Source organism: Zootoca vivipara, chromosome 3, assembly GCF_963506605.1.
Source record: "Zootoca vivipara chromosome 3, rZooViv1.1, whole genome shotgun sequence".
NCBI lineage: Eukaryota > Metazoa > Chordata > Lepidosauria > Squamata > Lacertidae > Zootoca > Zootoca vivipara.
Genome location: NC_083278.1, coordinates 71,992,529 through 72,064,617, shown reverse-complemented (window position 1 = coordinate 72,064,617; position 72,089 = coordinate 71,992,529).

Here is a 72,089-nt window from a genome sequence, read left to right as displayed (position 1 = left end):
ATCTTAGATATCAACAAGTTAGGATTTGTGTAACGCTGCCCAGGTTGTCTTTGAATTGATTCCAGGATGTGTTATCTTCTAGAATGGCAGTTCTGAGCATCCAGAGCCGGGCATATTTATCTAGCTTATCAATCTGCCTGTTGATAAAGTTCTTTTGACATTTCCTCTTGAGAAATACAATACTCTGCTTTGTTGAACTGTTGCTGTCAAAGGAGTGTTGTCCACTTGCATTTGTCGTGCAGCATAATTTTGTAACAACATGTTTTCATAGAGTTAAGATGAATGGAACTGTTTCCACAAGCTTGGGGCACGGAGAAACAACTGATGGATTCTATTTTTTACTAAAATATATTCTTACTGTAGCTATATCTAACACAGTAGAGTTGACCAATTAATGTGCACTATCCAAACGGATCCGATTGGTTGTTTTACATTTACTAATAGCTACATTTACTAACAGTTACAATTAAACAAATATTGAAATGAAAACAATCAAGAGTGCCAAACTACTAAAATAACACTTTTAGGGATTTAATGATAAGACAGTTCTCTTTTGCAGCATATCATCTTTAAAAGTGACCCCCTACCCCCCACCCACCATTAAAATATCAAGAGCTGCAGTTTGATGTGATAACGGTAGACTTTTGCTTCATTTCCCGACATTAGTCAAAACACCTGAACAATCTGAGTTCTCTTAGGATCTAAGTGTGAAGTTACACACTTAGCAGTCAATATGAAATACAGATTGGCTTCATCAATGTCCATGTGCAGCCCTGACCTACTCGCTGACCTTCCCCAGTGACACTGGTGTCAGGAACTCTGCAACGTTGTCCCTCTGCGTGGGCCAGTCCTGACATGGGCTGAAGCATCACTCTGTTTCTTGAAGGAGCCACTCAGGAAGCAGATCTTCTAGCACCATTCATGCACCGAGCGTTCAGGCTGATTAAGGGGAAGTGGGGCTGTACCACAAGTCTCCACTCCCATCATCACATGGCTTCCCTAGCCATAGCTGCCAAGTCTCCCATTTTTCGCGGGAAACCCCCGTATTTTAAACTGTTTCCCGCTGGCAGCCCAGATTGGAAAAAATCCCGTAAATCCCCCAGAAATTCCTACCTGCCAGGGAGGCTCCATTTTGGGTGCCGACGCTGCCTGATTTCCAGTGCCCAGACATTGGTAGCGTGGCACCGGAAGTCACTTCTACACATGTCGCGTAGAAGTGACTTCCGGTGCCGCTCCGCCCATGCCTGGGCACCGAAAATCGGGCAGAGCGGCAGAAGCGACTTCTGGTGCCGCGCTGCTGCTGATCCCGCATTTTTCAGCGGGAGACTTGGCAGCTATGTCCCTAGCCCAGACAAGCACTCTTTGGGTGAGCACAGATATAATTCAGTGGCTATCATGAAGACAGATGTAATCTGAAAAAAATAGCAACCCTCAGCTGTAGGGTGAGCTTGGCTTCCTTCTGACTTTAAAATACAGGTGGAATAAAGACCAGTCTGTGCAAACTTGTTGTTGTTGTTGTTTAGTCGTTTAGTCGTGTCCGACTCTTCGTGACCCCATGGATCATAGCACGCCAGGCACTCCTGTCTTGCACTGCCTCCCGCAGTTTGGTCAAACTCATGTTCGTAGCTTCGAGAACACTGTCCAACCATCTTGTCCTCTGTCGTCCCCTTCTCCTAGTGCCCTCAATCTTTCCCAACATCAGGGTCTTTTCCAAGGATTCTTCTCTTCTCATGAGGTGGCCAAAGTATTGGAGCCTCAGCTTCACGATCTGTCCTTCCAGGGAGCACTCAGGGCTGATTTCCTTAAGAATGGATAGGTTTGATCTTCTTGCAGTCCATGGGACTCTCAAGAGTCTCCTCCAGCACCATAATTCAAAAGCATCAATTCTTCGGCGATCAGCCTTCTTTATGGTCCAGCTCTCACTTCCATACATCACTACTGGGAAAACCATAGCTTTAACTATACGGACCTTTGTCGGCAAAGTGATGTCTCTGCTTTTTAAGATGCTGTCTAGGTTTGTCATTGCTTTTCTCCCAAGAAGCAGGCGTCTTTTAATTTCGTGACTGCTGTCACCATCTGCAGTGATCAAGGAGCCCAAGAAAGTAAAATCTCTCACTGCCTCCATTTCTTCCCCTTCTATTTGCCAGGAGGTGATGGGACCAGTGGCCATGATCTTGGTTTTTTTGATGTTGAGCTTCAGACCATATTTTGCGCTCTCCTCTTTCACCCTCATTAAAAGGTTCTTTAATTCCTCCTCGCTTTCTGCCATCAAGGTTGTGTCATCTGCATATCTGAGGTTGTTGATATTTCTTCCGGCAATCTTAATTCCGGCTTGGGATTCATCTAGTCCAGCCTTTCGCATGATGAATTCTGCATATAAGTTAAATAAGCAGGGAGACAATATACAACCTTGTCGTACTCCTTTCCCAATTTTGAACCAATCAGTTGTTCCATATCCAGTTCTAACTGTAGCTTCTTGTCCCACATAGAGATTTCTCAGGAGACAGATGAGGTGATCAGGCACACCCATTTCTTTAAGAACTTGCCATAGTTTGCTGTGGTCGACACAGTCAAAGGCTTTTGCATAGTCAATGAAGCAGAAGTAGACGTTTTTCTGGAACTCTCTAGCTTTCTCCATAATCCAGCGCATGTTTGCTATTTGGTCTCTGGTTCCTCTGCCCTTTCGAAATCCAGCTTGCACTTCTGGGAGTTCTCGGTCCACATACTGCCTAAGCCTGCCTTGTAGAATTTTAAGCATAACCTTGCTAGCGTGTGAAATGAGCGCAATTGTGCGGTAGTTGGAGCATTCTTTGGCACTGCCCTTCTTTGGAATTGGGATGTAGACTGATCTTCTCCAATCCTCTGGCCATTGCTGAGTTTTCCAAACTTGCTGGCATATTGGGTGTAGCACCTTAACAGCATCATCTTTTAAAATTTTAAATAGTTCAGCTGGAATATCATCACTTCCACTGGCCTTGTTATTAGCAATGCTTTCTAAGGCCCATTTGACTTCACTCTCCAAGATGTCTGGCTCAAGGTCAGCAACCACACTACCTGGGGTGTATGAGACCTCCATATCTTTCTGGTATAATTCCTCTGTGTATTCTTGCCACCTCTTCTTGATGTCTTCTGCTTCTGTTAGGTCCTTACCACTTTTGTCCTTGATTATGGTAATCTTTGTACAAAATGTTCCTTTCATATCTCCAATTTTCTTGAACAGATCTCTGGTTTTCCCCATTCTATTGTTTTCCTCTATTTCTTTGCATTGCTCATTTAAGAAGACCCTCTTGTCTCTCCTTGCTGTTTTTTGGAAATCTGCATTCAGTTTCCTGTATCTTTCCCTATCTCCCTTGCATTTTGCTTGCCTCCTCTCCTCCGCTATTTGTAAGGCCTCGTTGGATAGCCATTTTGCTTTCTTGCATTTCCTTTTCCTTGGGATGGTTTTCGTTGCTGCCTCCTGTATAATGTTACGAGCCTCCATCCATAGTTCTTCAGGCACTCTGTCCACCAAATCTAAATCCTTAAACCTGTTCCTCACTTCCACTGTGTATTCATAAGGGATTTGATTCAGATTGTATCTTACTGGCCCTGTGGTTTTTCCTACTTTCTTCAGTTTAAGCTGGAATTTTGCTATAAGAAGCTGATGATCTGAGTTACAGTCAGCTCCAGGTCTTGTTTTTGCTGACTGTATAGAGCTTCTCCATCTTTGGCTGCAGAGAATATAATCAATCTGATTTCGATGCTGCCCATTTGGTGATATCCATGTGTAGAGTCGTCTCTTGTGTTGTTGGAAGAGAGTGTTTGTGATGACCAGCTTGTTCTCTTGACAGAACTCTATTAGCCTTTGCCCTGCTTCATTTTGAACTCCAAGGCCAAACTTGCCAGTTGTTCCTTTTATCTCTTGATTCCCTACTTTAGCATTCCAATCCCCTGTAATGAGAAGAACATCCTTCTTTGGTGTCATTTCTAGAAGTTGTTGTAGGTCTTCATAGAATTGGTCAATTTCACTTTCTTCAGCACCGGTAGTTGGTGCATAAACTTGGATTACTGTGATGTTAAAAGGTCTGCCTTGGATTCGTATCGAGATCATTCTGTCATTTTTGAGATTGCATCCCATTACAGCTTTTGCCACTCTTTTGTTGACTATGAGGGCCACTCCATTTCTGCTACAGGATTCTTGCCCACAGTAGTAGATATGATAGTCACCCGAACTGAATTCGCCCATTCCCTTCCATTTTAGTTCACTGATGCCCAGGATGTCAATATTTATTCTTGTCATCTCATTTTTGACCACATCCAGCTTACCTCCACTCATGGTTCTTACATTCCAGGTTCCTATGCAATATTTTTCTTTACAGCATCGGACTTTCCTTTCGCTTCCAGGCATATCCGCAACTGAGTGTCCTTTCGGCTTTGGCCCAGCCGCTTCATCAGCTCTGAATCTACTTGTACTTGTCCTCCGCTCTTCCTCAGTAGCATGTTGGACGCCTTCCGACCTGAGGGGCTCATCTTCCAGCGTCATAACTTTTATATGCCTGTTGTCTTTGTCCATGGAGTTTTCTTGGCAGGGATACTGGAGTGGCTTGCCAGTTCCTTCTCCAGGTGGATCACGTTTAGTCAAAACTCTCCACTATGACCTGTCCAACTTGGGTGGCCCTGCATGGCATAGCTCATAGCTTCTCTGAGTTATTCAAGCCCCTTCGCCACGACAAGGCATTGATCCATGAAGGGGTCTGTGCAAACTACTGAATCAAATACACCATCAGCTGCCAATCTTGCCTTCCTCCCGAGCATCCATTACTTTAATTAAAAACGCTCCTGTGTGAGTTTGTCCGCGTAAAGAAACAATGAAGTTTTGCAACACCTTAAATTTTAATAGATTTATTGTTGCCTTAGCTTTCATGGGCGAGAGTCCATTTATGCCACAATATATCTATTAGCCTTTATGGTGCAGAAATATTCTGTGTTGTAATTTGGAAAATAACACATTTTCAAAAAGTGCCAATTGCCCAGGCAGGAGTGGAGGGAGGATTCTTCGTGAGATCACAAGAACCCAGCAAATCATGCTAATGCTTGACCTCCTACCTGCTAATAGAGCAGAATGAATGTGAATGGCATCAGACTCTTCTCCCACAACAACAGAACTACAGCACTTCGTCCCTGGTAGCCAAGCCTTTATTCTGGCTGTGGCGCTGTGGGTTAAACCACAGAGCCTAGGGCTTGCTGATCAGAAGGTCGGTGGTTCAAATCCCCGCGACGGGGTGAGCTCCCATTGCTCGGACCCAGCTCCTGCCAACCTAGCAGTTTGAAAGCAGGTCAAAGTGCAAGTAGATAAATAGGTACCACTACAGCGGGAAGGTAAACGGCATTTCTGTGTGCTGCTCTGGTTCGCCAGAAGTGGCTTTGTCATGCTGACCACATGACCTGGAAGCTGTACGCCGGCTCCCTCGTCCAATAACATGAGATGAGTGCCGCAACCTTTAGGGGTCCCTTTACCTTTATGCCTGTCTTGCAGCCAGGGCATTGCACCTTTCCATAATCGTTCACTGATTTCTGATTTTAACTTTTTTTAAAAAAGGTTTTCATTGTATGGCTTTATGTACAGTTGTTGTGAATTTTACATTTTTATTTTTATTTTTTAAAATGAATAGCAGTACATGACTTGAACCATAGAATCACAGAACCAAAGAGTTGGAAGGGTCATCTAGTACAATTCTCTGCTATGCACTTCCATATACAGTAGTAAAAAGTCAAAAACATTTCCATGTATAAAAGCAATGCAAATGTTTAAAAACAATTCCATCTACAAAAACAGTTAAAAAGAGTTCCACTGCAGATGCAGGCCAAAATAAATATCTCCATTTAAAAGGCTTGTTGAAAGACCTTAAAAGAGCTGTAGCTCAGAATAATAGAATTGCAGAGTTGGAAGGGACCCTGAGGATCATCTAGGAACATGTAGCTGTCTGTTATTGGGATCAAACCTGCAACCTTAGGCTGCATTATCAGCACCATGTTCTAACCAACATTGGTTACTCCTGCCACACTTGGAGGCTCTGCTTGATGGCTGTTTTCGTGTACTCTGGTTAATCCAGTGTTTCCCAACTGGTGGTCCGCGGACCCCCAGGGGTCCGCGAGCTATGCGAGAGGGGTCCGCAAGACTGGGACTCTGGCGAGGCAAGATGGCGGCGCGGAGCTTCTAAACTCGACGAACGTGCTAGCGCCGCCAAATCAGCCCCCAAACAAGCAGAAAGCCACCCAAACCGCAGCCGCTGCTGCGTGGGATCCGAACCCTTCCCCCGCGAGTCCACCCGCCCACCGCCCGCCCGGCTGCCGGCCGCCGGCGCCCGCTGCCTGAGGCTCCCGCGTCTGCAGGGGGGCATAGTCAGCCCCCTGCACCAGCCCCTCCCCGTCGCCGCATCATACCCCTCTGCCAGCCAATAGGGCTCAGGGGGCGGAGTCCAGCTGCGGCGGGAGAATCTTTCCAGCTTCCTGTTGGACTTCCGACGAGGCATTATTGGCGCGCGCCGCGGCGCCACCGAGCTCCTGAGGGCAGCCAGCGTGTTCGCACTGCCCAAAGGGCTCCTGAGCCGCTGAGACCGCCGCCGCCACGTGCATTCTTGGCCAAGTGAGTTGCGACAGATTTATACCTCATTGATTTCAATGGGCCTTAAGCATGAGTTGGATTGGGATAGCTGATTGTGAGGGTCCTTTATTCTACGGCTACTGCTTTAGTTTAGTATCTGAACAGTACAAGTTAAAACTTGGTAATTTAATGAAATTAGGGGGCCTTTCACACCTCTTTCCTATATTGCCTTACTCCCTATAACAGGGACAAGTAAATAAGTATATTTCTCATTAATATCAGTTCTGTATATGTTCAAGTCATGAGTCCATCCATATTAGCCTGCAGATTTTTCTCTAAAAGTCTGCAGGAAAATTCACATTTAAACATGAATTTTTTAAAAGGGCCTTTCTCTCAAAATGCACATTTTAAATGTTATTTGCTGTCCAAATACAGTATGCATTTCAAGTACATGTTGTTGATGTATTTATTTTTTTGGTGGTGTTTGAGCCAAGAGCAGTATTGAAAGATTTGGGAACTAAACAAGCCAGTGGTTAAATTGGAACTGTACATTATTTCAATACTTCCATTTCAAAACAAGACCAGTGCAGGCTAAATCCTGTGTTTTGACAGAATTACAAGCCTGGTAGATGAAGGGAATGCTGTGGATATAGCCTATCTTGATTTCAGCAAGGCCTTTGACAAGGTGCCCCATGATATTCTTGTAAAGAAGCTGGTAAAATGTGGTCTAGAACTGAAAATTAAAACTAACTGTATACTGATGGAGTACTCTGTTGTAACTAAAAAGACTCTTAATTTGGCTCTCACTTTTTAATTTTAGGATTAGGAATTAATGGGGGTCCTTGTCACAATAGCGGCTCGATGAGGGGTCCTCGAGAAAATTTTGTTGGGAACCCCTGGGTTAATCACAGAGTAGCCTCCTTCCTATCCACAGTATGAGTTGTCTGTGCATTGCTGTCAACTGGTGTCAACTTTTGAGCAGCCTTCCCTCAACCAGATGCCCTTCAGAAGTTGCTGGGTATGACTCCCACCCTCCCTGATCGTTGGCCACGCTGGCTGGGGCTGATGGGACCTGGAGTCCAACAACATCTGGAGGGCAAAGCAGATGGTGGAGCATGGGAACTGTAGCCTGAGAAATAGTCTTCCATGTCCTACACTGAGACACAAAAGCACACATATCATCTTGTGGGAAAAGCTTACTTCGAGCAACGTTCGGAATCCTTGTCATCGCTGAAATATACCAGTCATCTACCATGAAATGCCATTCCAAAGAAGCCTTTGCAAAAGAGATAGAAGAAGAAGAAGGAGACCCCTTTAGGTCTTTCCAGAAATGCTGCAGGAAATGTAATGATGGGAATAAATAACAGGTGCCATGAGCAGCTGCTAGTGCATCACAAGTCATCTTTTTCAATCGGTTTTCTGTTCAGGGATCAAGATTTCTCCCCCCGGAGGGTTTCCACCATCACATATTCAAGGAATGTTTCTCTCTTTGTTTCTAAAACTCAACCCCCCCCAAAAAATAAATGTCATGCTCAGTGCTTCCCCCCCAGAGGGTACTCAAGGATACGCAGTACCAGCACCTCTTTTGTGTTGTTGTTAAAAAGTATGACACTTACTGTAACAACTTCATGGTGAGTAATGGCACCTCTTTTTCTAGAAAAAAAGCACTGCTTGTGCTAATCACAAATCTTTGGCCTGGTTAACATTTGGCCTTCAAAGCATTGACTTTCCAGCAAAATTCATAACTCTAGCTGACTGCATATGGACCATATTTATATATATTGCTTTTAAAGCCAAATGTTATTTCTGACTTGCATTGCATGTGGTGAAATCATTGGGGTGTCCTCATGAGCCCAATCTTGCCCTTTTAAAATATAAACCAGTTACATTTCTCAGTGACTATCTGAAATTTGGCATCTCCTGTCCACACTGAATAAGGGTGGCTGCGGCAAAAGAGGGAAATCAATATAAATTTCCTGTCCTCTTAGTACTGCGTCAAGGTATTGTTTTATTCAGGGCTTATTCTTGAGACTGTATCATTGGGAGACAAGTGGGGCCGTCAACAAAATGTTGCAGTACATCCTCACCTCTTGAGAAGGCTGTGTACACTTTGCCATTTATTCTGGTTCTAGCTTGCTCCCACTGCTGGTGTTTGAAGCAGATCACACGCGACTTTACCCACAATTCATCTGAATTCTGTAGTTTCTTTAAAAATTCTGCTGTTTGGTGTGTTTCCCCTCAAACCATCTTCCAAAATATAAGCTGCGGTCAAGCTGAGGTGTGTTCATTTCACACAGCTGTCGTCCATGCACAAATGGCAATGCATGTGTAGATGGCAGCTTCGTTGAATAGCAGGGTGGGGGGTTGGTTGCAGGCACAGGAAAACAAATCAGATAATCAGATGTAAAATTGCAACTTGAAATGCAGCAGGGGAAAGGACCTCACTGAATTTTAAGCCACGAATGTGTACATGCCCTAAGAGTACTCCTGTTCAGAGTTTCAAACAGCCAGTCATGTCCTACTACAGGACACTCAGTTCCTAGCTTTTTCTAGTGCTTCTTCTTCTGGGGGTACTCAAAGGTACGCAGTACCAGCACCTCCCGCCCAATGTCAAAATTACTTTAACAACTTCATGGTGAGTACGAGAACTTTTTCTCCCCCTAAAAAATGAAAACACTGGCTCTCTCCTATGCACTCCTATTTTCCAAGTGACAACACTCAGTGGCTACAAAGCATGCTTTGTTTTCACCTAGCAGGGTGTTTTGGGAGCTTCTCCTTCTCCTTCTCCTTCTCCTTCTCCTTCAAAATTCAGGCTTCCCTCCAAGCATGCTGATATTTCCCTATTGTTTCCAATGTCACCCTTTTGCCTCCACGTATTTTAGCCCTCACTATCTATCTGACTTCACTGTTACAGGGAGTTATTAACTCAAGCCAACAAGGCTCCAAAAGACTGATGACGCAGAAGTAGGAGATCTGTAAATGTAAGTAGGCCTCACTTCTTACCCTTGCCCAGCTGCTGTTGTCGTATTTGTGTTCTCTTCTAAGCAGGAGTAGAACAATCGGTTGCAGCCGCCTGAAGCAAGCATAACCAAAGAATCACCCTGCTGAAGCAGGCCAAAGGCCCATCTAGTCAAGCATCTTATTCTCATGGCGGCCGGCCAGATCCCTGTGGGAAGCTCGCATAGCTGACTTGAGTACAATGCCACACTCCAATTTTAAATCCCAGGACCTGGTATTCAGTGGAGCAAGAACATGGCCATCATTGCCAGTAGCTTTTGATAGCCTTATCCTCCATGAATTTGTTGAGCCCTTCTCTAAAGTCATCCAAGTCAGTGGAGGGGGTGAGTTCACAGAGGAAAACTGGGTCTCTAATGTAGTAATGTAGCCAGAGGCAAGGGGAATAGTGGTTGGCTGAGGATAGTGAGAACCTTCTGGTACATTCTCTCTGTCCAAAATAATTGATAACAGGATAGGTCTGAAATTGGCCCCAGAGCCAGTCCTAGATCAAATGGGACCCACACGAGGTGATCAATTTGTAATACAGTGGAACCTTGGTTTTCGAGCATCTCGGAAGCCGAACGTTTCGGCTTTCAAACTCCGAAAACCCAGAATTAATTGCTTCAGTTTTCGAACGCGCATTTCTCAATTTTCTCCATTGAAATTGCCAACCGCCCATTGCGCCTTGGTTGTCGAACGGTTCAGAAGTCGAGGTTCCACTGTACTTTGTTTAAGAATCTGTACATCTGGACCAGTTTGAACTGAACTTAGGAAAGTTAATTTCTATAGTGTCAAGATTCTAACTGCATTTTAACTTGGCCAATTCACCAAGATGCCTTTCTCACAAACAGCCCCTTTGTACATGGTCATCATCTGTGCTAGAATTGCTAACTCACAGCTGCAAAGAAGCCAGGTGTAATTTCAGTGCCAGGAATTTATGCAACAGTTTTTAAGGCGGGGAAGTTGAGAATAGCAATTAATGTAATTAAAGTTACAGGGAGCATTAGCTGGGCAAAATATACTGACTCAGAAGTGTGAACCGTGTCATGCCATTTTTAATAGCCAGAAGCAAGCAATTACATTGGCATTCTATGCCAGAAAAAGCTATGCCAACATTGACTCAGTAGGCACGTGCCGCTTTTCCAAGCACTACCAGTGTCACTTCCTGCAGCCATTACACCTGGGCTGGGCTTATCTTGGACTTTTTCCAGGTAGTTCATGAGGTGTAGTATAGGCTGGCATAAACACAGGAAAAAGACGACATAGCAACCAAGGCTAGTATACTATTTCCAAGGAATCCTAGTGCCTGAAATTTATTCCATAGTCTTCTTTTTTACTTGTCATGTTTATTTATTTTTTAAAAAATTATGTGGCGTAGGATTTGTATATATGTATTCTAGGATCCCTCTGCATAAATGTAGCTTTGGATTACTCCAACTTTGAGTGCCTGGAGCCTGGAGTTGCCAATGAGACCTTTTTGGGGTCAGGACAGTCAGGGGTGGCCAACTCCCAAGAGACTGCGATCTACTCACAGAGATAAGAACTGGCAGTGATCTAACTCCCTTTTGGGAGTTCAGGTCAAAGTTGTTGAGTTTTTTCAGGGAGGAGGTAAAATGTTGAGCTTTTTTTAGGGGAGCCACAGTTGTTCAGGTGTCTGTTGTGGGGGAGGAAGGGAAAGGAGATTGTTAGCCGCTTTGAGACTCCTTCAGGTAGTGATAAGCGGGATATCAAATCCAAACTCTTCTTCTTCTTCTTCTTTGAGGGGAGCCAATGATCTACCAGTGATCTACCGCAGACATCCAGTGATCTATCGGTAGATCACGATCTACCTGTTGGACATGTCTGGTCTATACAAAACCAATTATGAAGAAATATAAACATGCATAATTTAAATACACAATAATACAATTTCATTACGACATTAAAATAAATGTCCTCTCCTTCTGGCCCGAGGGGAGGGATGCCCAGAACTCAGAGACCTCTGTAAAAGCTTTATTTGATAGAGCATAAACATTTGTTTTTAAAACAGAGCCTGTTCGATGCTGTAAGGACAGGGCATTTGTAGTAGTAGTAGTAGTAGTAGTAGTAGTAATATTAATAATAACAACAATATATTATTTATACGCCGTCCACCTTGCTGGGTTTTCCCAGCCACTCTGGGTGGCTTCCAACACAATATTAAAATACAACAGTCTGTCAAACATTAAAAGCTTCCCAGAACAGGGCTGCCTTCAGATGTCTTCTAAAAGTCTGGAAGTTGTTTTTCTCTTTGACATCTGGTGGGAGGGCATTCCACAGGGCGGGTGCCACCACCAAGAAGGCCCTCTGCCTGGTTCCCTGTAACTTGGCTTCTCGCAGCGAGGAAACCGCCAGAAGGCCCTCAGCACTGGACCTCAGTGTCTGGGCAGAATGATGGTCTCAAGAGCTGCTGAGAGGTCCAACAGAACCCACTGGGACACATTGCCCCTGTCTTCACAGTGCTGCAGGACTCTTTCTTGTTTATACAGCAAGAGACTAACACGGCTACCCCTCTGCAAATAGTTTCACCCAGAAGTTCTTTGAGTTGGGTTGCCACTACATGCTAAAGCACCTTACCAAAAAAATAAACAGAAAAGCACACATAATTTAGAATTTAGAATTAAGGTTAATCTATCCCTCCTTTAGACAGCAATAACAAACTAAGAAACACCTACCCCTGTTTTAGAAGAGATTTGTTTCGACCTGTGGCTACAGCCAGTGCTATTTTTCCAGAAAAAGAGGTGCTGGAACTCATCATGAATGCCGTCCTCTTTCTCTTAGAATGGCAATAGCACCCAGGGCCGGCCCTATGGCAAGGCTGGGTGGCGCAGGGCGCCAGGGCACCGGGCCGCCAGGGGGGCACCGCATGGCTGAGCCTGCGGCAGCCGCACTCCACCCGCCAGACAGCCGCGCTGGGAAATGGGGTGGGGGTGGGGGGCGCCGGAGGGATCTTCACACCACGGCACCAGGGCGCCAGATATGCTTAAGACGGCCCTGATAGCACCCACCTGATAGGTGCTGGAACTGAGTTCTGGGAAGTTTCCCTTGGAAAAAAAGCTCTGGCTACAGCTATGTTTCCAAAGAATAATTTACAACAAGTGCTTTGTCAATAGCTGACATTGCCACTAATAATCAGAACGAAGTGGAACGTCAAACCCCATCCCTTCTCTTTGCTTGTTGACAAAATAGCTTTTGATTGGGATGTTTTAGAGTAACAATTCTGACGATGCTAATTCTCAATATTTTAATTCAGTATATATGGGGGAGAGTAGCCCTTGGGCAGCAGGGTAAATAATGTTGCTTTCATTTGCTTCGCAGAGCCTACAGGGAACCTAGCCATAATGTCTACCATCTTGCTCCACACTGTTTATTGAAAACATGAATTCCTCATGTTGAACTATCTTAGGGACACATTTGTTACACGCAAAAGGCTGGCACAAAAAGTTATTGGCTAAAAGATTTCCAGGGATAACAGATGTCAAATCCAGAGGGCAGAGAGGTCATCTGGATGCTCTGATGTTCACTATGGCAATTATTGGTCACTGGCTAATGATCTTAAAGAAGTATTCCTTTTGTCTGCAAGAAATCCATCCCATCATTTTTGACATTCCCCTTCTGACAAGCAAGATTTCCAATCCCTTTATCTGTAGACAAACAGAAACAGTCTACTTGCGGTGAATAATTTGAGCTGATATTCCTGCCAGCTGTTAGGGGGGACACATGCAAAAAAAAAGAGGGGGGAAGGAGGGAGAGGAAGGTCAATGACATCTGGTTAATGGTGATCTTTCCAAACAGAAGTATCTGCTTAGGGATGGGCTAGGTTGAAGGAGGTTAAGAAGTGATGCTACCTCCTAGCTCCTCCCTCCCCTATTGAAGCGAAAGTGATAGCATGGCATCAAAGCGACTGTAATAAAAATACATAATGGAGAAATGGTGACATTACATTAGCTCACATTAAACAATGGTTGAACAGTTGCTTTCACACCCCACATCACTTTCAAGTTTAACTCTCTCTCCCCCTTTCAAGCTACACAATGGATTTTTTGCTGAGTTTGAAAATATCAGAAGACAGGCAGAAAAGTCCTTCTTTTGTTCCTCCATCCTGCAAGGCGCTTGTTTCTTTTCTTTGCTGCCCAGCACCTAATCATAAAGATTCTCCCCCTTCTCACCCCGTTTTGCCTGCCTTGTTTCCTTTCTACCTCCCTCTCTTTTTGGTAAATCATGCTGAGTAAATTTCACTAATGAACACCATGAACTTTCCGCCTCCACCCCCCCCCCAATTCAAATTGTACAATCCTTTCCCCTTAATTTCACCAGGGCCCTTAATGGCTGCATCCTGGTTTGGCTATTCTCGTTCTAGAGTCCTAGCACTCTTTTAAGAGCGGGTGGTGGAAATCCTTCGCTTTAATCTCTGCCTTTTTCTGTGTTGACTTTTGCTCAAGATTAAATTGCATTCGCCTTCTCTCTCTCTCTCTCTCTCCTCTTGGTCTTCCACGGAAGTCCATGCAGCTCGATTCAGTAGATAATAGGAATCCCAAAATGGAAACAAGTTTCTTTTCTTAAAAAAAAGGGGGGGGGACTTGTTTCCTGGGGTCAGCAAAGGACAGGAAAAGAGTTGACAATTACTTGAATAAACAGTGCTCAGAGAAACAAAAATCAATGTGCAATTGAAGCTACAAAGTCACTGAACTGTGTGATCACAGGCGGGGAAGTAGGGACACATTATTGGGCCTTCTGCTGGTATGTTGTATCTGTCACCAAAATGCCCTTACACAAGAGATATCCTCCATTTAAAGCACCGCTACGCTTTTCACTGCCTATGTCTATTGTTTTTTTTTTTTTAAAAAAAATACAACAAAGCAACAACACTACTATTCCCACAACTGCTTTATGACGCTTTTCAGGCTAATAGCAGTACCACCTAGCAAAGGACACTTCCTGGGGATTAATGACTGACTTGGGGCTAATGACCTCCTGATGCATCTCAGACCATTTAATCCTCAGAGGAAAGGACCTGCAGCTCCGTCATGATTGCTTATTAATAAGAGTGTACTGACAGCAGATTTGCTAGATTTGCATTGCCCTGAGCTATCTTAAAATAGTGAGACCAAATTAAAAATGAAGCATTTGACTGGACTTCTCTTATCTATGGAAAGAAGAATGCGGAAGCAAAATAAAAATAAAATAAATTTCTTTTTTTATTCTTTTTTTTAAAAATTGTTTGCTAATTTTGTAGTAGTTCAACAGCCACATCCACCCCATAAGGCTCCAACTGTATTTCTACTGGCCGAGGTTTCTATACTCCAAGGGTTGAGGGATTGGTTAGGAGGCAAATATATCAACCCACCCCTAGGATTTGTGTGGTACAGATACAGCTTGCCAAGCGCTGGAGCTCTGAAAGGTGGACTCGGAGGCCTTTGGCAATCATGGCTATACTCACCAATCCATCAAACGTTTATTACGAACAACTGATCGTGAAACACAGCGCAAAATATGAAGTAATGCAAAACGACAGCCTCAGTGGAACCAATGATTAATTATTAGAGGTGATAAGTTTGGAACTAACCATCATGGTAGGTCTGAGATGTTACAGCAGTTAGACATACGGCCGCTGGTTTGATAACAAATTTATTAGACCCCCCCCCTCAAGACTCAATAGGGTATCTAAGGATCAGCTAGAAAACTATACTTCTCAGGTCTTGCTCACCCCTTTATCACTGCTAGAACATTTAATAACCTTCCCTCAAGATGTCAGGAAGTTATTGCCATTGAAAAACCAACAAGCCCATAGTCACCAAATGCCAATCAGTGCGGCCTGTGAGTATTTTGCAGCACAGATTCAAGCTCATGCCCAAACTTTTGGTTCACATGCACACCGTACATGTTAAGCACATTAATAATACTTTAATGGTCATGGTTTCCATCAAAGAGTTCTGAGCAGGGCCGGCCCAAGACATTTTGGCACCTGAGGCAAACCACAAAATGGTGCCCCACTTCCTGCCAGGGAAGAAGGAGTGAGTAGAGATCTACATCAGGAACCCTCTATTTCTCCATCCCAGCATGCAGCAGTGGCTCAGCTGGGGTCTTGTTTGCTATGCATCATAACTACCACATAGGAAGCATGGGAGGAGAAGCAGAAAAAGCAGGGAGAAAAAGACAACTGCCCAAAGAAAACTTGATCTAAAGGCAACCTGAGTCATGGTGGACGTGCCTTTCCATCCCATGGCCTTGGGAACAGGCCCAGAATGGATACTTTAATTCCATGATGGCTCCCGTGATCATGCCCTCCCATCTCGAACTCCACTACCTCTGTTACGCGCCTCTCATTTTTACAGCAGAAGGATTGGCATTACACAGCTCTATTGAGAGCAGAAACCTAATATGTAAGCCATGCTCCACTTAAAGGATTTTTGTACACAAAATACAGTACGAACAGCTACTGTCAGTGCAGTGTGGACACCAGGCAGGAGCAATACTTAATCAGGCGAGAGTAAATTTCCTGCTGTCTTTTCAGAAAGCCATTTGATTAATGAACTACTTTGCATGGGGTGGGGCTCAGCTATTTAAATTAAAATTTCTTTCAGTGTTATCCACACCGGTTTTACACTTCCAAACAGTGTGATAGGCCACGGGGCCTAGTCATTTGATCATTGAAAACCTGTGGTAGCCATCTGCCGACTCCCAGCTTTGCCACCACAGTCTGAGCTGGTCTTGTACTTTCTGACTGACCACCGTGTGGGTGTTTGGCCCCCAAATGCATTTTATTGTAAATGGAGTTGTAACAATCGAAAGGGAAGGGGGGGGGGTAAAGTCAATTACCACATTTTTCTGTGTATAACACGACTCCATATATAAGACAACCCCTATTTTTGGGAGCCCCAAAATAAAAAATCAATAGTTTAAGTGAGTTTTTTTTGGGGAAATTGCCCAAAAGATTGTTGAGCTTTTTTAATAAGGTCAACCAAAATGTTGTTGAGCTTTTCTCTGGTGATCCACCGTCCTGGTTGACAGAAGTGGGAAGTGGAGCCGTACTTCACTGTGTAATAACTGCCTCCTCGCCACCACGCCTCCTTGCCTTTCATCTCCAACAAAAATGAAACACAACCCTCCTTTAAAATTCAAACTAGACAGATCCACGCATCCCTAAAATGGATGGTGATAATATTATAAATCTAGAACACCTTCTGTGATGGACAGGCCTTGGGTCTGCCTCCTGGTGACCCAGCAACCAGTGAGAGCCAATCAGGAGCGAGAGAAGGGGGAAATTTAAGTCAGATGCTGACAGTTTAATGGTCAGATAGGGACTTACTGCCTGGGTGGGCAAATGAGGTCTCTGACTATCTGAGTGGGCTCTGGTAGAGAGTACCATCAGTGGGGATAGATAGTGAATTGATTCTCAGAGATAAGAGATTTGACTGTCAGTGGGAGAGGGGCTAACTGTCAATGTGGGCAATTGGGGATTGAATTATCTGAGTGGGGTAAGCCAGGCAGGGCAACCTGGTTTTGATTCCCTGAGAGAAAGTTAAACCCTAGAAGGTGCTGAGCGGGTGTTGGTGGGTAGAACACTGAGAGCCATTCTAGGTGGGAAAAGTCTACCTGAGGCTTGGTTAGCGCTGTTTAAAAGTTTAAAGACGTTGTTTTTTAACATAAGCTTTGTGCCCCGTTTGTGAAACCATCAAGGATGCAGCTGGTGTAAAGTGGTAAAAAGCATGTTTGCCTTTTACATTTACCCACAAAACTTGCTAGTCTGAGAGAAGAAGACCATGGGAAAATAATCTTCCCTGCATCTCTTATTATGGTGGAATTGTGTATACAGAGAAGAAAGATGTCACTGACAAACCCTGTTATGTTCCTGAGACTGTCTTCCTAAACACCTTAATTGACTTTAGAATATGGAAGGATTGCATCCTGCATTTTAAAAACAGGTAAAATGACTCGTATTCCAGCAGGTAACATGCTGCCTGGAACCTAGAGCTCTAATGGAAAAGGTACCACAAGTTTATCCTGGGGGCAGAGGGGAGGAAACTGGAGCAGGCTGATACATTAGTGGAGAAGTCTGTTTGCAAGTGTGCATCGCCTGGGCAGCAGAGTGTGTATGTTGTGCCTGGAACAATACACACTTACAATTAGTTGAATTTCACTGTGGTGGAGATGTAAGCTGACAGGCCGCCACACAAAACCATCCTGCAGTCAAGCTCATGCTGAGCTCCAGAGTGGGAAAAAAAGGCTTTTAAGTGGAATACCTTTGAAGTTTAAAATATGGAAACATTCGATTCAGGCACTGCTCACATTTGAAGGTTTAGGCTGAGGATTCTGAGGCTCAGACAAATTCTGTGCAGGTTAATGCTTCTTCTTCTTGTTTGTTTGTTTGTTTGTTTGTTTCCTGTCATAGAAGGCTCTCAGGGCACATCAGTCAGGAAAATCAATGAAAACTTTATTGTTTCTCTCAAACAAGAGCAGAACACCATACAACTACACCCACTGCCTCCTAGTGCTTGAACTCGATAATGACAGTATCCACCAGCAGTGGCACTTGCCATTGACATAGAGTTGGAAGGAACCTTGAGCGTCATCTAGTCCAACCCCCTGCAATGCAGGGATCTCAACACGTGGTTCCCCATCCAATTTGAAACCATACTGGACCCTGCTTAGCTTTGCAAGTGTGCTAGCAGTTTAATTGCATCGTTACTGCTCACGTGGTGGCAAGGTCAGGGCTTTGCAATTGAATCACCAGGGGTGCTGGATTGGCAGCAGAACTCCCAAGAGTGCACCTGCTCAGCACCAAACTTGCTGTGACCCTCCTCCCCATCACAGCACTGTCCAGTTAAGCAGCAGCACCAGTGGCTTACCACTGGTTCACAGGGAGGGTTCACAGCTCTGCCCTGCCACATGCACTGCTACTGCTATCCACATACCTCCCTTCCTCCCAAAAAGCTCATGATAGCATTTAGGTTCACAAAAGGAAGACAAGCTCTGATGAGAGACAGAAAAAGCTTAATGCCACTCAGCACACTTTATAGCGGAGCAAGAAGTTGAACCTGGGTTTTCCACATTTGAGCTCTCTAACCAATTCACACGGTTTTGCAAAAATCAAAATTTAGAAAATGCAAAACACGGCATTTTCGAATTATTGCAATCAGTTGTACTCCCTACTAGATACAGAATAGTGTCTTGGTTAGGAGTAGCCAAGATGGTGCCTTCCATACGCTGTTGGACTTGAGCTCCCATCAGCCCCAGCTAGTATGTCCTGTGTTCAGGGATTATAGGAGTTGTAGTCCAACAACATATTAAGGGCACCATATTGGCTACCCCTGGTCTAGATCAACCCATCAGTAAAACTGGTCTAAAAATGTACTTAATACAGCTTTCATGCATCAGTTTGTAGGTTACACGTAACCTAGTTGAAAGTAAGCCAAGTGTTATGTAGCTGGTGATGATTACTAACTATACCACACATATCTATATAGCACTAAGTGAGAATGTGGTGTTTAGAAGGTTCTCAAAATGACAGGCAGGTCTGCCTTGATGCCACAGGGGCAGAAATGACAGAAACTTCTCAGAGTCTAGCACCCCCCCCCACTACCCAGATTAAATAGGGACATCCCGTTTTGTGGTGCATTTTGGGGCACCGAAGCCCAAAAAAACATCCAGGACATGATCTCATGTGAGATCATGGCACCCAAAAGCTCATGTTTTGGGTTGCTGCAATCTCTCACAAGTCACGTGACTCATGCAGTAGTGCATCCCGGAACACCTGTGACCTGGTTTTCTATGGCAACATGTTGGAGAGTGTGGTCTAGAGTCCAAGGAGGGAAGGCCAGAATGGAAGGGCCTATGATAGCAGGAGATGGGGGGCTGAGAATGCAGCACAGTGGGCCAAGGGGAGCAAGGAAGACTCTAGGAAACATGGTTCAGAGGTAGAAGGAAAACGAGGGCAAGGAATTGGAACTGAGAATGGCTATGTTCCGTCTCCACTGTCAGAGGCATACCAATGTCTCTGAATACCAATTGATGTGAACCACCAATGGGGAGAGCATTGTTGTTTTGCTTGCAGGCTTCCCCTGGGAAGTGCTGGACTAGTTGGGCCATTGGCCTGATCCAGAAGAGCTCTGATGTTCTTATGAGAAGAGGGCCAGATGCCCAGGAATTGTAGAGGTGAGGAAACACCTTTTAATACTGGTGTGTATCTTTGGTTGCAAAAAACGACTAGTAGTATCACATCTGAAAAGGGTTTGGGTCAAATGGATTGGCTTTTCCTGTTCTTTGTAAGCAGAAAGCAAAGTTGGCTGTATATTTGTTTGTTTTCCATTAAAACATTTCCCAGAGAAAACGTTGTTGTCATTTTTAATATTTTAAAAGAAGCACAACTTCAAAACCAAACCAAACAAAAACAAATTCCAGGAATGTTGTCAAACTTACCTTTTTAGCTTGGCAATTAGTCTGTGCAATTCCTCAAGCTGATCTATGACCACTGCATTCAAAATATTTCATTGTGGGTTCAAAAATGACGCAAATCAAACAGAAAGGAATTTTTAATAGGAGGAAAAAGTTCTTTTTAAAATTTATGTGACTTCAGAATTGCCATTTTGAAAGGGCAGACCTAATTGGATATGTAAAAACTGTTTCCGTTCATTGTTGTTTGCCCTACATAACTCATTAGGTAGATTTTTGAGCAAAGAGACAGACTGTGAACAGAAATTCATACCTTAAAAAAGGTCTCTGTGCCATTACACGTGGCATACAGTCTGCATCCTTGTTGTCTTTCACACACTTTGCATATGTTGTTGTTGTTGTTGTTTAGTCGTGTCTGACTCTTCGTGATCCCATGGACCAGAGCATGCCAGGCACTCCTGTCTTCCACTGCCTCCCGCAGTTTGGTCAAACTCATGTTGGTAGCTTCAAGAACACTGTCCAACCATCTTATCCTCTGTCATCCCCTTCTCCTAGTGCCCTCAATCTTTCCCAACATCTGTGGGGTGCTAATGCTGTGAACCTTTCCATCATAGACTCACTCTTGCAGGTAGCGCTGACCCAGGGCACCAGCATAAGTCAGCCAAGGCTGAACATCTGGATAGGCAAAAAGCCGGGAACAGACTATGTCTACCACCCAGATCGGCCACAACCCCCTCTCAGGGGTTGATCAAACCATTTGAGTCCCTAGATTCCTTTAATGGAATACCCTTCACATAGGGATGGCGAGAGCATTCTCCCATCCCTATCACCTGAACCAGAGTCTATCCGCAACCTTACAAGTTGTGACGATTTGCTACACGGCAGGCAAAACCCAAATGGCACCAGCCAATTAGCCAAGTGATGAAAATTCCTGCTGTGCCCCTGTCCCAATGACAGACGACACATGACGGTATAGCAAGGTCAAGCACAAAAACCCTAAAAGTAGGGAGAGGTGGGAGGGTGTTCTGAATGCCCGCGCCGAAAGAGGAAGCGTGCATGGGTATATATAGGTCCCTCGATCTGTTTGGACTGCGCCCCATTGGCCAGATTGAACCCAACATCGAGGGACCTACCAATCGGGTGTTGTGGCTGACCAATCTTATCCACCCACAACACAGGAGGTCAGTCTCCAGGTCTCACCGCAACACGTGCCCTCTTTTAGGGAGGACACCATTTGTAGGCCAATTCTTTGTACTTCTATTTTCTGTCCTCAAATCCTTCGATCTGTTGTAGACTCAGGAGTTTGTTGGGTTGTCAAAAACAGGCAGATTTATTCCAATGTTTGGTCCAAACTGAAAATATTCCAGCAGCAGGTTCACATAGTTGTTGGCACCTGTCTGTCTTGGGAGACAATGGAAGAGTGTGCCTTTGGGGGTAGAGTCAAACCATTGGAGAGTTACAGTGCCTGCTGTGGCTGTAGAGACATGTTTTATTGCAAGTGGGGCAGATGAAGGCACGCGGTTTGTTGCTGCAAGTGCACCATGGCATTACTTCTCTCTGTGCTCCTCCCAGTGGTCATTTCTCCACTGGTCACTGCTGTGGATACATGACCTGACTGTCTTTCTCCAGGCACTGCTAGGGATTCCCATAAAGCGGGATTGATGTTGCCAGCCTTCATGTCATCTTAGTTATGCAGAGTTGGTCTGCCAACAGGCCTAGTGCCTGAAGCTGGCTCCTCATAGAGCACTTCCTTGGTTGGTTCAGATGGTTCAGATAGCTAGAGAATAAGGCCTTTCATATACATATATGCTTCATTTTCTAGCTCTTTGAACCAACTGCTAGGATATTGTAATTTTGTACCAAACATTAGAGTATATCTGCTGACTTCTGATCACCCAACTAACCCCAGAGCCTTGGAAGTCTTCACACTACATTTATAGATAAGAATATATTTGTTTAAGGCTGCCATACATCCAGAATTTCCCGACATAGCCAGGATCTGTCTGCTGAAAATGGTGTCCGGGCGAAATTTTCAAAAAGTGGCTAAAATGTCTGGGAAAACCTGGGCGTATTGGAAATGTTGATTATTGTTATTATTTTTTTACAATTTTCCTGAAAAATAGGTAGAAACTTCAATTTCGAAGTTCAACAGCTTTGACCAAAAAAGGAAAGAAAAAAAGCTCAACAACCATATTCCATTTTTGAAATATGGCAACCCTACATGTGTTCAGATAATATTACAAATATACTTCATTCCACCGTACCTTAAGGTAGGACAGTAAGTGAGCAATATCTTAAATCTGGGTCATCTAGCAGCTCAGATTCAGCAGAGATCATTCACAAAGTATCAAAAGTATTTATAAAGAGTTGTGCTTTGGTCAGAGCCCTCAGGTATTGAAAGCCTTCTTAAAGTCCGCAAGCTAAGATTGTAGATCAGATAAGGAAAGTGTTTTGCACCTGTCCTTTCCATTCTTGGAATATGACGTGCATATTGTACACACCTACCCACAAGAGATCCCTGGACTGGTCATGGGTCTTTAACGATGCCATGAGACCTTATTGTTTCTAGATGTACCCTGTGTAGCCACTGTCAAATGGCTTATGTGGCTCACTGCCTTGATCTCCCACAGAAACATTGATGCGCCTATGTGTCAATTGGAGCCTGTCTCTGAAGAATAATTTAGGGATCCTAATGGGGGAGGTATCAGCTGCTCTTGGAAACACTGATAAAATTCATAATTAAAACTGCACTCTCCAGGGCATCCATCTTTTATAACCTCCTCTGAGTGTTGATTTTATTAGCTCTTCTTTTGTTTGAACCTATAGGGAGTTTTCTTTTGCATCTGCATCAGGTAATGTACATTTTCCTTTCCTCTCCTGCCCACGAGACGTTTCATTTAAACTAAATTTGTATGGGGACATCAAATTCAAATCAGATTCTTCTCAGTCTGACAGAAGTGCTGGTATCTTTTTTTTAATCCAATGGAGATTTTTTTCTTTAGCAGATTTTTGCCCATTCCAAAGTTTCAGAGTTTGATCCTGAGTTGTCTGGTTATGAATAGGTTTTTACTCATGCCAATGTTCAATTTCAGAGCTTGATCCTGCAAGTTGGCTGCTGCCAACATGGAGATCCCTCAACCTTGCCACCATCTTGTCCCATCCCATCCCATCTACACAGTGTCCCAACTGGGAGGGTGCTGCCATGACTGTTTCACCTCCTTGCACTGCCACAGCTGGAGGTCCTGTGATGTAGTGTTTCGGAAGCCAGTGGCCTTAACTGTAAGGCCCATAAACTCAAGGGTAGCAAGCAGAAATCGGTGCCCTGATAACTACACAAAGGCAGAAAGGCAGGCTTCCAGTATTTACACCAGGACTAACCAACCCAGAAGCTTCATACTGAGTGTCAATCACTGGGTCTGACCATGTTGAGGAAAGTTTAATAGAACTGGATTAGTTTAGTCTAGGAAAGAGTTGATTAAGAAGCACTACGATCCACCATCTTCCAATATCTGAAGATCTGCCACCTATTTTGGTTTGCTCTGGACATGAAACAACAGGTTCAAACTACAAGGTAGGTCAGGGATTTTAACTAAACATTAGGAAGAACTTTCTGGAGTCACAAGCTGTTCAACTGTAAACTCAGAAGTCCATCGATGTTTCTTCATTAGAGGTTTTTTTAAGCAGGAGCAGGATGGTTCTCTATCAAGAATGCTGCAGTAGCAGTGCATAGGCAGGGAGTTGGACTAGATGGCATTAAAGGGACCTTCCATGACTCTATTTTGTATGATACTATTCCCTCCAGCTGCTCTTCAAGTGGTTGCCGAAGCATGAGGATGCACAGACTACAGTAGGCTACCTCTAAAAGCACCACAAGGCTATAATCAAGTAGATCAGGTACGCAGGCAGAAACCAATCTCCATTGCATGCAGTGAGCTGCATCTCCTAATGGGGACAGAGCTCAGAAGAACATTGTATTGCAGTGTTATTCTTCAACATTAACAGTAGGTTTTCATAGTGAACAACCCATAGCCACATTCTGCATTGGCTATAGCATTAGAGTAGCCAATATATAAGGTTACCGGCACATGGATGATACTGGCCCAGAGCCTACCCTTGTTGGAGGGGCAATGTTAGTCCACTAGTCTAATAAAAAGCATTTCTGGCCATACACTCATCGGAGAATCCAGGAGCTATGCAGATTCCAGGAGTACACCAATATAGCACACCTGCTCCCTCTTGGATGTGTGACCTGCTTAAGAACAGGTAAACTCACCTTCTCTGACTCACAAGCTGTAGAAGTTTGCTTCATCAGAGGGATTCAACATGAGTTTGTTCATCCTCATCCAGTCTTTATCAACATCCAGGCATCTATGCAATGAATAAACCACTGCTCTTGGAGTTGATAAAATAGAAAAATTGACCTGAGTATTGATGACACCATTGGTGATGAATTATCTCTTTCAACAGCTGTCTTCCTAAGAACTTCCATCTTTTTTTTTTTTGAGAATTTTCTTTTAGGTAAGAACATGTTAGCTATGACTTGGTATAGTGACTCCTGCCTCGGTTGAGGGGATTGAGCTAAATGACCCCGGTGCTTTCCTCCATGGCTATGATTCTATAATGATCAGTGGGCTTGCTTATGGGGACAGTTGTCAACTGAGAAGGTGGCTGGCTTGACCATTTCATTTCACATAGGTCAGCAAGCAGCCATCAGAGGAAAATGATTTTTGTTCGCAATCGACCTGGGTTAGATTGAAAGCAGTGACCCAGAGATGAAAGGCTCAAAGGGAAAGGGTCCTACTTTGTGTATGGCCAAACACCACTTCTGTCTCCGCCTCACTCATTATCTCGTCCAAAGCACACTCCTCTCCTCCTCCCCGCATCTCTCTCAAAAAATTATTAATCCACCCTATGCCCTCTTTTTTAATTGCAAGGCACCATATGGAGATCTGTTGAGGTTTTGTTGTGGCCTCAGTACTCTCTCCTTTTGTGTTATGATAGATTTATCCTTCAAGAGGGATATATTGACTTCTGCACTTCTGCAGACTGATAGATTTTGGAGAGGACTTTGTGAAGCAAAACAGGGCTTAGTCAGAAAATCAATACTAACGGCCTGCCATCATCTGAAGGAGCCAGAATGATCAAAGAGCTTTTCCAGAAGACGGGGGGAAATGCATTTTGTGAGCATTATATGAGGGATAGCCTCTGTTCGGTGCAAGTGCCACAACAGCCTGTCACCCCACAGTGGGTTCGGGTGGGGGAGTTGCCTTGTTGGGAGAAGATCAGCTGTTCATTGGAGATTTTAATTGTGATAGACCTCACAATCTAGAACATAAACAAATACAAGAAAATAAGGCAAAATCCGATTTTCACGAAATGATGGATTGCTGTATGGAATAGCACTGGAGGTAGCTGATGTTGACAAAGGGACTTTCTTTCTTTTTTCCATGTTAAAAGGGTGACATAACACAATAAGGCTCCTGCACTATAGTGGTACAATGGAAAAAGCTCAGCCTCTGGACAGAAGGCAAGAAAAAAATGTATTTCACCTTCCACTCTGAAATATTGCATTTTTATTTCTTGAAAATTGTATTTTTACATAAATTTGCAGGTACAATTGGAAAAAGAGACTCCTCCACCCTCCCTCCATAATGGAGCAGGCATTTTTGGCATCCCTCTGTCTTGGGAGACAATGGAGTAAGCCTCCAGAGGTAAAGTCAAACCACTGTGTTAGCAGCACTGAAGTGACCTCCATGGGGCGCAAGCGTGGGTAATGTGCATGGAGGTCCTGGGCTGCCCAGATGACAAGACGCCCCTCTTGGTCTCGCTGATGTGGTCCAAAGGAAAGCATGGCAATATGTTTGTCATCAGCTTGGCTGCAGGAGTTGCTAGAAGATGTACAAGGCACCATCCAGCCGTCTTAGGGGCCCCACTCAAGATTTGTGTAAGTTTTACTCCTTAGCCTTTTATTCTCCCAAAGATATACTGCAAGGCAATGGAGGCTTAGGATCAGAGTTTTTCTTCTTCTAGATGGGCTACCCTCTCAGGTTGATGAGCCCCATCTGCCCCTCACTTCCCTCTACAGCACATGCAGAAACCTCCTTCTTAACCTTTGGATCCACTACGGCCTTCATCCTGCTCAATCCACCAGAGCAGGCAACAATTTTAGCCAAATGTACTACACCAATAGCGAATATGTGCATCTGGCAAGTGCCAGATATTTTTGTCGCCATTAGGAAAGTTATGAATGGTTATCATACTTCTATAAAGTCACCTGAGTCTTGAGTGCCATTTCATGAACATGATCAGTTAGTTTCTACATCAGTGCTACTTCCACACCTTCTGTCTCCACAAAGTGAATGGAAGATGATGAAGAATTTTCTCATTCTATGCAATGAGCCACCACAAACAAAAATCTAATTGTTGTGTGGTAGGTCTTTCTGCTCCTTGTGAAAGATGGTCAATAAAGCCATTTGTCTCATGTACCATCTTTGAAAATGTCCCTCCAGAATGGTTGAGGTTTGCTATATGTCCACCACATATAACTTCCTGCATTAGTGCACTCCCTCCAACACAGAGGAAAGGAGAATGGATCCATGCAGCTACACTTTTGTGGAGTTGAACACCACTGATGCAGAATTTTGAATGTATTGTCTCTGAATTGAATGGAGACTGATCTTAGTGGCCCACATATTACACCAGTCTGCTCTCTCAAAAACTTTATTCCCAAATCTGACTTCCAGACTTGTTTTGCAGAATCAACCTGACCTAACTCTATATCTCTGAGAATTTTGTAGAAGATAGACAACATCTTTTTTGATGTTGGATTCATGTTGAGAACCAGATTTTCAAAGGGTGTTAATGTTGCTTTAAAAAGAAATCAGGTGGGACGAAAGTGTTGCTCGTCATGTGAGCCAATAGTTGCAATGGAAAGAAATGGACAAACAAGCAAGCAAAACATGAGCTTCTCAGTCACCCATGAAGATTGGGAGGGGTGGTGTATTTATGCCAATAGTCAACTCTAGGTGGGTAGCATTGCAGAAGGAGACAGCAAATAAGAGATAGCTACTCTGCTAACTGCGGTTGCTGGGTCTAGGAGTGAAGACAATTCTGGAAGTTCATTCTACATACTGAACTGTTCATTATTGTCAAATCTATACTCCCCCCCCTTAAACAATTGATTATTATCATTATTGCTCCAGTTAGAACAGTCATCCACTTGGCTTCATCTGCATCAGCATTTTCATGTCTATCATTCATTACCATATGAATTCACAGTAATAAGTGATTTCTTTGTGGTGATTGTTTCTTTGTAAAGTCTGCCAGAGCTTCACAGCCCAGGCTGAAGAGGAGGAACCAAAACTGTAAACTAATCTCTGTATAACATATTGATTGTGTTCTCTATGCCTTTTTATGACCTTGCAAAGAAAGCAGGCAGAGGGCTTTTCGAAATCTGTTTGTGCCATTGGTGCACAATCTGGTCATGGGAACACTTGGTTAATTGTGCAAGCCTTTTTTGTGCCTTACATGATCACAGTTTTCCCCTTGCGCCTGGAATCCGGAAGCAACCAGAGAAATCTCTTCTCGTCCAGGGCTGCTTTACACATCACATTTCTACATACTCATCTGAATTTCTAAAAGTGTTCACCTGAATATATAAAGCACACATCTTGTTGTTGGCATCTGTCTGTCCCTTTGGGGTGAAGTCAAACAGTCGGAAGGTTGCAGAGCCTGCTGTGACTGTAGGGAGAGAGATACAGGAGAGACAGGTTTTGTTGCAGCTGGGGCAGATGAAGGCATCTGGTTGTGCTGCTGCAGATACACCATGGTGTTTCTTCTCTCTGCATGCCTCCCAGCTGTCATTCCACCTCTGGTCACTGCTATGGATGCTGGCCTGTCTTTCTGTCTCCAGGCACTGCGGTCATCTGCAAGGGATTCTTAAATGGTGGGGTTAATGTTGCCAGCCTTCATGTCAAATTTGCAGACATCTTTGTAACACAGAGTTGGTCTGCCAATGGGCCTGGTGCCTGAAGCCAGCTTCCCATAGAGCACATCCTTGGGGACCCTGCCATAGCTGCCAAGTTATCCCTTTTTTACAGGGATTTTCCCTTATGCTGAATAGGCTTCCTCGCGAGAAAAGTGAAAACTTGGCAGCTATGGACCCTGCCATCTTCCATTCTGTGGATGTGACCAAGTCAGTGTAGATGCTTCTGAGACAGGAGTGCGAACATGCTGGGAATGTGGGTTTGGGAGAGCACATCTTTGTTTGAAAATCTGTCCTGCCGTGTGATACCCAAACTCTTCCTGATGTAGCTCAGAAGTGCTAATGTGTCAATGGCATATATCAAAGAGGTACATTTGTCAGAGAGTCAGTGGTGTAGTGATAATAATTTTGGGTTTAGGAGTGCAGTAGGGAGGAGCTCACTGGATCCCCCCCCCCAGTTATACTTAGAGTATGCCCACTGAAAGTAAGGGAACTGAGTTAGTGGTGTCCAATATTTTCAATGGGTTAACCCTCAGTAGGGCTAACACTGGATAGAACCCAATGGGTTACATTGAATCAGCCATCATCTCGCAGACAAACTTTCCTCACAGGATTGTAAATAAAATGGGCGAGGGGACAGAACCACATAGGCTTCTTGAATCCTTTGGAGGAATAGTGCGGTAAAAATGTAGTAAATGACTAGCTTGAGCTTCTTGTCGAATACACCGGGTGGCAAACCCAAGTTTGCTCCTGCGTAACGTGTGAAAAAGCCCTTGGGCATAGGTGGCCTACCAGGTGGGGAACAAGCCTCCCTCAGAATCTGAACAGAAGCCTCACAAGACTAACTAGCTCACTGATATTGAGACCACACATCATTGGGTAGAATTGCCTCATTTTGACAAGGGATTTTTAAGCCCCATGTAAATGCTCCTGCTGTTGTCTGCATAGGACCACATTTCTAAGGATATGTCTGTACCAACTCATTTTTGCCTGATCTGTTGCTGAAAGTAGCACGAGGAGGGGCTGGATCAAATTAAGCACTGCCTACCTTTTGATATCTATTGCGCACTTGCTCAAAGCATAGTTCAGTAGCAGAAAGTGTCCAGAATTCCCTGGGAAGAGGAATTGATTGTTAAACCACTCTGGCAAGTGTAGCTCCGTGAGGTGAATAGGGGTCTCCTCACAACTCTCAGCACCCTTAACAAACTACAGCTCCCAGAATTCAATGGGGGAAGCCATGACTGTTGAAAGGGGCATTGTACCGCTTTAAATGCATTGTGTGAATATGACCTTAGATGCTTTCCTTTGATGGAATTACCAAAGTGAGTCCCTGCAAGCATGTGTGCTGGGAGGCATCTGTCACTTAATGCCACCGGGATATCTGCTTAAAAAACAACAACATACCCTTGGAGCATCCTGAAAGATGTGGCTTGAGACTAGGAAGCACGTCCCATTGAACTCAGTGGGGCTTATTCCGACTCAGATGTGTTTACAATTGGGCTGAGTGATTTTACACTGATGTTTATTTTCAAATGTTTTTGGTCTGTGTTGAAGACTAGAGGCTTTTATTCTTCTTTACTGTTGTTGTTGGTTCTAAAAATAATTGCGCCTGAAGGAAGAAAATAGTTAAAAGAGGCGAGAGGGTGAAATACAGAGGGAGGGAGGGAGGGAGGGAGAGAAATAGAGCAGGCACAAAATCAATCGGCCTGCTCAGCAAGGAAGGGAGAGTTTTTACCCTAATCTGTTCCGTTAGCATAACAAGAGACAAGCTAGAGGAATTGTTAATAACAGCACAAGAGGTTGTTTAAGTCAAGCATGTGTTTCAGCTCCACGGGTTGATTAATCTTGTCACCATTTTTGTTGTTCGGGAAAACTTTTCACTGGAGTGGCAGAGAGGGGAAAAGGGGGTGGGGTGGGGTAAAGGATCAGAATAGCAGCGCCTCCGCCTTCAAACCTGTGTCTACCCTTACTTCTGCCTGGATTAGTCGGCATAAAGCTGTTTTCTACAGCCGCGGCCCTCAATGGCAAGTTAAATTTAGACAGATTGTGAGGAGTGGAGAACATGGGCCTGAGAAAGGAGATCTGGCTCCAGCCCTGACCCACTCTTTGTTCTGGCATAGTGGTCACCTGCCAGAAAGCACAATGCGCCAGCCTCCATCCCTCCTTCCCGGATTCAACCTGACCTTTGGAACCCTCTCTGATTGGCTAAGATCATGTTTGAGTTGTTGCTGGGGAGGCCCTCAGAAAAACAACAACCCAGAAGCCGCCGCCCTCCCAAGTCCTTTCTCCTCTTTCTTTTGAAAGGATGTGTGTGTGTGTAAAGGGATAGAGAATCAGCCCCATTAAAAATGCAAAGGCGTGACAAAGGGAAGGTCACTCCTTTGGCGAGGATCTGAGGCCAGGTCTAATGAGGACGGCATGTCGCATCCCTTGCAGGAAATTGGAAGGTGAAGGAAAGGAGGGGAAGTTCTTGCAGTATTTTTAAAAAGTTGTCAAAAGTCAGCCTTAAAAGTAATAAGAAGAAGGCACTAAACCCCAGAGTGTCTGACTTTTACATTCGGTTCCCTCCCGCCTCCCGCCAACAACAAAAACAAAAACAGCCCAGTACCTGCTTTGCTAAGAATGCTTAACACCCAGCTTTCTTCAGCAGAAGTTTTCTAGCTGGGAAGAATTGTAATGGCACACAACTTTGTTCAGATGCAGCTCTAAACAGTCCTGCAGAAACAAAAATGACATCACGGGTGTTATTCGGTGGGTCATTGTGCTCTATGCAAATTGTTTCCCCCTCTTCCCGGCTTGGGGATAAAGACATAGTGCTTTCCCTTCAGCCCCCACAAATGACCAACTTTCTCTCTCTTTCTATACAAGGCAGAACTGACCCTCTGAGGTAAATAAATGCCATTCATGTCTCGGTTTAATTTTATGTTAATTTTCACTTTTGTAACTTTGGCTCCTTGTCAGCATCGCTTAAATGGGCTTTGTGTATCTTTTTTTGTTTTCACTTCAGCCCTTGATCCAGAGCAGTTTCCTCCATCAGGCTTGTAACCCAACACTAGTTGTATGCTTTAAGTGAGATTTTTATTTGTCTGGACTCTGGGGCTGCTGCTGGAAGCAACGCGGTTGAGAAGAGGAAGCAGCAGCTCTTTGCTCAATTTTAAGCAGAAACAAAGGCATATCCCGTCTTATGTGAGCAAAACATTGTCTTTCTATATTTCAACTGCAAATGCAGAAACTTTGTATTCTTTTTTCATTGTTTACCTTTGAGACTGATACTTAGTCACACCCACACTATACATTTAAAGCACTTGTATACCACTTTACCACTCATGGCTTCCCCCAAAGAATCCTGGGAATTGTGATTTGTTAACAAACTGTATTCCAACAACACTAAGCACCCTTTACAAACTTCAGTTCCCAGGATGTGGTTGTGTTTTGTTGTTGTTGTTGCAGAAATCCACGAGTCCTTTACACATATTGCTGTATGCCACCCCAATCTCCATGTGGTGCGAGATTCCATGGGTTCCAGGCACCCACCCAGGATTTGTGTTTCCTTCAGAATGAGGCACAAAGGAGACTGTGGTGTCTTTATGATATATGACTTATTTTCACATATGTACAACCTGAGCCTATGATGGAGGGGTTCATAGGATTAACACCATAAGAAGGCCTTGCTTCCCCCATAGCCACAACCTTATATTTAGTGGTTCCCACCCATTCCAAATATGACCACTAAGCCCTGTCAAAAGCTTTCTCTGCATCTAAAAATAATAAAGCATGTGGATTATCTTTGCCTCATTCCAATAATTAGGTAGTTTCTTTAATCACATAGCTTCAATAATAGTAAATAATTATTATTGTGCTCTACCACAAAATTGAGATTACTTTATTTGAAGATAATTAATTTAGACAAAATTAATCAATTGTTTGTTGTGAAGGGTTATCTGATCTAGACAAGTTCATAAAACTTTAAAAACTGGCTTGAGGTATCTTTATTTCATTAAGCTATTTTATCTTTATTAGACATCAAAGATATGTTTTCCTTCCATTCTTTACTTAACAATATTGCCCACATTTTAGATAGCTCTTACTAAATTCAAAATATCCATGTTCACAGGGCAACCATATAAGCACTTGAAGCTTTCTCATTAGAATGTTGTCATATAGTGAATGTCAAGAGCTGGAGTTGAGCATAGGCCAGCAATAAAAAACATAGTGTCAGAGAAGATAATTCTTTCTCTAAAAAACACACCAAACAAACCCCAAAACAGTGTAGGGCTATGACCTCCCTCTTTGGGTCGGTCATGTTGTAAATATTAATTACTATGTAATTTTATACATAAAGGCTGTAATCACAGCACAATCCTATACTGTATAAGCTTACCTGAAACAAAGCTCAATTGACTTCAGTGGGGTTTATTTCTTGATAAATGGGTATAAGACTACAGCCCTAACTGGCTTAAGTGGCAGATTTATCAACTACAGCTTTGGCTGATTAATTTGTAGGAGCTAGTTTTAACCAGCAAGACACACCTGATTATTTTTAGGTGACCATTTTGATTTTCATATGTTTTTGAAATAGGTAATGAAAAATAAAGAAGGCTGATCGCCGAAGAATTGATGCTTTTGAATTGTGGTGCTGGAGGAGACTCTTGAGAGTCCCATGGACTGCAAGAAGATCAAACCTATCCATTCTTAGGGAAATCAGCCCTGAGTGCTCCCTGGAAGGACAGATCGTGAAGCTGAGGCTCCAATACTTTGGCCACCTCATGAGAAGAGAAGAATCCTTGGAAAAGACCCTGATGTTGGGAAAGATTGAGGGCACTAGGAGAAGGGGACGTCAGAGGACAAGATGGTTGGACAGTGTTCTCAAAGCTACGAACATGAGTTTGACCAAACTGTGGGAGGCAGTGGAAGACAGGAGTGCCTGGCGTGCTATGGTCCATGGGGTCACGAAGAGTCGGACACGACTAAACGACTAAACAACAACAATGAAAAAGAAAATGCAAAAGATGGGTAACCCTCTAACAACTGAGGGGTAGCTTCTTTTTATTACATTTTATACTCACACTTCCATCAATATATTAATACAGTCACACTTCGGGTTACGAACACCTCAGGTTGCGAACTCCGCAATTTTCACTCCGTATTTTCACAGTGCGCGCTATTTTCACATGCGCAAAGCGCGAAAATCACACTTTGCACATGTGCAAAATGGTGCTTCGGTTTATGACCGTTTCGGGTTACGAACTGCGGCCCGGAACGGATCGTGTTCATAACCCGAGGTAGAACTGTATTCAATATCCTTCCTTCAATATCACATCTTACAATTTTGGTGCATTATCCTGAGCAACGTTTATTAGAAAAGTGGGTACGGTAGAAATAAATAAAGTGTCCTCAGGCAAAATGAAAAGGTAGATGATTTTCAAGTATATAAAAAGGTAAAGGGACCCCTCACCATTAGGTCCAGTCGTGACCGATTCTGGGGTTGCGGCGCTCATCATGCGTTACTGGCCGAGGGAGCCGGTGTACAGCTTCCTGGTCATGTGGCCAGCATGACAAAGCTGCTTCTGGCGAACCAGAGCAGTGCACGGAAACGCCGTTTACCTTCCCACTGTAGCGGTACCTATTGATCTACTTGCACTTTGATGTGCTTTCAAACTGCTAGGTTGGCAAGAGCTAGGACCGAGCAATGGGAGCTCACCTTGATGTGGGGATTCGAACTGCTGATCGTCTGATCGGCAAGCCCTAGGCTCTCTGGTTTAACCCACAGCGCCACCCGCGGCCCATTCAAGTATATATTGAATGATAAAACCCTACGTTCGTCTCTCTGACCAGTGGTATCTTGCTGTTATGCCTGATGAACAATTCTGTGCATCTTATACTTTAAAAATCATAGAGGAAAAACCCTGCAGTAATTGTTATGCATCAGAATACGAACCTCTTGCTTTTATTGAATATTTCTGTTAATAACACCATAAAAGTGAAAGTCATCTTCCATTTTTTCTTTTCAAGTTTCCAGTGCTTTTTTTCGGGGGGCGGGGGGGGGGGATGCAGCGGTACGCATACCCCTAAACATCTTGTGAATCCAAGTTTGGCCTCATTGAGGGGCAATATTTCAATATGAGAAGGAAAATGAGAGTATCCCTAAACATTTTTTTAAACAAAGAAAGCACTGCAAGTTTCTGTATAGAAAACGGCAAATAGCACAAAGCTGTCAAGCAGTTTTTCTGCATGCCATATCAGATAATAGCAAACATAAGCTGGTAATTCTTGTTATAATTGCAATATTGCACAATTTTTGATTTCCCCCCCTTCTATAAAGATCAGCCACTACATTTCCCATGTGGGCAATGGCCAACCTACAGAAGGCAATGTACAACCTAGAATACAATTGGGCTCAGGATGGGAATGAAGTTTTAAGGTTCGTTATTGTTGTTTTTACATGTATGCTTCTTTTTGTACTTTGAAAGTGAGCTTTGAAAATTTGTTTCTATGTCACCACGGACATTTTACCATAAGATATCCAATAAATATTGTTTCTAAACAGTGGTTTTTTTCTGGGGGGGTGCATGGGGACGCATACCCCTAAACATTTTGTGAATCTAAGTTTGACCTCATTGAGGGTCAGTATTTAAATATGAGTAGGAAAATGAGACTACCCCTGAACATTTTTTAATATAAAAAAACACTGCTTCTAAGTAAATGCAACAAATTCACAAATGATGATTTGAAATTGCTATTTTATATGCGCTTTAAATATTTCTTATAATTTCAGCTCATCAAATCTTAAATATGTAAAACTGTTTACACTTAAAAACAACAACTAATGCCAAATTTCTGTATGTGTACTAGGCCAGTATGTCAATAATCAATAAAGCTCTGACAGTATACACTTTCCATATGGAGAATCTATTATATCCATCAACATCCATGTTCTAATCATGTTTTAAGCATAAAGAAAACGGAGGCGAGGGCTGGAATAAATGTGCTTCCAATGATTGACCTGGTTGTCTTATAAGTCAATTATAGGCAGTAGGTGCACAAGGGTGACAACTTTGCAGAATTGTAAAACTTGGTTTTACTAGTAACATCTGTTGTGCTTTCTCTCCCCCTGCCCCATAGTGGGCTATTCTGAGCGGACACCAAGGATATTGTCAGGAGTTAAAAGTAGCTCTCTGGAGAAGGGGCCTTTTGGCACTTACAGTGTCTTACTCTAAAAGTTCCCAGGAGAAGCGCTTGAGACATTTCCCCTTTGACAGAAGGACAAGGCCAGATGACAGCCTGGGATGCCTGCGTCCTTCAGAAGCTCCAGTCTATATTCCACTAGCCAAGGGTATTTCAAGATCAGACACATAAATAATAGCATTCACACACATTTGGTTACAATAGCCGTAGCAGGAATCAGGAGTTAAAAACGATTCCTTTATTGTTATTTTGGTTTGAGGCATTAAAGTGAACTGGTTGTATTTAAATTGCCTATTTTTTTAAATTATTGCTGTTATTGCAAAAATGCACATTCTGCTAATGCCAGTCCATGTTAAATTTAAAATAAAAATGTCAGCATTTCCCACTAGCTGAAAGCTGGACAGATTTCCCCACCAAAGTGGTCCAGAAAACTCTTTAAAATAAAAGTAAAAAATGGACGTTTGACAAATAGGAAGAAGGCTGACTGTGTAACTACCATCACACAATATTTTAGATCATAGATTGCAAAGCTAGAAAGGTCTCACAGTGTGGCAAATAACGACTGCTGCATCGTGGGAACAGGCTGAGGCAGACAATGATGGAATTGACAATGGCACACACAAAGGCCACCTTTGGGAGAAACCATATCTCACGGTGCGCTGGGAAAAGTCAGAAATAGTAGCAGATGCTGTCAGGACTATAAGCAACAGATGCCTCCTGGCCACTGTTCAGCTACTACAACCAGATCACACTATTCATAAGCAGGCAAGCATTCCACCCCCCCTCCTCTCCCTCTTCTTTGTAGGAGGGAGGTTGCAAATACAAATATTGCAAAGGAATTAAAACCAGCAGATGGTGGCAGGAGGATTTGATGAGATCAGGGTCAGATATGGGTATACATGTGATACTGGCATTAATCATTCTTTTCCTTCTGGGAATTGAAACTTCAGGCCACTAATACAGCATTAAAATGACCATCTTCATGTTATGCTTTATTTAGCCCCCCCCCCCCAATTAAAAAAAATCCAAATCACCTTACATGTGAATTTCTATCATATTCATGAGAGTTTAACAGAACATATGTTGAATACTTTGGTTAATTCAATTTGTGCTTATTAATCCAGTCTATCCTAAACAGGGAACTTGAATAGCCTTGTGCTAATATGATCATGTTATCTAGCACACTATTTTGACACTTGCTAGTTAAATGTTTCCTCTGTTTATATTATTACCTAGAACTCTTCCCCACCCATGCTTGTTGTTTCCCTGTAGATACTATTGTAGATCCAGTCTATCCCAAGCAGGAAATTTCAACAGCCTCATTTATTCCCCTATGGATGCTATTATAAATCTTTAGCTTACAGTTTTAGGTTTTAGGTCATTGTGATGCACACAAGGAAGCAAGAATTTAGTATACTTTTTTTGAAGTAAGAGCTACAGGTTTCCATAAAGTATGCTGTGTAAACAAGTTTGGAATCTCTCATGAACTGAGCTGAAAAATGGCCCTACACTGACCCACTGCTGCTTTTATTTAGGGAATATTCACCACGAATTTAGCAAACATATGTCAAGATATTACAGTGGCAGTGTCCTACAAGCCACATTTTAAGTCTTGGTGTTTATTGTTTTAATAAATGTGTCTTTTGTTGTTTTGTCATATTGTGTTCTCCTGATGGTTGTTATTTTAATGGAAAAGGCAGGATGTAGATATTAAATAAACCAAAGTAAATTAAACTTCCAAACCAACTTCCACCACAATGTTGCCTTGCACATAGTCAAAACAGCAATGGTAGGCCTTTTCTGGATTGTTATGAACAAGGATGCTACCAATACTGCAAAGGCACTTGATATGTCATATTTTGCTTATAATTCATGATGATATTATAATATTGATCAAGGGATCAAATACGATTTGAAGAGAAACCAGAGTAATGGGAGCCATGTTTAGTGGAATTAAATTCTTTATCCAGCTGTTTTTGGAAAACTCTTGTTTTCAGGTTACTGTTTTGGACACAGTCATATAGTGCTCCCGTTTGGTCGGATGAAGTTGATGCTGGAGAATCACAGCAACCATTCCATTCCTATGGATCCCTGGGGACAGCTCATTCATTGCAGATGAAGCCAACTTGTGCAGAAAAAGGATGCACTTGTTCTATATGAACATTGGAAAGAGAAGACAAACCCACAGGAATGACTTGCAAGCACTATGATAGTTTGCCAGAGATGGCTCTTGACAAGGATCCATTGAATTTCTTGTGGGATGTATTATTACTAGAGCAGTCAAGTACAACATTTTCCTGTTGCCTAGAATGGACACACAGGGGAATGTGGCTCCAGACAGGGAGGACTTCCTGTCATCCCTGCTCTGGAGCTTATTCCCCGTGTGTGACCAGGTAGATGGGCATGACCCTGGCAGACCCTATCAAAGGGCCTGTCACACAGCCATTTTCCTCTTGATACTCTCTTGATGCCCTTCTCTCCATTTTGCCTTTTGTTCTCTGCTGGCTCTCAGCCAGCAGCACATGGCTCATCCTGACAGAGAAGGAAGCCAGACTTTGTATCTCTATAAATGTAACTGTACCTATAAGCTAAAGCCTGCCTTCAGGAAACTGTGAACTGAATGTAAGTCATCTTTACTCTTACTTTTAAAGAAGACTGTCGTGTTGTTGTTATTTCAAGAGAGAAATAAAGGGGAATTTTACCAGGAACAATCCAGACTGGACAAGCCAGACTGGATTGCTTAATTTAAAGAATTCTAATGAACTGTCAACTTGCTTCCAGCAATGTGCAAGGGAATGTGCTCTGCTACTAGCTCACTAGCATGAGTGAGGAAGGATGATATTTAATCAATATATCCTCTACTACTATCCACAACATTCCCACAAAACTGAATTACTGCATGTCTAAAAAGTTAGCGAGGGATCATGCCTACAACTCCCATGATCCCTCGCTAACAGGACCAGTGGTCAGGGATGATGGGAATTGTAGTACAAAACATCTGGAGGGCCGAAGTTTGGGGATGCCTGCTTAAGATGGACATAAAGGGGAAACTTACCAGGAACAATCTAGACTGGACAAGCCAGAGTGGGTTGCTTAATTAAAGGATTTTAACGAATCATCAACTTCCAATAAGTTGCAAAGGGAATGTGCTCTGCTGTTTACTCATTAGTGTGAGTGAGGAGGGATAACATTTTTTAAAAAATAAAAAAAATCTTCTCCTACCTTCCTTAACATCCCACATTTTTTTACCATTATAATTTTTTGGGTATTTTGGTCTTAATTCTGAAATAAATGAATGGAGGGAATTCCATGGAAATAAAACTCTCACTTCTCCTGCAACAAGTGCCCTTGGAAAGTGCGCCAGAGGGCTGGGAGCCCTCCTCGACAATGCAGAATTAGATGTGGGGCACTACTGAATCACTCCAAATTGGGCAGATCTCATCCTGGTTCTGAATGATTCTCTCTCTCTCTCTCCACCAGCAGCCCCCCATGCCCCATTTCACATTGTTCAAGAAGGCCCCTGACACCTCAGACAAGCTTTTATTGGTGGGGTACGGGCAGCTGAAGACTTTCCTTCTGTGAACTCCCTTTCGTTCACTTATTTTAGGAGAAAGCCTTTGCATAAGCTGATACAATCAGATCCATCTCTGACCATCTTATGCTAAAAATTGGGGGAGTATCATTCTTACTGAGTTCTATCAATTAGGGGGAAAAAGTATTCCATGGATCACTTCAGCATTTTCCACCAAGGATGTGATCTGAAGCTTTTGAAACCACTGTCTATAAACAGATTATAGGTGAGCCCACTGACCCAGCAAATTATTAGGGGCACAGGGGGCCCTCATGCACACATAGTGTTTCCTTATCTGTGAATGCCTCCTCATTCCTTTGAGCTGAAGGAGCAGGTGCATTTATGCATTCATGTGTACATATCAGGCACCCATGGATCTCTGAATCAGCGCACATGTGCAGCCTCAGTTTTTAAGCTAAGCACCTAGAATATGATATATCATACTGAATTCCTATGCCTGACATGGAAGCCAGCTATTCACCCAAGCATTCGGCAATTTTTCAAATCAGTTTAAATCCTTGAATATGAATCTGCCTAACCCTAACATTAGAAATCCAAAATCCGCAAAAGAAACTGTTTTAAATCTTGATATTGAATGAAAGATTGTGATTTGTTTGAGAGCATATTTTTAGAGCCTTAAGTAGAGTAATTTGATTTGAGCGTCTAGCACAAAAGTGATCCATATATTACTTTTCTGCTTGATCAGGGATAAATCTTTCCACCCAATAGGAAACCCCTTTGTTTTAATGTTCTGTGTCAATGAGCCAATTAATTCAAAACTCCCCTCACCTCGCCCCCCCCAACCCTCCCCCCCAACCCTCAGCACCCACAGGTCCAGTTGTCATTAGTCCTTTCTTCTGAAAAGACTCATTTCCATCACTCCATGTCACCCATGAATGAGAAATTAATCAGCACCATTAGAGAAAAAACTCCCACTTGAACTGCAGGATCTTTTTCTCCCTCATCGCCTGATTGTGATTTCATACCTTTTATGTAAAGCAGACTTCCAGAGCTGTTACCTATTTAAGGAATTTTTCAATTAACATTTTTTCCCCTCAAGAGTGACCAGAGCTTTTCGAACCCACCACAAAAGATTGGCTTCCTTTTTTTTCATATAGCCCTCTGCACAGCTCAGTTCCTTCATCCTTAAGGCCTTTTCTTTAGCAGAGGTAATTTAGTTCAAACTCTTGCCAATCAATAGCTGATCAATGCACAGCAGGAGAGAATTTCTGTTGAAAATCCACTATACTTCAAGGCAGTAAAAATTTATCATTTGAACAAAAAGTATCCTGGCCCTGTCTAAAAAGCTGACTAATTGGCCCTTGGGTAAGAATACACAGACCTTGGTTAAAAAATAAAATAAAATAAAAACCTCAAAGGGTCAGAAAGCAACATTCTTGCTTTAAAAAGGGAAATCTATTTGGCATCCTAATATAAGGGGAACCCATTAATTTAACCTCGTAGCTTGGTTTAAGTTCTCCACAAAATGGTAATAGTTATTTTCTGGGTCCAGGTTTTATATACATTTATTTGATTCTTTTTAAGTATGATGGCCAAAGAATAAAATTGCCACCCAAATACTTCAAAGCAGCCCAACAGACTGCAATAGGACTATAACTATACTGAAGTATACAGATTATTTTCTTTATTTTTGTTTTGTGTCATATTTTCTTTCTTTCTCGAGAATGGACTTCAGTACTACATAAGAAAGTAGAAAATCCACTCCATTAAATGGAGGTAAGTTAGGTTCCCAGTTGCCAAAATTTGGTGAAGTCACATGTTACTACATACACCAGACTCTCGCTTTGGGTGAACATTATCTTACGGTTCATCCATTAAAACATTATTTTGCTTATTGAGCTTTTTTTTTTTTAATCTACGAAACAAAAAGAAATAAGTAAAATAAAGTAATGGGCAGAAACTCTCCCTCATATTGGGCGGTATGCCACGCTCTCTGTCTGCTAGTGGAAAGGCTCTTGTACTAGCAGGTGACTAAGTTTTAATGTTGTGCAACAGAGGAATCCAATGTAGCAGTTGTGGAAAGTCAATGCGCAACAGATAGTGCAATCTGTTGTGAAACTGTCTTACCAGCAACCTGCTTACACCTTCTTTAGCACAACATTCCACTGATGCAAAACATTTAACTAGCAAAAGAAGTATACCACTAAGCGCTACGTTGGAACATTTGATGGAGTGCAATCCTGTATCTGAGCTAGACCTATGGGGTGGAATGGACCAATGCTGTGACTCAGTATAAAGTAGCTTCACATCAAGTATGAAGTACTGCACTGACTGAGGTAAATTTATTGTGGGGACGCGGGTGGCGCTGTGGGCTAAACCACAGAGCCTAGGGCAGGCATCCCCAAACTTTGGCCCTCCAGATGTTTTGGACTACAATTAGCGGTCATGGGAGTTGTAGGTCAAAACATCTGGAGGGACACAGTTTGGGGATGCCTGGCCTAGGGCTTGCCAATCGGAAGGTCGGCAGTTCGAATCCCCACAATGGGGTGAGCTCCCATTGTTCGGTCCCAGCTCCTGCCAACCTAGCAGTTCAAAAGCACGTCAAAGTGCAAGTAGATAAATAGGGAAGGTAAATGGCGGGAAGGTAAATGGCGTTTCCGTGCGCTGCTCTGGTTCGCCAGAAGCGGCTTAGTCATGCTGGCCACATGACCCGGAACTGTCTGCGGACAAATGCCGGCTCCCTCGGCCTATAGAGCGAGATGAGCGTGCAACCCCAGAGTCGTCCTAATGGTCAGGGGTACCTTTACCTTTACCCACACTCTTTGGCAACAAAACTCCAGGGTTTGAGACAGGAATCTTTCCCAGCCCTACCTGAAGTTGCTGGGATTTAAGCTGAGACCTCCTGCATTCAAAGCTGATGTTGTACCACTGAGTTAAGGCCTCTTCCCTCTTCCTTCACATCTACCAGAAGAGTGAGTTTCATTCCTTCTGGTCAGCCTAGTCCTTACCCTAACAGGGAGTGGCCGATGGACTCAAGCTGTGCCAAATAGTCCCTTTGCCTTCACTTTCACAGGCCTGTTTGTCTCCAACAAAAATGTCATAGATTTGGTGGCTTTTGAAGGGGATAGCCACCACTGATTAGCAGAAATCTCCTCACCACATGCTGGAGATAGGAAGAGGACAAGAAGCCTGTATACACAGTGCACTTTTTTTTGTAAATAATTTTTCAAAAAGCACAATGGGGATTTCTCCTAACTGAGATACCAGTGTCAGCCCGGTAATCACATTCAGTTAATGTAGCAACCAGCCTCCAGGGCAGGGCAGTCTCGGGCAGGTCGGGCGCCCTGGCGCTGAGGGGCGGAGATCGCTCCGGCGCCCCCGGCCTCGCAGGGCGCAGCATGGCTTCCGCACAGCTTAGCCGTGCAGCACCCCACCTATCAGCCCGGCGCCCTGTGCCACCGGGAGTCTACCTAGAGCCGGCCCTGCTCCAGGGAGAGGGATTAGTAGATCTGGGTGAAAGAAGAGACCACAGAAAGTGTCTCCCAGGAGCCCCCTTGGATTGGGGAGGCAAAAGAGAGGAGAACAGAGCAGAAGTACTCTCTTGGAACTGTGGAGAGAGGGAGTTGGTTGGTATCTTGAAGCACCTTTCGCTTGTTGGCTCAACACTGGTGGGTGGAGAAAATCCTCTCATAAGGCACTTAAAACTACAAAAGGTGACAAGAGATGGATCAGGAAAGGCGGGGAACAGCCACTGCAAAAGTTGGAGGAAAAGTGCCCTCCATCTTCCTTGCATCTAAAAGACTTCTGCTTCCTCAGTTTAAGAGCCTGACAGGATTTTCATTAAAGGCTACTTCATAGCCTGCAATATATATAATTACGGAGCTCTCTTTCCCCTAACATCTAGAAAATCCAAATGCCCAACAGTGCACTCCTACACATACAAAGAAATAAGCCCCACAGAGTTCAGTAGGACTTACTCCCAAGTAAATTTGCAGCTTACTGAGATCAAGATGATTGATCATATCTGGATCCTTTCCATTTCTCTCTAGAACCAACAGAGCAAAGAGAATCCTAGGAGGGACAAACGGGTGATTTATTCCTCCTTATCTGTGCCTCAAGATGAGTAAACAATGGCTCGAGGTGCTGTCTATTTCTTACGGCCTCACTGTGCAACTTGCATAATGAGATTCAGGCTGTTGGAAGCATTTTAAAGATTAGAGAATTTTCCTATGGTATTTACATTCCATAAATGCCTTCTCCCCCCCCAACATCCCCCCACCATTAATCTTAATAATAATAATTTATTTAAATACTCTATTCCCCATTTCATTCTTCTGAATCTGGGAGGAGACATACACTCTGTGTTCTCCCCCTTTGCTTTCCCATCTCTTCCTTAAAACATTTTGTCACAGCGGATATTTTTTTCCCTTTCCCCTCTAACACACTGTTTATGAGAGATGCTGCCCCCCCCCCCCCGGTCGGTCAAAGGAAAAGCACATTTTCCTTCCTTATTGGTTCCCCTGTCTCCCTCCCCCCCTTTTTTTGCAGCATCTGATGGAGGGGATGTTGGAATGATCTTTAGCCAGGCTCTCCCTGGGGGGCTCTGTCTGTCCCAGGCTCCAGAGCCTCTGAAATGAGATGACGAGAGAGAGACACCCTGGCAGCAGTTCGTCCTTAATGGCCAGATGGCCAGCACTATCATTCATACAACATCAAGCATTGCTGTAGTCTTGCCTTGGCAACTGCTTGCCTGTGCTAGCATCTTCTCACACGCTCCTCACAGCCATGCCAGAACCAAAGCTCTCCTGGGAAGCCCAGCAGAAATGAGTGTCAAAAGCAGGCATCTTTTGCTGGAAAGGGGGAAGCCAGGTAATCATTTTGCAAAAAAACATTTGGTACATTTCTCCTTGTTTTAGCCTCTGTCTTTCTAGCCCTCTAAGTCCTAACTAGACTGTACGGGAAGCAGGCAATTCCCTGGTACAGTGGTTCCTCAGTTTAAGTACACAATTGGTTTTGGAAGTCTGTACTTAACCTGAAGCGTACTTAACCTGAAGCGAACTTTCCCATTGAAAGTAATGGAAAGTGGATTACTCCGTTCCAGACGGGTCCACGGAGTACTCAACCTGAAGTGTTCTTAACCCGAAGTATGAGTGTAATTGGTTCTGGAAGTCCGTACTTAAATTGAAGCGTACTTAACCTGAAGTGAACTTTCCCATTGAAAGTAATGGAAAGTGGATTAATCCGTTCCAGACGGGTCCGCGGAGTACTTTAACTGAAAGTACTCAAACCGAGGCGTACTTAAACCGAGGTATGACTGTAGTGTTTAGCAACAAACAACATGTATAAAGTGATGTAATCCTGCTCTTACTCCGACTACAGCTTATTGCAGGAATGGGGGGGGGACACATGGGGGAGCCATCCTTGATATCTTGTTAGGCCCTTGGTTTCCATTCATTTCTTTCAGGGGACATACTTGTGCAGTGCGGTTTGGAAATACAGTGGTACCTCGGGTTACAGACGCTTCAGGTTACAAACGCTTCAGGTTACAGACTCCACTAACCCAGAAACAGTACCTCGGGTCAAGAACTTTGCTTCAGGATGAGAACAGAAATTGTGCTCCGGCGGCACAGCGGCAGCGGGAGGCCCCATTAGCTAAAGTGGTGCTTCAGGTTAAGAACGGTTTCAGGTTAAGAACGGACCTCCAGAACAAATTAAGTTCTTAACCTGAGGTACCACTGTATGGGTTGTTGTAGTCCACACAGCAGTTTATTGTGGACTTGGTGCTGCTCTTGTGTGGGGCCGGCTCTAGGGGTAGGGTGGGTGGCGCGGGGCGCCAGGGCGCCGGGTCGACAGGGGGGGCGCTGCATGGCGAAGCCGCGCGGAAACCACGCTGCGCGCTGCGCCCGCCCACCACCCGCAGGAAGAAACGGGGTGGGGCAGGGGTGCCGGAGCGATCCGCGCACCACAGCGCCAGGGCGCCTGACTCGCTTAAGATGGCCCTGCTCCTGTGTGTAGCTTTTGCACATGAAATCATGGACTCAAACCAATGGCTTCAAGTTGCAAGACAGGAGATTCTGACCGAACATCAATAAGAACTTTATGACAGTGAGATCTGTTCGACAGTGGAACCAGCTGCCTTGGAAGGTAGTAGACTCTCCTTCCTTGGAGGCTTTTAAGCAGAGGTTGGATGATCATCCATCATGGCTACTTTAACTGAGATTCCTGCACTATAGGGGGTTAGACTAAATGACCCTTGGGGGTCGCTTCCAACTCTCCAATTCTATGATTTTAAACGCCATATCATATCTCCTCCCGCTTAATTAGTCCTGATTTACGATTTCTGTGGTGTTGTTTATTTTTACTTATCAGGTTTTCCATGAAAATGGATAAATCCATATTAAATGGCAAGATAATATGGGGTGGCATTTTGATGAGGACGATGCCATGGCGCAAATCTTGCATGCATGAACAGCACCCAGCCCACAATAAACTGCCAAGCAGAAATGCCTAAAGTGCCATAGTTAATTTTAAAGCTATTTTAATGGTATGTTTGTACATTGCCTTAACATGCAATCTGGTACTACCACTGACAACAGCAGCAGCAACAACAATAGCTTTAGGCTCCTGGCACATTGTAGTCATGCTGCTGTGATTATGCCAGCTGTCCTTTATGACACTGGTGCTGGGCTGCTGTGGAGGAAGGTTCAGTCACACAAAGTTGGGAAACAATGCAGCCATGTTAGGGATAATTTTGAGAGAGAAACCTCCCACAAGGTCTTGGCATAGAAAAAGGCTGGATGCTGCATGGTGGCTGAAGAGCAAAGGAATTTGAAAGCTGGGGCGACTCAGAGAATCCATTGAACAAGAACTCTGGAATAATATAGGAAGAAAGGCAGGTGGACTCTGTGCTGTTGGTGAAATGGGATGCAGAGTTGTGCGTCACTTAATGTAATTGCAAACAAGATATTTTGCTGCAGGTCTCCAGCTATTAAATAATGTAGTTATTATATCGCCCTGCCCTAGACCAGAACTCTTGCCAAATCTAATTGTAAAATGTCAGTGCTTAATTCTGCTGCCTGCAATGCACACAGATTTAGTTCATGAGATGAGCCAACAAACAGCTGCTTATTGTGGAAAAAGTGTGTAGCCTTCGGCAGAGTGGCCAGATAATCCTTATTCTGAGTATATGTTTCTTATTTTAAAGGCTGTCTCATATCTTTACAGCAGGTAAATAAAGCGTAGTATTCCTTTCCTTCGGAACCAGGCGGATGCCAAATTTGCACCCTACTCCTTATTTTTGAAATTTTGACCTGAAAATTCTAAGCCCCCGTGATAAGTTTATCTTGAGGAGATTAACAACTGCGGAAGTTTAAAAGACTAGGAAGGAAGGAAGGAGCAGGTGGCAAAGCCATTTATACGCGGGGAATCGGTAAACATTTGTGAGCAAACAGCTTTGGCACTAACACACATGTCTGAGCAGGGCTTCATTAAACACAGTTTCTGCTTCAGATCATTAATTCATTTTAATTATGTGTCCACCAGTCAGCTTGGATAGCGCAAGAGGTTGTAACAGAGATGGAATGTTGTGAGGCGAAGCCAGCAGCCCGATTGGTTGACGCCGAGGGCATTAATTCACTTGGAATGCCCTCTGTGCATACCATTTGAAATGGCATCATCGAGGCACCCCATCCATATGCCTGCAATTTCTTTTCATTTAATACACACAATAATGGATTCTGTGTCAGGCATTTCCTAAGGGATTAAATAATTACTAGCTGGGGTAATGGCTATCGGCTGTGCCTCATGTCGTCAGCTCCACCTAGCTGGTCATTAATCCAGAGCCTCAAGGGAGACCCGTGGCTTCAGCTGGGCTATTAATAAGGGCAGCATTCTTCTATATTAGTCCACTTTCTATTTCCTAGTTGACGCTTTTATATGTTTCTGTACTGAACTCCCTCTTGCTTTAAGAAAGAGGACGTGACTCTTCTCATTTTAGTTCCGATTTCAAAGGAGCCACTGGATGCTTAAAACTTGACATCTGTTTTAGGGATGATAATTATACTGGTCACCTTGGTTGCAGCTACTATTCATGCAAATTGCTGGCCAGTAAATCATCGATGCCTCCATTGCATTAGTTGAAAGAAATATGCAAAGTGGCCAAAAAAATCTGACTGAGGAAGCTGATAAAATGTGCATATTCATCACATGATAATTATGTGACTGGGAGTATCAGTTGTTAATCTCTGCCATAGTTTTGATGGGGTGGAGGTGGGGAGTCTATAAGAAAATGGGAGCGTTTGAATTCAGCCATATCCCACACAGCCCTTTCCTAACAATAGAGACCAAACCTATTTCCTTTCACTTTAGCACATTTCCCTTCAATTTTAGGAAACATCACTCCAGTATGTTTCTGTCTAGTCTCTAATGGAGACATCCCCCAGAAACTGACATATTGCCAGAAGGGGCCACAATACCAAGTGAGACCAGTCCCAGGGAAGGAATCTCCATACAGCAACCCATAACCTTCTTCTTGTTGTTTAGACATGTCCGACTGCTAGTGCTGAAGTTTGTTGTTGTTGTTGTTGTTTAGTCGTTTCGTCGTGTCCGACTCTTCATGACCCCATGGACCAGAGCACGCCAGACACTCCTCTTCTTCCACTGCCTCCCGCAGTTGGGTCAAATGGAAAGCAATAAAAAAGAGCAAAGTCTGACAAAAATGATATTTTAAAAACAAAACAAAAGCATTTCAGGGCCAGCAGTATCAACAGAGACAGCAGAACCGCCCTGTTTGACAAGAGTTAAACCACCATTCAGCACTCTTTAAGTTCCTAAAAGCTCATTTAAGTCATCATCTCAAACCTTCACATTGTTAATCTGCATAGATTTTACTGCCTGTTTCTGCCTCTTTTTTCTAACTGCAATTGAAGCACGCCCTGCACTTAAACAGTGGGCTGTTTCCTACGCTTTGTCCACGGGGTTAATGCTTACTTTCATTTGCTTTCTAGGTTCTGATACTGATTTCATGTTGCCTCATTAATCATCAGAGCTGGAAGCAGAGCTGGCAAATCAAGTGAAGCTTTTTTGTGTGCGAGTACCACGTCTAGGGAAAAGCTGTTACTGTAGTTATGTGCCTGCGAGTAACATAATACCCTTTTAAAACATTTACAAAGTGCACACCCAGCACCGATGTCATCGGCGGCTGCTCTTAAATAAGACCTTTTGTAAAGAGCCTGCTTTACATAGAGACTTGCAAAGCAAGGGCTCTGGGACTGAAGTACTCAAACTGGACTAACTGAAATAAATTGGTCCAAATACCACTAAACATGAACTATTGGATTTGAGCCAAATTTGATCACGTGTATTAAGTATCTTTTGGAACATGGGTGGCCAAGATGTGTATTGTATGCTGCTTCTGAGTTATTTTAGTGCAGCCAATCTACTTTTATTAGAATTGTGACAATTCTAATTTTATTAGATTTATTAAAAAAATTTTTTAAGGTGTGTGTTTCCAGTCCTCACGATTGCAGAAGGAACTGCAGATACATTCTGTTATTGTGAACTCTTCAGGCCATATATTTGGGTTATTCCAGAGTGGAAGAGTATTTCATGCTGGAGGACTGCCGTTGTAGCACAGTCTGCATGCTACTTACCTGCAAAACCTTCTTATCAGCTGCCTGAAGCTTCAGCACATATAGTAATACTGTAACATCTCCACAGCTCATGTATTTCTAGCAGAGCCCTTGAGGTTGAACAAGTTGTTGTGCAGTGATCTGGTAGCAATTTCATCTGTAGGCTTTAAAGGAAACTTGGTATGCATTTGCCCCTAGCTGCTATTTCAACACATCCTTGCCAGAATATTGCTGTTGCAATGCCACTTTTAATACAGTGGTACTCAGTTTAAGTACACAATTGGTTCTGGAAGTCTGTACTTAAACTGAAGCATACTTAACCTGAAGCGAACTTTCCCATTGAAAGTAATGGAAAGTGGATTGATCCGTTCTAGACAGGTCCGCGGAGTACTTAAACTGAAAGTACTCAAACCGAAGCGTACTTAAACTGAGGTATGACTGTAATACTTAGGCACTTTGAACTGTGGTTTCATTTGCTCCTCTGTTTCTGTTTCTGTTAAGCACAACAATGGATCCATTCCTCCTCCCAATAGCTATCTGTCATTAAGTGTGGATCAGGAAAATACTGTACACTAAAGTGTTTAGAAAAATGATACTTTTTAGCCAAAGGCCTATTAAAATTCTGTAACAATGCAATCTCCTCAAGTCCCACTGAGGAAAATAAAGTTTACTTTCAGAAAGGACAGCAGCCTTAAAAACCCACTACTGAAAGATCTTTGGGCTCAAACAATGTAAAACACCTGGATGGGGAAACCGTGGCATAGGTGGACTACAACTCCCATCATATTTGACAATTGGCCTTGCTGACCAGGGCTCATGGGAATTGGAGTCCAATAACATCCAGAGAGCCACAAGTTTCCCCTCCCTGCAATATGTCATTGGATGATTGTTCTTTAATTTTGCCCAACCTGATTTAATAATTTTAATTAAATGAAAGTATGGGCAATGTATAATAATGTTTGGTTATGTGACTGATAAGGATGCTAGTGGCGCTGTGGCGTAAACCACTGAGCCTCTGGGCTTGCCGATCGGAAGGTCAGCAGTTCGAATCCGCACGACGGGGTGAGCTCCCGTTGCTCGGTCCCAGCTCCTGCCAACCTAGCAGTTCGAAAGCACGTTAAAGTGCAAGTAGATAAATAGGTACCACTCCGGTGGGAAGGTAAATGGTGTTTCCATGCACTGCTCTGGTTTCGCTAGAAGTGGCTTTGTCATGCTGGCCACATGACCCGGAACCTGTCTGTGGACAAACGTCGGCTCCCTCGGCCAGTAAAGCGAGATGAGCGGTGCAACCCCAGAGTCGTCCTTAACTGGACTTAATTGTCTGGGGTCCTTTACCTTTATGTGACTGATATATCTCTTTTTTATTATAAAAAAAAACTCATGACTCTTAGGTTTATCAGTTTTGGAATACTTATTTTTTTGCATCTGGAGTATAATTTAGATGTAATTAAAGAAAGATCCACTTTAAAAAATGATTATGATGGCTGCAGCAATGAGCTTTAGTTATTGTGCTGGTAAACTGAGTATCATGTTAGAGAGAGAGAGAGAGAGAGAGAGAGAGAGAGAGAGAGAGAGAGAGAGAGAGAGAGAGAGAGAGAGAGAGACGAGGCTGCAGATTAAGACTGTGGCTTGGAAATGATACAGAGGCAAGTAAGCTGATCCTGATCCCATAAGTAGTGGAAGGAAAAGAGAAGGAGTGGAAAGAAAGAGAGAAATGTTCTGAATGGGTAGCAGTTGGGTATTAACTAATCATTATATATTATTAAATCCAGAAATGCATTTAATATGGAGGGCAGTGGTTTGTTTTTTGTTTTGTTTTTTAAGGACAGGTCCATCCTCTAACTGTTGAAGCACATCCAACCCACATTTAAAGTACATGACTTCTGTCAAAAAATCCCAGAAACCGTAGTTACTTCCTCACAGAGCTTCATTTAAGTATTGCTATGTCCATCTAGCTCAGTTCTGTCAACTCTGTCTGGCAGCAGCTCTCCAGGGCTAGCTCAGGGAGGGAGAAACCTTTTGCTACTTATTTACTTAATTAATTATTTCATTTAAAAGCATTTCTAAACCGGCAAACATTTTAATATCTTTAAGTATGCACAAACCCAATAAAACAATATCTCCATCACCTGTAACATGATGTAACCCAGGCACCCCCAAACTGCGGCCCTCCAGATGTTTTGGCCTACAACTCCCATGATCCCTAGCTAGCAGGACCAGTGGCCATGGAAGATGGGATTTGTAGTCCAAAACATCTGGAGGACTGAAGTTTAGGGATGCCTGATGTAACCTGTAACATTTGCTTAACTGGATGCGACAGTGATTGAACATGGAAACTTCTGTAGGTGAAGCCAATGAGCTATAGTCCCTTCCTTATGAATATGAAGAGGGTATCTGGGCATGGGAACAACTTGTAAACACTTGCTTGTGTCCTCAGTAACTAGTCTCAAGCCCTTATCTATCAGAACTGCCATTTAGGGAGAGGGGGGAGGCAATCATGCGATATTCAGATAGGGTATGATGATCCACTGGATTCCCATCCATGGACAGTACAGGGCATCAGAAAAGGAGCCAGGGACAGGGACAATGTGGAGCAGGGGTAACTAACATGATGTCCTCTAGACATTTTGGACTATAACTCCCTGACCATTGGCCGTGCTAGCTAGGACTGATGGAAGTTGTACTCCACAAGATCTGGAGGGCATCAGGAATTTGTTGGACCTTGTGGCCATCCAAGACACCCCAGTAAAGAAAGGAGAGACCACTGTGCCTTTTTGTGTGGGCCCACTATTTATGTAACGTTCATTTTGGTTTGCATAGACATAGAATAATTCATTAATCCCAACCAGACTCATTCATACTCCCGGACTGTTTAGCCACACCGTATGTGCATAACAAGCACTTGGGCAACCTGTGGTGTGCAGAAGAGCCACTTTGTACTGTTGTTGTTGTTGTTGTTTTGGAAAAAGCACATTCAATGTATGGGGGGGGGAGGGAGTCTACAAACTTTGTCTTTTCTTTGGTTCTAGGCCCCGAAAGACCTCCAGCGAACAGTGTCCTCCTGTTTCCCGAAGCAACAACCAAATTTTGCACGATCTGTTTGACTCATCTCCTAAGACAGAAGAAGAAAGGGACAGTTGCCAGTTATGTAGGGCTGAGGGATCCGTGGTGTCCTGGCTTTGGCTTCCTGATCAGTATGGCCGTTAGTGGAGACAATGGCAGTTGAGCAGATGCAGAACTACAGACCAGAAGAGGATGAAAGGGAAAAGGAGGGGGAAGCAGAGAGAGGAGGTCTGTTTATTCCAGTCAGTTCTAAAAATGAGGCGGCATTTTTTGGGGACAGCAGGGGAAAAAAATGATCTGAACTACATCCAATTAATTTTTCTAATTAAACTAAGGACACACACATTCTTCCTCTCTCTCTTTGCCCATAGTGTTTTGTTTTTGTTTTAAACATATACCCATGCATTAAACACCCACACCCCATACCTGTTATGGACACAACAGCTTACTTCTTTAGTATGCTACACATTATTTTTTGAAGTGAAAAGGGTTTGGTTAGCTGACAAAGTAATTAATTCAACTGGCATGTCTGTGTGGTGTGTGTGTGTGTGTGTGTGTGTGTGTGTGTGTGTAGGAAAAACAAGACAATGAGTCATATGGAGAGTGTTCAAGGTTTCAGTCCTATACTTAATTGGCCTTACTTTTGAGTAGAAATGCAAAAGATTGCATGGTAAAAGCTTGAAAAGAGCAACAGCTCTCACTAGACATATAGTGTCCGTGTCCGTGATCGTTTATCTAGCATATTATACTGCTAATAATTTGAGGGCCAAATTAGCTGTAACAGGGCAATGAGAAGGGATGGGCCAAATCTGTCGATTTCAGTTTCTCTGTTTCTCATTCTTTCAAACTTAATTTCAGTTCCCTGCATTTCCACATCAATTTGTGATTTTTTTTAAAAAAGTTCACCAGCCTTTTAATTTGAACTTGTACTAATTTACACGTCTGTATTTTTATTTATTTTATTTCTCAAAATTTATATACCACTTGATTATGAGAAAAACTCAATGTGGTCTGAATAATATACACATTTTTTTTGCAAAGAAACTTCCCCTTAAAAATAAAGCATTTTTGTACTAATATGTGCATTTCTAGGAACACTTTAAGCCAAAAAAGGTAAGTGCACATTACTTGGTTGGAGAATTGCTCTGCAAAATTCAGAGAGATGTGAGTTTTGAAGGATGGCTGTGTTTCAATAACTGTGAATTAGGTAGGCTTGCCTTTACATGTGAACTGAATCATTGCATTGGTGGAAAGAGCTAAAACCTTTGTGGCATATGGAATGTATCTTGAGCGGCCTGTCATGGAACAATCCAGTTTCCTCGCTGGTGCTGTTTAGTATCACTAGGTATGGCTCTCATTTCTCGGTGTGTATATTGGGGGGAGTGGAAGGTTGCATGAATGGCTCTGCTTGGCTACAAGGATTTCCATGTGCATGATAGATTGTCCCCTCCCTTTCCTCCTCTGTGTCCCCCCCCCCCACAAAAAATCTATTCTGGGTTTCTCTTCAACCCTTCAGAGCAGATGGCATATGGAATACAAGGAACATGTGCAGAGAGGAGGGAAGGAGGAAGTTCTGTTGTGCAAGTGCACATCCTTCCGCAAATGGGAGAACTTCATTGGATATCACCCAAGGTGTTTATAAACAGGCAGCCTTAGTTTGGGAGCCCTCTTATCCCAGCCACCATATATATTTACCATGGCAGTTTGCTCTATCATGCTGGGTACTGCTGAGACTAAGCATGCTGAAAAATCTAGAGATATTTTAAATTTACTGGCATTTAAGTGTGGCAGTAGGAAGAAACTCTCCTGTATGAAGCAGCCCTTGTAATTCCATAAAAAGACCTTATACCACCACAGTAACTTCAGCACACAGAGGACGAGATGGTTGGACAGTGTTCTCAAAGCTACCAACATGAGTCTGACCAAACTACGGGAGGCAGCGGAAGACAGCAATGCCTGGTGTGCTCAGGTCTATGGGGTCACGAAGAGTCGGACACGACGAAACGACGAAACAACAACAACAAACTTCAGCACTAGCAAATATGCTTTTACTTTATTTTTAATTGTACTTTGCTACTTTGCTGTTTGTTACCCTGGACCCCATTGAGAAGAAGGGTGGGATAAAAAAGGAATAATAATGTGAAATACAAATGAGAATATGCCCCAAGGAAGTCAAAATTAGCTATAACTGCCTGGTGCATACCTACATATTTACAGGCATGTGTTTCCACTTTCAAATGGGCTATGGAACTTTATTTGTCCGCTTTTCAAAACATATATTCTTCCTATCATTGACATGTTCAAGGCAGCTATCTGTTTTGTGGACTGAGCCTAAGGAGAAAAGTTTCCAGGTAGATTCCCCCTACTTCTGCTCACTTGGGTTACCAATTTGCAGCTGTCTTCTCGTTTACCTTCAAAAACAATTGAGAAGAATCATAGAGCCACACACACAGTTGCTTCCTGCTTTCCTTGATGATCATAGCAGCACATGGATTTCAAAAGGAATTGCAATGACCCTTCCCCACATAAAAGGGGAGGCGCATTTTGCGCGGTCGCACGCAGCTCCCTGGGATCCCTAAGGCAGCCCTGGAAGTTCGGAGGCCAGCACTGCCTTCCCGGGCTGGATACTGGTGGACTCTGCCCATGCAGTTACCTGTCCAATCCAGCTCGGGGAGGCGTTGCCGGGGGGGATTGGCCAGGTAGGAGGAGGTAACCTTACCTGCACACCTGAAGCAGAGTCATTCCTGGGAAGCAGTCGGCGGCTCCAGAGCTTTCCCACCCTCCACTCCCAAAAAATTAATGATTGCATTACAGGTTATTTTCTTCCACAGGCATACACACACGCAGGTGCTGCTACGACAAGGCTGCTGTTGAAGGGCCGGAAAAGGGCTGGAAAGGAATTTCCTTGCATTGGCAGGTTTCGCCTTTCCCATAGCAATCCAGCACAACTTTGGTGGATGCAGGCCTTGAGCGGAATCCTTTAGTCATCTATATAAACGGGGGCGATAACAGGGTTCCTGTAAATGGGGCTAAGGGGGAGGCATTGACCATACACAATAGGCTGTCATTGCCCTTCCCCTCCAGCGGCTGCGATCGAGGGGGGGGGGCTATCTGCTTGAACATATGTTCTCCAGAGCTAGCCCAACCCCCAAACATGCTGGATAACCCTGAAATTACCCAGATCCCCGGCTGGGGGCTGGGAAGGATATACGCCCAATGCCTGAGCCAAGGTCTCCCTACATCTGAATTCTTAATAAAGGTTATGGCCAATTTTAATCCCATAGAACGTGGTCTTGTGTCATCATTCCACTCGGGGGCTGCCTGGGGCTTTGGGGGACTCCGCCTGACCACACAAAATAACTGAGCACACGTTTATATCAAATGGTATTTGTTGTTATTGTTAAATTCATTGTTGAATAAGGTTGTCATCATACATGGTCTATGGAAATCAGTGGGAGTCTCCCCTCAATTTTCTCTGGCTTTGCATCAAAGCAAATAAGCATTTCAATGCTATCTTCAATGTACTACATTATCGTAACCCATATTACATGTTGACAAGTAAGCTGATTAAGCTGATTGCAGCCTGGGTGAAATTTATCAAGGCATGGCACCTAGCCAACTTGGTGGAACTGGTGCTTATAGGCAAACCTCAATACGTGTAGCCAAATTAGTATTAAACAAACTGCTTATTAAAGTGGCCCAGTTGTCCTTTTCAGATTTTAGAAGAGATGATGCCTTGGACATTTAGAGGATGGAAAACAAACTTAAAAAGCAGGCACATTGTAAAAGATAAAATGTAAATTCTTCTTGGCTAATGCTACTACAGGTAAGACAAACGAATGAAGCAGAAGTTAATGCAGTTTGATTAGAAAAAAGAGTTTTAAAATATGACTATCAGCACATTTGAAAATGTGAGCATTCTTCATATGTGGATGTGTCCTATAAGCTGTAGTTGTAAGATGAAACCTCTATCTAGTAACTAATAACTCAATAGAGGTTGAGTTAGCTAGTGAGAGTCAAGCAGCCACATTGAATTCTGGAGCAGAGTCCCTGACTGTTGTTGGAGTCTAGCACTGGAATATCAGCAGGAAGATGTCTTATTCCATTGGCCAGCCAAGATAGTAGGCCAAGCTCCTAGTGTTTATAGCTAACATGGCCAATCCAGGGCCTTCATCCTGTTGCTTAACAACCACAGTGGATGATAATGACATTCCTTCTTTCCACATTCTTGTAAGATGTTGCTGGGCTGCACCAGGACATCCTCCTCATATTTTGGCAGTGGGATGTGGGTGGGGAGGAAATCATAATAGCATGGGACCTCTCTGTTGCATTTGGTGTAAAGTGGCATAAAATAGCCCCTTTTTTGGTATGCTAGTGTGTCACAGCACATGCAGTTTGGGAATCAATGAAGTAAACAGAATATGTCTTATATGCGCATTGCACTAATGCAGTGAAAAAGGGATGTGTGCTATAAACAACTGCTATTGTAATCCATTAAAATGTTAAATTATAACTCATGGCATATGGCAGACAGTGGGATGTTTCTCATGTTTATTAGAAACATGCCTTTTTGCCCAAGTGTTCTCTAACAATTGACAAAAGTTTTCAACTGCCTTCTGTACTGTTTTGACACTCATGCTTGTTTTACTGTATTGATACCTTTCAATTGACTTTTGGGGATATTTAAAATGGTAAGCAGTCTAAAATGAATAAATAAATCAAATAATTATTTGAATGCTAATCTTACACACACATACACACATACACACACACCCCTGCTGAAAACTGGCCATGTGAAAGTTCTGCTATTGATCTTCATAGAAAAGAAATAGGGAAGGGTGTTATGTTTAGATTGCTGGAAGTTTCTGGATGAACTGCAGAAGAACACCAATTAGTCTCCATTTTCTTCAACTAAGGCTTGAAAGATGAAAAAGTAATTCACCATAGCTTGTGTGTTCAGTTTAGCCCCTCAGCTTGTCATAATAAATTATGAGAAATGACAAGGGAATTAGGAAGTTGCAAATCAGACCTTAATGGAAATGTTTAGTGAAGAGAAAGCTCAGCCGGCCTGAACTGACACATGCCAAATTCCAGCTTGGCTTGAAGGGCAATTATTTGTGTGACTCTCCATTTGGCCCAAATACCCCTTTTTATTTCTCATTTCTCTTCTTCGTCTTTCCCCCTGATTTATTCTAATTTCACTGCACTAAAGGTGCTAATATTTCGTCACGTATCCCATATTCCTCGATGGTTATCCATCTCAAAAGGATTTTCTCCTGCCGTTCTTGCAAGAGGAGCAGAGGCCAAAATTAGGCATTGAGAATAACAAAAGGCAACCACGTGCAAAGATCAATGGCGGAATTCTTCAACTTGAACTTGAAAGGACATGGTCAGCAATGGCTGTGTCTCCCCCCCCCCTTGATGGAGCATGCTCCTAAGAGGAGCCAAATGAATAGGCGACCAGGCCTCAGGAAGCCAAAATGGAAGGTAAGGAGAAAAAGTGACTTGTGAAGCAACAAACCCAGTTTAAGCAGTCTGGGGGGAAAGATAATGGATGCAAATAAGTACACAGAGATGGGGGGCCTTTAGCCATGCTGGCAGAGGCTGATGGGTGTTCAAGTTCAACAATATCTTGAGGGCCACAGTTCCCCGATTCAGCAGAACTCAAATCCATTCTGAACGTATACAATCAAAAGGAGTAGGTAATAAAGGGTCAGTACTTATGTTAGCTGGCTTTTCTTCCCTGGAATAAATGTTAAAATTGTAGGTTGGTGAAAATACTTAGGATGGTTAGCTACCCTTAGTTCTGTCCTCACTTGAAAGACAATTCCCAGGGTCCCCCAGGAAGGATTTAAGAGTTAAGCCATCTTATCTGCAGAAAATGCAGCTAAAACAGGGCCACGTATGACTCCTCCTTTAAGTAGACGGTTTGAAGAAAGTGAACAGAAATAGAATTTATATGGACGAGAGCTGCTACCAGCCACATGCTGAGGACTTGGTAGGAAAAAGAAGCAAAGCTAAGAAGGAGACAGAATGGAAGGCAGTGTTTTTGCAAGTCCCCCTGGTGAGAATGGAGGCTCGACAGGAAAGAGAAGAAGAGGGGTGGTGGGGCAGCTGTAGATGTGGAGGAATTGTTTAATAGGTCAAACTAGCAATGGCTGTTGGGGGGTCTTGTGTATCATCTCTCTTTTACTTACACAAATGAACCTGACAGGTGACTCTTCGGCGTACAAATTGTGGCCAAACTTGATGCCACGTGTGGAGAGGCTGTGAGGGCCTGGCCAGGAGAAAGGAAAAGGCAGGGACCATCTACCACACTCCTCCCCTATGCAGAGAGAGTGTGTTAACTTACATAATGGGCTATGCAAAGGTCAGGTTAGCAGAAAAAAAATGGTATGAACAACAGGAATTGAATGACTGGCAATGCATTTTTTTGTTTTGGAAGGAAAAAGGATGTTAAGTGAACATGGGGATACAGAAAAATGCAAAACAAACAAAATAGTTTATGCTATAATTAAGAAGTTAAAAGCTAGCATGGGGCTTGTTTTCTTTTTTTAAAAAAATATCAGTTTTAATCTGGTATCACAACACCACCAAAACAACTAACTATTATAACAACAACCTTTAGAGAAGGGCAGAGAGAACATAAATATTTTGGGTGCGTTTGTGAACTCCTCATTGAGGGTCTCTCCTTATAGTCATGTTCTTTTAGATTTTCCTTCCTGTTGGACGGTTAAGGGAAAACTTTGTAACTGGTTGCTATATAAAGGACTAAGCACTTGGAAACAAATTGTGAAAAGCAATTCATTATCCTCGCCCTCATCCTCATCATGATTGGTACTGGTTGTTGAGTTGATTTTTCTGCCCATACCCCTGAAAAGGCCTCATTCTGAGCTGCACATATCGGGAAAATCAGGAATGAGGCCTAAGTTATAGCCTACAGTAGGTGGCCAGCCAGCCAGCCAGCTAACTGTAGGGTTGCACAGCAGTGTTTCTCTAGGGCTGTTTTCAGCCTTTGCCATCACTCAAGAAGAAGAAAAATAGTCACTATGACTGTGGAAATGGTGAGTACTTTAAATGAGTAAAGGGTAACTTAGGGGTAAATCACTTTAAGTTACCACTTTATTTCACCCCATAGCAACAAGCACCCAATCCTGCACTTTTCATCATAATCAGATGGATAACCAGGTCTATACCTGCCCAGGTGTGTGATTTGAGGGATTTTTGTCCCCAACAACACTCGGGGAGTGGCCTGGATCGTTGTGTCAAAATTTCAGGACGATCGGTCAAGCGGTTATGGAGAAAAGTGGAAAACGCAGTTTCACGATTTTTACATTTTTATATATATAGATGGTTGGCCTTTTGCAGGGTCAGCTTTTGCATGACCGTTTGTTGACCTTTTAAGAATCGATCAGACACGGAATTTGCTGCCATCATAAGTGAAGAGCTTGTGCAGATTTATTATTTGGTAGTTTATCATCAGCCAATGGAGACATTTCATATTAAATCTGGGGATGTATCAGTTTTAGCTGCAGCAGCACTTGATAAATTATGCAGGTCTCTCTTGCGCAGCTAGGATATTAATCTCAACCTTGAATGTGAAAAAGAGCATGATGTAATGGCCTCACCTGAGTTATTGCACGTAGGCAAAGCTTGAACTGCTAAGAAACCAATGCAATAATGTCAGAGTTTAGAGTCTGCATGCAATGTTAAACCGTATCACTTGGCACTAACTTTTGAAGGTGTGTCAAAGGATTGCCTCCATGGTATCCCTCAGGTCTACTTCTTAAAAGTAGAAAGAGATGATGTGCTTGGCCACAGGCTTAGACCCCAAATGGCATCCCTGTGTCAGTTTCTCCCCTGTAAAGTAGGTATGTGTGGGAAATTTTTTCAAACCTTTTCCAACCCTTAAGGGTCACATGTTAGTGGTGGTGGTGACGTGCCATGATCTTCCTGCTGGATCATCTAAACCAGGAGAAACAGAGCGGGGAACGAAGCCTCTTTCGGTTCTCCTGACTCTTTCAGGTTTCGATACTTCTGACCTTGTTGACAATTGTCAACACCTGAGTAAAAATTGTCCCCACCCCCTTCAGGGTCAAGATGGCTGGACACTGAATTGTCCCTGCAGCTCCACGTTTACCTCAGAAATGCGTCACTGACTGATATTTTCTCCAAGTATTTTCTGTATAAATTAACCATCTCTAAATTCAGACGTGCTTTTACTTTAGCCAGACTGGATGTGCTGCCCTCTGCCGTACTCGAGGGCAGATTTCAAAAGATTCCAGCGGGAAAACGACTCTGCCCCTGTGGAATCGGCAACACGGAAACAGTGGCTCACATCCTTCTGTCATGTCCCCTCTATAAAGACTTGCGGCTCGATCTCGTTACACCACTACTCATAACTACCCCAGGCCGCTCAATTGAGGCCACATTGTTCTTTCTTCTATCAGATCAAAATGATCTGAGAACAACACAAGTTGCCAGATTCATCGAGGGTGCAATGAGACTAAGGGCTATCTAATCATAGTCATATGACTGATCCTTTTATCCATGTTGCTTTTAATTGTATATTGCGTGTATTCTGTTACGATGGCTGTCAGCTATGCAAATAAAGCTTATTGATTGATATTTCTCCAAGATAATGTGTGGAGCAGGGTATTGCTGCCTCATAATAAACACACTGCAGTTAAACGAAAGAGCAGAAGAGCTAGCACTGCCTCAGAAACTCCTCTCTGCACAGCAAGTAGTGTAACGGTTGGTAACACACCTTTCTTGGGCTCCCCTCCTCCATCCCAGACCCCTGTAAGCATTAAGACTGCTGTCACGGAAACATTATTTGTAAACATCATTGCCTGCCCGTAATTGCCAATCATTGGCCTGGTGAGCAATGCTTCCCTTTGTGGATTGCATACGCATTGGGCATTGGCTTCGTTCCCAGAGCAGCCTGGGCTTTCTTTTCTTTTCTTTCTGTATTAACTTGAAGATTTTCCAGTAGGCTGAGTAGCTTAGTAGATAACACATTTATCTTTCTCATTCGGAGAGTTCATTCTGAGGGCCAAAGCCAAAATGATATGAATGATTTCAACCCAGGAAGTGTCTGTGGACAAACGCCGGCTCCCTCGGCCTATAGAGTGAGATGAGCGCCGCAACCCCAGAGTCGGACACGACTGGACCTGATGGTTAGGGGCCCCTTTACCTTTATTATGATTATTATTCATTTAAGTTTCTATACTGCCCTACAGTATTCTGTCATGGGTCACATGCCAAAACACATTTAAAATGTTCTAAAGCTAGAGATGTAGGGCATAATATTGACTTTGCTTTATGGGAACAATTGAGGTCTACTACATGCTACACACTAAAGGAAAATTTCATGAAGGTGATGCATAGGTGGTATTTAACACCAAGCAGATTAGCAACAATGTCTAAATCAATAAGGGGTAACCGTTGGAAATGTAAGGAGGCAGAAGGAACATTCTGCCATGTGTGGTGGTCTTGCAATATAATTAAAGACTACAGTGGTACCTTGGTTTACAACCATAATCCATTCCAGAGGTCCGTTCGTAAACCAAATCAGGTTATAACCCAAGGTGCACTTTCAAAAAAAAAATTGTTCGTAATCCCCCCCAAAAGAAGGGTTGTAATCCAAAAAAAAAGTTTACAAACCGGGACACGCACTTCCGGGTTTGATGTGTTTGTAATCCAAAACATTCGCAAACCAAGGTACCACTGTACTGGGAAATGATTTACAGTGAGCTTTTAAAAAATGTTCAAAAAAAACCTTTCCCCAAAACCCAGAATCCTTTTTGTTGGGGATAATCACAGCAGAAGTTACAAAAAAACAAAACAAAAAAAACACCAAAAAAACACAAACAAACCAGAACAATTTGTTCCTGTATGTGACAACTGCCTCAATTGTGTTATTAGCACAAAAATGGAAAACAGATAAGGTAACAACGAAAGAAGAGTGCCATCTCAAACTGTTAGAGTATGCGGAGTTAGCAGGCATGAGCACTAGAATAAGAAACTAAAATGATAAAAGCTATAAGGAGGACTGGATATTGTTTATTGATTGTATGAAAAATTATTATAGACAGTTAGCCTAGCAGGATGGTAATATTTTCAGCAGCATAAGTTAAAACTAGAGTTAAGAGGAGGAGCAGAGAAAGATTGAGGATACTTAGAAAATGCGAGAGGAAGTGGAAGATAAAAGGAACCATGGAAGGAGAGGAAGGGAAGTCCGTCAATGACTTTGTTCTTTTCTTCTTCTTTTTTATTTATTGTTTCGACTACGTCAGACCAACACAGCTACCTACCTGTAACTAGGAAAAAGAAAATTACATATTTTCTACTACTTTTGGGTATGTTTGTTATTTTTTTCTTGTGTTGAATCAGAAATGCAAATAAATAATGATAATATTTATGATCTAAAGCAACCCAAACTGTCATTCTGTCATGATGTAAACCGGGAAACCTTAACTATCCCTCAGTTTAACCTACCTCGCAAAGTTGCTGTGAGGTTAAACCAGAATCAGCACAATTTATACAACGCTGAGCTGTTTGAAAGAGGGAAGTTTAATCCAATCCCCTGCTCACTGCAAGAAATGTAGAGCTACAGCATCCCCAAAAGATGGGTGTCCAGCCTCTGCTGGAAGTCCTCAGGGAGGGAGAGGCCACCACTCTTCTAGGTAATAGGTTAAGGTCAAAATGTTTCTCCTATCCTCCTTTAAATTCAGGCCATAGATCTATTCCTGCCCTCTAGGGCAACAGAGTAGGGAGCTGCCTCAGACCACTAGTCCATCTAGCTCAGCATCCACACTGACTGATGGCAACTTTCCAGGGTTTCAGGCAGAAGTCTTTTTCAGCCCTACCTGGGGATGCTGGGGATTGAACCAAGGACCTTCCGCATGTAAGACAGATGCTCTGCCACTCAGCTATGGCTCTTCCAGAGTCTTTACCCTCTGGTTTGTGACAGCTGTTTGGGAGGGGGAACACATGCGACAGACAGGCAGACCATTCCATCCCAACCCAGAAGGCTTACAATCTAAAAGGCATTGGGGGGGACGGACGACCAAGGAATGACGCCACATAACCAAATCTAAAGGGAAATGACATCAACAGATGTACTCTCCTGTTACAGGAATAACAGGAAGGCATTCAGTGCTACCCCTGCTCAGGGTAGGCCCATTGAAAAACGTCGATTCGTTCATTTCATTTGGCTTACTATGAGCAGTTCTTCTTCTTAGCCGAATACAACCCACAGACTTTGCCACCGTAATGAGGAAGAAGGAGGAAGAGCCGTGGGGTCCTGGGAAGCAACGAGCTGTCAAAAGCCCGGGTGGTTGCGGCACAGAAAGAGCCAAGGTTAAATATAGGGAACTGTTGTTACAATGGCTTTGGAGCATAATACGAACAAAGCCCCGCAAGAGAACAGGCCCAAAGGAGCAGCCGTGATTTGGTATTGTTTGAATACTAGCTCCATGGTGGCCAGGGGGAGATATGGTGGTTCCTCTGAAATCCCCAACAACAGTGAACACTCATAAACAGTCTTTCTCTCTCCCCCGCCCCGCCCCGCCCCGCCCAACCACTCCGGTTTCTGTATTCTGCCTCATCCAGGGCCGCAGCTCAGATTGGGGGGGATTTGTTCAGTCTGCGATGGAAGCTAACATTCTCTCAAGGGGTGGCGGTGGGCAGAGAGAGAAGGAAATGCACTGCCTTCCTTTCTTCCAGGTCCAGGGCAGTAACTTGGCTTCGAGGATAACATATTTGAGAGCTGAGCGGGCTCTCTTTCTCACTGCTTCTACCCCACAGCGAACGATAACAAAACACATTTCTGTTTGGTATGCTTCCTGCAATTGTTCCACAGAGTCCCCATTTTGCTTGCTTTTCAGAAAAGGCAGTTAATGGCCATTTGTTTGCCTGAGCAGCAGAGAGAGCTTTTCTATAATTACTTAATGGGTTCCTGAAATACTTTTTTAATAGAAGAAGAGGCAGCAAGCAGCAGGCCAAGCCAGGGGGCCCTGAGAAGGAGGCCAAATTCGGTCCTGTGTGGATGTGGCTGTTCATGTTTAAAGTGAGAAAAGACGATGTGAAAAGTCACAAAAGCAGCCAGATGCTCAGGAGCTATCAAAACAAGCTGAGGTTCTCTGAAGGGTGGGGCTGCTGTGAACTTGCAGTACTTTATAAATCCCATCCTAGGAACCAACTCCAATGCTTTTCCTGGCTGATGCCGAACCTCATTTTAAGTACTGGCAATTGGTTAGAGAAACAAGCATTTTACATAATGCCATTGTTTTGGAAAATGCAGACAGATGTTCTCCAGCTAAGCTATTGCAGTTTGGTACCCGAAAGAGGAAGCCCTGTTTTCTTGTTTGCATTTGAATTGTTACGTGGTCTTTCTGTGGCTACACATGCCCCATGGCTTCTGTGCGCAGTTGCTTTGTGCAGTTCCCCATTTGTTATGTTAGCCATAGCTTGCGCTGTCAGCAAGCTGAGACTAATGAAGGCCCAGTTATGACATTTTCACACCAGGTGCCTTCCTTAGCAGCAGAACAAGTAGAGCTCTTAACTAGGGAAAGCAATCCATAGTTTCCACTTCTGAACATCCAGCTCATGGCCTGGTGAGCTGCTGATGTAATAAGCAGACATGCTCACCGACTGTGAAAAGTGAGGCATACACCTCGCCTCCGGCCCGTGTGGTCGCATGTGTAAATCGCTCAAAACACTGGTGCCCTTAAACAATTCCAGCACTTGAATGTGGAGGGCTCTAAGAATCCCCTTACTTTCTTGCAATTTTAGCTTGATAATTTCACTTGGTTGTTTTAATTCATGGATACTTGCTGGTTGCCTAGAACATTCCTCTGCGAAGGTGGGATTTATTTATTTTTAAAAAAGAAACAAACGAGATCCAATAGATATCATCACCATAATTTATTCGACTTATTAGGCACTAGTTACTTTAAATGCTCTCCAAGCAACATACATTTAAGTTGGAAGGGGATCCCTGAGGATCATCTAGTCCAACCCCCTGCTCTAACCAACTGAGCTATCCAAGCTGATCATGTCATGCATAAGGTAACGTGCTTCAGGTCAGAAACTAAACAGATCTTAAATGCCTTAAGAAACAGATCCATTTTGGCAAGTAGCAAAATGAGCATTCTATCCTCTTTCCTCTCAACTGTTATGAGAAATGGTTCTCTTAAAGTACCCAGAAAAAGCAAATGTATATGCTTCTAAGTACATGTAAGTCAATGCAGGGATAAATAATGCTTGATGCGAGTACAACATGAAACACAGGACTGTATAGTCTATTAGCCACACAGAAATGCCTCACTGGACCATGCCTTGACCAACTCCAAATGTTATGTTAATATGAAAAAGAAATGCGCAGTTGTCTTCTGACCTGTGGGCGGAAGCCCTCCTGCTATTATTTTTTAAAAATTTCCCTAGAGGTTCATATTATTGCCTTACTGGCAATAATAAAAAAAAGCCAAGGCCTTGCACACCATTCAAACATAGGAAGACCTTCAGAACACCAATTCCGATGTTTTGTAACCTTTCTGTTTCTCCAGGGCTCCCAACTGCTGCAGCCGGTCCCAGGGCTCCCTTCTCAAAACCCAAAACTCCTCTTAAAACCCATATTATTTTTTTAAAAAAGCATCACTGGAGAAAGGCTGCTGCACACCCACACCTATTTCACTGCCAGATCGCTCCACTTGAGTATTACTTTTATCATTTAAATGTGTTTTCCTAATTATTAACTTCACTCTGTTTTCCTGTAATATAAATCCGTGTTTATAAATCTCCGGTACAATTAGCCATTTTTCATATATATCATTTCCTCTTTCTCCGACACCTTCTGAAATATTTGAAGACTGTCGGTTTGCTTCATGGAGGAGGAGAATCTCAGTGGCTACTAGGCGCCATGGCTATGTTTTTCCTCCACTGTCAGCATGCCTTTCAAAACCAGTTGCTGAGGACCAAAAATGGAGAGAGTGCTGTTGGACTTTGGTCCTGCTTATGAGCTCCCTACAGGCATCTGGTTGGTCACTGAAAACAGGATGCTTGATTAGATATGCCTTTGGCCGGATCCAGCAGGGCTCTTCTTCATATGTTCTTATCCGTTCCAGTGAGCCTGCTTCTATGCATAGCTGCCAAGTTTTCCCTTTTCTCGCGAGGAAGCCTATTCAGCATAAGGGAAAATCCCTTAAAAAAAGGGATAACTTGGCAGCTATGCTTCTATGTAGGAAGATATTTAGTTATTTTCTCTCTCATTTATTTCCCCCTTTTTCTGTTTCCACGTATGTGTGCAAATCTCAGTACCTCCACTTCTCCCCACATGAACCTGCATGGACCCTGTGACCTTAATCAGAGGTCCTTCTCTATGTGTCTCATCTGAGGGAGGTACAGAGGTTGGCCACACACAAAGTGGTCTTGTCAGTGGTGGCCCCCCTGTTGGTGGAATGCTCTCCTCAGGGAAAGACATTTTATTTACCCAGGGCTTTGGTAGTTAAGTGCTCATAATTTAGAGGGGCAGGGTAGGACTTGTGTTGCTGCGTGAGCATTTTGTGAGTTTTGTATTGTATATTGTTTGTTACATTTTTGGGTTTTACTTGATTTTATCTGTTCTTATTTTATCTTGCTAAGTTGCTTTGAGACTTTGTATAAAGGGACTGACTAATGACGGTAATGATGATGATAATCTGCTAATAAACTCTTATGGAGAGACCAGCATTGACCAAATAGGGCATCAGAGGGATTGCGATATTCTGCTACAGACCTAAACAAACTTACACAGGAGTAAGCCCCGTGGATCTGTTCTATTTTGAGTTGCTGCGAATGTGAATTATCTATGCTTGGACCCATTTCTTTTGAAAGGTGGCAAAGAAATAAATCAATAGATTGGCCGGTGGGAGTCCTCCCACTAGCCATGGTTTGGCCATGTCTTCACTATGCTGAGACTTTTAGGAACAAGCATACTGATCCACATGAATTCTATTAAACATTAGAATTGTTTCTTTCCCTTAGCTGAAGTTCAATGATGACAGATCTTGCTACATCTATTCCCACATCTGCTCTTCACCCTGCTAATCCAAAGTTAACCTCATGTGGCACATGTATATTTCCAGTGAGATGTCAGTGATAAAGAGTATATCCCCTGCGATTTCACAGTGGAGACTGAATGCATGTACAAACAGGTCTTGACAAGCAGAGGAGAAAGGCATTCCTCCAAATTCTACCTCTCATCACAACACTGTCGCTTTTGTAGTGATATCGTGGCTGTGTAAGTCTATAAAGTTGAAGATGTGTCAGGTGTGGGAAAGTAAACTTTGGGTTCTCATGCTTCCCATATCTCCATAGGTTGAGATCTAAAGAGAAAGGACATGTTTATATTTTCAGTGGTGCACAAAATCCAGAAACTGTGGTGGGGGAGCACAATGAAACCGCAACCTGGACTTTCCATGTGTTGAAGCAATGGAATGCAGTTGGTTCAGATTCAAGAGCAGGCTAACTACATCTCCAAAGAGAACATCTGCAAATTGACTCTGCGCATGCGCCCTGTTGGGCCAACTCTTGTTCAACAATATGTAGCAGGCAGCTCAATATATCTTAATCCCTTCCAATATAAAGGCTTCTTATACTTACAAAAACATGTTTGAGCTTTGATAAGTCCTTAGAGGGAGGGAAGCTTCATGTGCCCGCTGGGACTTGAACAACCGATGTAGCAATCCTGGGCCACAACATGCCCAGCTGGTGCATCTTGCCAACACCTCCCCCACAACCTTGATCTGGCACGACACTGGGAGATTCCATAGGAAGGATGATGCTATAGAAATGGTTACAAAAAGTAGTTTTAGGCAAAAAGGGGGGGAGTTTACTTTCTGCTTACAAGGAAGTAAAGGTAAAAGGTAGAGGACCCTTGAATGGTTAAGTCCAGTCAAAGGTGACTATGGGGTGGGTGCTCATCTCACTTCAGGCTTAGGGAGCCGGCGTTTGTCCACAGACAGCTTTCTGGGTCATGTGGCCAGCAGGACTAAACTTCTTCTGGCGGAAGCCAGAGCACACAAAAAAATGCCATTTACTTTCCCGTTGCAGCAGTTTTGATTATATGGAGTTGTTAATTTTTTGATTTGCTGTATTTGCAGTATCTTTGAGGGAAAGAGCAGCAATGGGGTGAATTTTCAGCAGAAAAAGTGGGGGGCAGAAAAGATTCAACCCCCCTCTTTGTGCCCCAAGGGAATGAGCTGGATTGGGGCCCCATCCAGCTGCCTTTTTTGAACAAAGAAAGTGGCACACTTAATGTAAAATGGAGTTTGATCCTCAATTTGAACCCCCCCCCCCACAACCCTCACCTGGCCATCATTGTCTATCAATGCTGGGTTTTAAAGCAGGGTTTTATTTTTCCATGTTTGTGGGGCTGATCTTATTGATTAATGAGTTAACTGAATTGTAGTGTGATGTGTTTAAATTTTACTTATTTTACTGCGTAGGTCACATAGATAATATTTTTATTAGGTGATACATGAAACCGATACATTAAATGAAATTCACTGGACCACTCCTCCTCCAACTCTTAATTGCCAGCAACCAGGGAAGACCTTATGGAATCCCTGTATTATTAATTAACAAACTGTTGCTAAAAAGTTATTTATCTAGACAAGGGTTTAACCAAGAAGAAACCAGGTTAGTCGATAAACTCATATCTGCAGCTTGCAGGAGGAACCAGCAGTATCACCCTATTATGTTATAGAGTGGTTTCAGCAGATGATTTTGTATTAAACGATTAATTTATGTCACCAGACTTTTTCTTTTTTTCTAGGGAGGGAGGATTAAGGAAAAGAAAGGGAAGGGAAAGGGGATAAGACTGAAGAAAGATTCAGTTTTAGACCATCAAATCTGCTCCTGAATAAGCCTAACGGTAGCTTCAGACTCCTGGAATGTTGTTGTAAAAATGAAAACATGTAAAACGAGAGGACATCTAATGCCAGCCTTCTGGTGGAGACTAGATTTAGGCTTAAGACAGCTGGTGCCAGAGCATTTGCTTGTTAATGTTCTGAGGCCCTGGAATGCTTTGCAAGTGGATACTGGGCCAGCAGAATCAATTAGTGATCTTAAGAGCAACATTAAGACATTTCTGATGTGATAATTTTGTTACTTGGAGGAGCAAATTTTAGGGCCTGGAAAGTAATATATAGAGGAAGATGTTGCAGCAATTAAACTGTTGCAGAGCAAAACAATAGGCCTACAAGGAGAATGAAAAGCAATTAAACCATAGGGCGCAGCTGTATATTTTGGTGTGGATCTTGTTTGGAAACTGGGTGGCGAAAATAGAAAGGAAATGGCTCAACAGAAGGAAATTCTTTTCTCAATTAATCCTGAATTAGCACCTCCTATGTCATCTAAATTGATTTCCGAGATTGGGGCAATTCTAGCTGGAGGAATGTATAAAGGAGCATGCGTCCTCCTGCCCCCCCCCCCGAAAAAAGCACTTATTATTATTATTATTTTATTATTATTACTTTCCATAGGTTTCAAAGCAATGTACAAACGATTGAAACAATAAGATTTTTAAAAAATATGCTTACAAACAGAGTGGCACATAAAATAATAGTGAAGCAATGATAAAGGTTAAAAGCAGCAATTACAACAGCAGCAGTCAAAATAATCTTAAAAAGCAATGATCACAAACAAAAAGTCCTAAAAGCAGCAGAACTGATGACCATTAAAGGCATACATAAACAAAAAGAGAGGAAGCCTAGCAGAGCTGCATCAGAAGGACATCACAACAGTTTTGGCAACACCACCAAGAAGGCCCTGTTATGTGTATCTGCCTGCCTGAGCCCATGTGGGGTGGAAAGTAGGGCCTCTGACAATGATCTTAAAATGTGGGTAGGTTTATAAGGGATATGCTTTCATGTTCTTAAGGCAAAGCCAAACCCATAGCCATGGCCACTGAACAAACTAATCTACCATAGTTTTCATTTTTTAAAATAGCATTCGCAGTTAGTTTGAAGTAACATGCAGCAAATTATGTTTTCTGTAATCATATTTTAATGATTTAATAGAGATTGCAATAAAGTTCCTTTTAAGGTGTGTGTGAAGGTAAATTGATTGAATTTAGGCTTTTTTTCTTTCACTCTCCCTCCACCTCTACTTTCATCCCTTTCTCCTTCTGCCCAATTCTGCTTGACATTTACCAGAACCCAGTGTGATTTAGTGACCTTGGGCATACTGTGCACTTTAATTTGTCAATTTGGGAAATTAATTTGTGGAAGAATGAGTTGGAAGTCAGAGGTCAGGCAGTTGGAGTGCAGACCTGCTGACAGGTTGACTATCCTTGGGGGGCTAATGAGAACACACCCCCAAGTGAACGGAACAAAAGCAGACAGATTTCACTGCCCGGTTTGTTGACTGGAATCGATAACATCAGGCAGTTGTGCCCACATTTCTACTATGATTTCGCCTCATGCTGCTATTGCGGCCATTCAGAAATAGCCAGTACGGTCTTCGGTCAAGTGTGCAGGAGACCACTGATTCCAGTCAGCTTTCATAAATATGAAGAGCATTAGGCCTGCCACCTTCGGCCTACAGCACTTGGAGGTGGTACAGTCAGCCCATGCTACTTTGCCACTTCAGATTGCATTTGCAAAGTTGCTTTGTTCAAAAGAGTGTGAAAATTACAGCCTGCCAAAATTGCGCCACGGCTGGTACCACTGACTGCCTCCTTTTGTTTTTACCATGGATGTGCCAGCGCTTGCACATATGAATGTGTTGCTCTGATGAAGGGGGTGGGGGAAGAGATCCTTCCAGAGTGAGGCATTTTGGGTAAGACGACTCTGTACCAGTGCTGCTTTGTAGCAATGGCAGCAAATATTATTTCAAGCTTAGGAGCAGTAAACGTTAACATTTAACAGTTTACCCCTGTTAAACGTCAAAGGCTATTTGCTTGGGCAAAGCGACAGCGGCGCAGTCGATCTCTGGGGCAACCTTGCTTGGAATGCCTCCCTCTGAGGAAGGACCTTCCCCAAGAGTCTTGTGGGACCACTTTGCTGCAGCTCTTAGACATTGTGGCAGACATGTGGCCAGGCTGGAGAGACTGTGTAAATCTGCCACTCTTCCCAAACGGCTGCCAGGGAGGCAAAGGTGTGACTAACAGGTGGACCAACCCTGGATCCCACTGAGATTGGGGGAATTTGTCTCAGAAGGCAAAAGTGGGGCTTTTAGTTGGGCATTTTGCTTGATCTGGTGTGCACTAATATATAGGCACCTTACCAAACCTGGTGCCCCCCAGAAGCTGTTGAACTGCATCATCCCATCATCCCTGACCTACGGTAATCAGGCCCATGAGCTAGGGGTTCCCCACCCCCCTGACGTGTATTTTAAATAGCCTAAATTGTTGAGGTTGAATTGTTGAAAGCTACTACTACCTGAATTGCAATCACATTTGTTTGTTTAGGGAAGTTTTTCATGTTTGATGTTTTATTCTGCTTTTAATCTGAGCTGCCCAGAGTGGCTGGGGAAACCCAGCCGGATGGGTGGAGTATAAATAAAAAATTATTATTATTATTATTATTATTATTATTATTATTATTATTATTTATTGTTTACTGTTTTGTGAAGCTGGTGGGTGAACAAAAACTTCACACATTACCAAGAAAGGAAAAGTTGATGGATGGGCAGGATTGAAACATCTTTCTTTAGCATGATGTCACTGGATGATTCTGTATTCTGTTCCTTGCTGTTACCTTGTATAACCTTCATTTAGAATGTCTGCGAAGGACTCAAGATCTTAACTGGGGGGGGGGGGAAACATGGATAGGGGCCCAGCAAATGGAAGTGAGCTCCCTGATTGTAATAATTGTAATAATACTGCAGTGAGGAAAAAAGCCCCAATGCAATGCATGATAAATTCACATTTTTTCTACTTAGCCATACAACAAGCCATGCTACTGTATACTTAGGAACAGCTGCTTAGCTTTTTGATGTATTCTGCTGTATTCGCTGATTTCAAGAGGTATCAGCAGCTGCTTCTGCAACTCAAGCCATAGGGCTTTGAAAGATGCCTGAGAAAAAGAATTCAAGCCTGGCTTACATAACAGGATTTTGTACATCCCATCTTAACTCTGATTTGTGAAAAAGGAAAACTTTCTGTTCTGCAGTGATGCTTCAAAGAGCAGTTTTTAATAGAGCTAGGATTCTAGGCACCTGTCAGACATCAGACAATCCATACACATTATAATTTATGAAGTCAAAGCTTAAAGACACAGCATGTTCAGGAGCTGTCACTTTGGCATTACATATGGCAACAGTAGTTTTCCCCCATTGAAGTCTCTCCTTCTCCTTTCTCATTGTCATAATTAACCCATTTATCATAGCTGACAGCCCAGGCCAATGTTTGTTCATGTGGACTACCCATATATGCTTGCATCTATTCTGCATTCTATTTTGTAATAATAAATCAAAACCTTTACCTTTCTTCAGAATTAGAATTTGCCCATTATTCCTATGCAATAGAATGGAAGTAAGCTTCCATTGCTGACTTGTGCCTACATCTTACCAAAGATTTAAGTTTAATACTGTACGTATAAAATGTAATGTTTGTATGCACTGAAGATTGAAAAACTTAAATATTTTAAATGCATTTGCGAAGAGCAGTTTGCATTGAGCAGAGAGGTTTCACTCTAGGTGAATGCGGAAGGCTGGTGT